At 54.5% G+C, this 55,040-nt stretch overlaps 11 protein-coding genes across 11 annotated transcripts; 5 read left to right on the forward strand and 6 right to left on the reverse strand.

Moving 5' to 3' along the window:
• Positions 1 to 8,147: 8,147 nt before the first annotated feature.
• On the reverse strand, positions 8,148 to 11,658 carry EsH8_XV_000006 (ankyrin repeat domain-containing protein; the record flags this gene model as incomplete). Its single annotated transcript, XM_083274047.1, has 6 exons — positions 8,148 to 8,548; positions 8,631 to 8,788; positions 8,880 to 9,207; positions 9,855 to 10,171; positions 10,227 to 10,546; positions 11,635 to 11,658. 6 exons carry the CDS (start codon positions 11,656 to 11,658, stop codon positions 8,148 to 8,150), a joined length of 1,548 nt encoding a protein of 515 aa, XP_083120579.1.
• Positions 11,659 to 12,981: 1,323 nt separating this feature from the next.
• EsH8_XV_000007 (uncharacterized protein) lies at positions 12,982 to 14,590 on the reverse strand (the record flags this gene model as incomplete). Its single annotated transcript, XM_083274048.1, has 2 exons — positions 12,982 to 13,745; positions 14,029 to 14,590. The coding sequence occupies 2 exons, from the start codon at positions 14,588 to 14,590 to the stop codon at positions 12,982 to 12,984; spliced, it is 1,326 nt and encodes a 441-aa protein (XP_083120580.1).
• Positions 14,591 to 15,743: 1,153 nt separating this feature from the next.
• Positions 15,744 to 16,049, forward strand: EsH8_XV_000008 (uncharacterized protein; the record flags this gene model as incomplete). The annotated part of the gene is made up of 1 exon (XM_083274049.1): positions 15,744 to 16,049. The coding sequence occupies one exon, from the start codon at positions 15,744 to 15,746 to the stop codon at positions 16,047 to 16,049; it is 306 nt and encodes a 101-aa protein (XP_083120581.1).
• A 4,389-nt stretch (positions 16,050 to 20,438) lies between these two features.
• On the forward strand, positions 20,439 to 21,635 carry EsH8_XV_000009 (uncharacterized protein; the record flags this gene model as incomplete). Its single annotated transcript, XM_083274050.1, has 3 exons — positions 20,439 to 20,869; positions 20,936 to 21,302; positions 21,363 to 21,635. The coding sequence occupies 3 exons, from the start codon at positions 20,439 to 20,441 to the stop codon at positions 21,633 to 21,635; spliced, it is 1,071 nt and encodes a 356-aa protein (XP_083120582.1).
• Positions 21,636 to 25,120: 3,485 nt separating this feature from the next.
• On the reverse strand, positions 25,121 to 26,825 carry EsH8_XV_000010 (uncharacterized protein; the record flags this gene model as incomplete). Its single annotated transcript, XM_083274051.1, has 4 exons — positions 25,121 to 25,270; positions 25,351 to 25,819; positions 25,903 to 26,162; positions 26,247 to 26,825. 4 exons carry the CDS (start codon positions 26,823 to 26,825, stop codon positions 25,121 to 25,123), a joined length of 1,458 nt encoding a protein of 485 aa, XP_083120583.1.
• A 2,121-nt stretch (positions 26,826 to 28,946) lies between these two features.
• Positions 28,947 to 31,915, forward strand: EsH8_XV_000011 (uncharacterized protein; the record flags this gene model as incomplete). Its single annotated transcript, XM_083274052.1, has 3 exons — positions 28,947 to 29,409; positions 29,576 to 31,056; positions 31,130 to 31,915. 3 exons carry the CDS (start codon positions 28,947 to 28,949, stop codon positions 31,913 to 31,915), a joined length of 2,730 nt encoding a protein of 909 aa, XP_083120584.1.
• Positions 31,916 to 34,324: 2,409 nt separating this feature from the next.
• Positions 34,325 to 35,198, reverse strand: EsH8_XV_000012 (uncharacterized protein; the record flags this gene model as incomplete). Its single annotated transcript, XM_083274053.1, has 2 exons — positions 34,325 to 35,071; positions 35,160 to 35,198. 2 exons carry the CDS (start codon positions 35,196 to 35,198, stop codon positions 34,325 to 34,327), a joined length of 786 nt encoding a protein of 261 aa, XP_083120585.1.
• An 8,238-nt stretch (positions 35,199 to 43,436) lies between these two features.
• On the reverse strand, positions 43,437 to 44,724 carry EsH8_XV_000013 (uncharacterized protein; the record flags this gene model as incomplete). Its single annotated transcript, XM_083274054.1, has 5 exons — positions 43,437 to 43,699; positions 43,777 to 43,824; positions 44,228 to 44,297; positions 44,432 to 44,494; positions 44,551 to 44,724. 5 exons carry the CDS (start codon positions 44,722 to 44,724, stop codon positions 43,437 to 43,439), a joined length of 618 nt encoding a protein of 205 aa, XP_083120586.1.
• Positions 44,725 to 46,429: 1,705 nt separating this feature from the next.
• Positions 46,430 to 47,039, forward strand: EsH8_XV_000014 (uncharacterized protein; the record flags this gene model as incomplete). Its single annotated transcript, XM_083274055.1, has 2 exons — positions 46,430 to 46,557; positions 46,712 to 47,039. The coding sequence occupies 2 exons, from the start codon at positions 46,430 to 46,432 to the stop codon at positions 47,037 to 47,039; spliced, it is 456 nt and encodes a 151-aa protein (XP_083120587.1).
• Positions 47,040 to 48,085: 1,046 nt separating this feature from the next.
• EsH8_XV_000015 (uncharacterized protein) lies at positions 48,086 to 49,546 on the reverse strand (the record flags this gene model as incomplete). The annotated part of the gene is made up of 3 exons (XM_083274056.1): positions 48,086 to 48,614; positions 48,798 to 48,923; positions 49,527 to 49,546. The coding sequence occupies 3 exons, from the start codon at positions 49,544 to 49,546 to the stop codon at positions 48,086 to 48,088; spliced, it is 675 nt and encodes a 224-aa protein (XP_083120588.1).
• A 360-nt stretch (positions 49,547 to 49,906) lies between these two features.
• EsH8_XV_000016 (uncharacterized protein) lies at positions 49,907 to 53,968 on the forward strand (the record flags this gene model as incomplete). The annotated part of the gene is made up of 11 exons (XM_083274057.1): positions 49,907 to 50,178; positions 50,250 to 50,335; positions 50,701 to 50,835; positions 50,908 to 51,100; positions 51,240 to 51,565; positions 51,706 to 51,887; positions 52,211 to 52,365; positions 52,546 to 52,760; positions 52,824 to 52,880; positions 53,391 to 53,603; positions 53,652 to 53,968. 11 exons carry the CDS (start codon positions 49,907 to 49,909, stop codon positions 53,966 to 53,968), a joined length of 2,151 nt encoding a protein of 716 aa, XP_083120589.1.
• Between the last annotated feature and the right edge of the window lie 1,072 nt (positions 53,969 to 55,040).

A 55,040-nucleotide genomic window follows, 5' to 3' on the forward strand; every position in this document is an offset into this window, starting at 1 on the left:
GCATCCCTCACATTGATAGCATACTGCTTTCAATACCGGCCCGGTGCGAAACGACAACTCACTGATGTGGACTGCCTGGAACACGAACACGCCCTTTCACCGATTAATGCGCATCCGCTTCAATGAGCCGGACCGCCGAGCGGCGAGCTCAAAGGCAAGATGTGTTGGAGTGGGATAAGAAGCAGATCCGCGGGCAGTTAGTTCCCAATGGGAGGTTCCCGCAAGCAGCTTGCGCGCAGGACCGGACGAGATGCCTACCTGCCCGCCCGCCCGTCAGGGTCTGTCATCATCACCTCCCAGGCTTGCGTCTTTTTACCGGCAGTTGGGTCGAATTATGGCAAGTTTTCAGCAAGGTTTAAACTGTTGCAGCCAATAGTAGAGGCATCCTCCTCTTCCTTCCCATGGTTTCCGTGTTCATTCAGGCCGACGCGTCGCGGAAGCCTAAACCCCATTGTTACTCATTATTAAAAATGTGCACACGCTTATGGCTGAGGCTGGAGGACTATCTAACCCCTCCGCTGGCCCTCCAAACCAATGTACCAACCAAATACAACAGGGTAAACGCAATACACAAAGACCGTCAAATAGTTGGCGTAGGCTTTGGCGTATAGGGATTATCGATACAGGTGCACCAGGATCGCCAGCAGCCTCGATCGCAATCACTGGCACCCCGTTGCACAATAACTGCTTAAGCCTCGGCTGGTTCCCCAGCGATAAGCACCTATATATTGTCGTAAAGTCCAATGGCGACTAGGCATGGACTCTGTGATCAACCGGCGGCAAAGTTCCCACACAGTCGCTCGATTCCCACTCCCACGCCAAAAGTCTCCAGTGGAATTCACGTTTCCAGACGAGGCCGAGACCCTCTCCGCTGCCACAGTCCTCCAATTCGGAATGTTGATGACCGCGATCTTCCAAGCGCCAGCCGCTGGCCTGTCTATGGGACAGAACCCTCTGCCAACCACAAGAGGTTTCTCGGTCGTTTCATTACCGCATTAAGGGGGTATGTGATTAAAGACGTATACATATGGATCAGCAGTTAAATAAACTATTGCCTAGGGGTGGTCTGCAGTACGTTTGTTGGGTCTTCCCAAGACCAATAAGGCCGGCAACGGCTAATATTAAATAGCTAAGAGAGCGATTAGTGATACTGAAGCTGCATTTTCAGTCTGTGACGAGACCGATGTTTGATTATTCATCAGGCGGCGAAACTCGTAGTCATGAGGTTGAGCTTGAGAACGACGTGGGCATAGAAGTTATCGTAGGGTTAAAGACTCTAACAGGACAAATGGACAAACTATTACACCTGGGAGACATACTTAGAATGGGAGGCGTCCCTGAGAAAGATGCTGCAATCGTCAAGGTGCTTAAGGAGAGTCGACCGCATATCTACCTTAGCTTTGCCATCACGCTACCTTCGTCCCCCCCGCGTAAAATCTCTTACTTGTATATCTCCTCCGCTTGGTCCTGCACGCGGTAGAATCAGAATCAGAAAACTAGAAGGAACGAGATGGTGCGGCAAAGGCTAAGCAACAGCATGAAACCCAATCGAGTCCTCCTCGATCACAAGATGCCTTAGACACTAAATGATGGGCTAGAGCCCTTTATCAAAAACATAGTAAGGCAGTTGGAATTGCTGCCCGATGTTCTTCGCTGTCACGGCATGGTTCGTTTAGGATAGGCACCCAATATATCCATATGATAGTTGTCTAGTGTAGTCTCTCCGAGTTGACACCATAATTGCACCAACCCCAACTGCCCGAGGTACTTTTTCACACACTCGATGCAATCATAATATGAAATTACAGAGTACAGTGCAGCTTTCTTATCTGTCTCATCAAAATGGTCGATATCTGCTGTGGCGCAAAGGCCATGTGACACACGATGGTCCAAGATACTTTTTCATACATCAACCCATTTCTCCGTCCTATATATCCGGAAATAAGCTCCTCTTCGACAGTCCACATGTACCTCGGGCGCTTGAATCACACCAACTTTTTTCTGTCCTCCCTCGCCCCCGTCGCTAGTAGGTTCCATCAACAACCCTCCATCAGCCTCGTCTAATCGACCCTGCGGGTTCGCTCTGACGTCTTTGGTTCCTCCCAATCCAAATCGGCGTGTTTTTCAGGCTAACCGTGTGACTCCTACTAACTGTGAGTGTTTCACCGTGTTGGGAGGAAGGATGACGCGGACTTGAGACTCACTCTGTGCTCAGGCGTTCAAAGCCTCACGTACAGTGAATTGCTCCACGAGGTGGTAACGCTGGTTACCCACAACATTTCTGCACGCACAGGCAGCCTTCAACACACTTCTAGGCATCCTATTGCACGCCAGAAAGGTCTCGACGCGTTGGACCTTATATACAACTGCTAATGACGTTCGGGGCCGAAGCACTTCGGCGGCCTCGTGATGGAAACTGGCTCTGGAACTAGGCGGCAGAGGGGACAAAGTCCCGACCGAATGTCTCTTGCAACCTCCCTCAACCTCTTATACAATGAAATGGCTGCCCTAGTCTTTAGATGCTCTCGGAAAGAGAATCCTTCAAATTGACGCCTGTGAGTGGTAAAAACTGAGCATCCGGCACGCTACTCCCCTGGTCTGTAGTGACAATGGAGGCCCGGCAGTTGTGCTGCTTTAGAAGTATGGACCTGCGATAGTTGATTTATAATTTTTGAGCTCCACGGCACAAACACTTCTTTTTAAAAACAACGGGAATGGTTCTTCATTTTAGGTGATTAGGTGGGTAGACAAAGCAAGATGGACCGCTCTATCTATCCCGCCGACAGAGACATATAACGGGCCATACCAACGGTCATGACGGCCATGTTGAGCCATCATGAATACACCCACCTTCTAGTGTTTCATGAATCATTAGACTGCATCTCTTGTGTTTCGCCGTTTTACGTTGCCAACCAACATGTCATTGGCAGTGGTTGCAAGGGCGGTGATGGACTTAAGACTTGGGCAAGGTCCGATCGCAATTGCGATCGGACAGCGTTCACAGATGGAATCTCCGGCAATACAGGGGATATTTATACGGCGAATGAGTGGGTAAGGGGGTCTTTTATATAAGAAAGGTTCGCCACGTCATTATCAAGACTGTCAAGGCGAGACAGGTCCTGTATCTAAAGTCAGGTTAAGAGTGCCAATTTTTCGTCACTGCAGGCAAGGACTATGGTCTGCTGGGTTGATGGGTTGATGACCCTCACGTTGTCTGTCCAAGTCATCATCGATCCAGACCTGGAAAGCACCGGTAAGTGTTGCCGTTGTGGCGGGGTGCTCGGCTTTCCCTCACGCGATTAGAGTATGCGCCAGCCCATTGGAAACACGGCAATTCTCCGGCTTCCGCAGAGAGATATGTACAGCCCAGGGGCTTAGGAATGGGCTTGGCAGAAGTGTCCCGTAGCCGTCCGTGCGTGCGCCACACGGATCACAACGTGTCTATGGGCCGCCTCCAATCCCAAGAACATTGTGTCTTTGCGAGACCGTCCGGTCCATTGGGAAGCGGTATTCCTTGTTCCTCTGCTGGTGCAAGACTCCCTCGCAACGCCAACGCACCCATTTCCTACTCTCTACCCAAGCCCTGAAGTCTCTTGGTGCCTCTACTCCGTCGTGCTACAGCCCGAACTAGCAGATGCAGGAGCCGTCCTGCACTGTACCCTTTAATATATTCTGTCCTGCTTATCATTGCTAACTCAGGAGTCATCCTGCGCTCAACATTCCTGTTGGTACTCTTGCATGCACAACCTATTGTGAATTCTAACATCCGATCCCCAGGCACCCCAACTTCATCCCAGAGCTGCAATTCCTACCAGACTTGCATCTTATCCTGAGCGACCTCATCCAAGACTTGATCCGTGCGGTGGACGACAACCCACCGGCCTCTCTCTTCTCATCGGACGAGACTTGTGCACAGCTATTCACCTATGTAACTGAGGCTGGTGAGCACAAGACGCTCCTTGTAGTCCAGAATGGCCGGCTTTCAACCGCTGCCCTAGCTCCTGTCTCAGACCCGGATCCAGCCCTCTCCCACTCAAAGGAACAGATTTCCGAAATGCTCTTTCGCCTGCCCATGTTTTGTGTCCTTGTGAAAGAAAGCTGGCTGAGAGCTGCCTCGCTCGTCTCAGACTCTCGCATCTTTGGCGAGAAGGGCGACAAGTAGAATTACATGTGGGCGCAGACCAGAACAGAATCCAACCCGTTATATCCACACGTGCCAGGACCCTGTTGGGGTCATCAGGCAGCCCCTCAATGCAGGCAGCCTTGATTTATCCTCATGCAACGTCACTGGACCTGGTTATGGAAAGATCTCGGAGGACCAAGCGTCAGTTCTCTGTGTTGCTGCTATTGATGAAGGCTATGTCCAGTTGTCAGACCTCTTTGAACGAATGGACCAGATTGTCAGTCAAATCCCCTCCCCCTCCCTAGATGCGGGACTGGAATAATTTCCGCTCCATGGTCTCAACTTTGTCATCGAGAGCATCTACCGCAGGAAGCCATCTATTCGCTCAATATGATTCGCGTAGCTGCGGGCTTTGTCGATAAAACGGTTCATGGAGAGCTGCGGGCCACCGACCTGGCCATAATGATGAGACACGCTGGCTCCCTGGCGTTGGTTGAAAATATCAAAGACTTAGATGGCTTTATGCTAGAGAGCTTTATCTGGAGCCGGTGTCATATGCAAGACCGCTAAAGAGAACCGTATAGAGCGGAGAGGTGACGGTGGCAGCAGGAGGGACAGGAGGTGTTGGTATCACAGGATACCCGTATGGGTGGTAAAAGCAAAGAAGAGCAAAACTGGTACTGTATTCTGGTTCGTGTGTGTGTAGGAGGAAGAAAGTGAAGGTAGGCAGCGGAAGCAGCAGTTGTGAAGATATCGCCGTTGGCAGCACGGAGGTGATATCTCCGGGCCCGACTGCTGCCGCTCCCCGCGGCCTGACCGCCTGCCCGTATTCTGGCTGGGCAATCCAACAGGGGCAAAAAGTGATGGCGCCGCGGTCATGGTCAGAAGCAAGATTTCCCTCAGACAAAAACTCCTTTTCTTTCATGCTCACTTTCCTCTGGACCACAAAACATTTTCGCCTGGCCTACCAAAACCGCTCGAAACTGCTGCTCCTAGGGTGTCGTAAGTCGTCCCAGATCAAGGTAGTCTATCAGCTGGCCGATCAAGGCTCACTGTAGTAGTAATACAGCACTGATCAGGCTCAATTTTGTTTTGGAGATATTGATGAGTACTGTGACTCGCTTTCCGGCTTGCAGAGTGTCTGATCAAGTGCATGGATGTGGTAATATCTAGGTAGCTGACCTCTCCCTGAATTGTCCGTTATGAATTTGTCTAAAACTAAGCCTTGACCAGGCTTATATTTACGCTCGCTCGGTCTCTAGACTAGATGATATAAGAAAGTAAAAAGACACCATCCCTGATCTGGGTGCGAACCTGTCGACCCACCCTATTCCAACACTATCGTGATATTGTAATGAAGCCGCGCGAAGCCGGGGTGACGGGGTAATTGTTACTATCCAGGGTATCGAAGCGCGTTCCACGCCGTACTACTCATGCCGATACCGCTCATCTCGGGTATGCTGTTCCATGGATAATTGTGCATGGTCTCTGCCCCTCCCCAGGTTCGTTAGGAGCTGTTTAAAGCGTACAGAACCCACGTTTCTAGTCAGGCAAGGGTTTAGGTGTCGTCCTTCAGAATCACTTTGAGCTAATCTTTGTATCCTCAGACGTTCCCGAAGTAGCTTTGTCCAATTGATTGCGTCCAACTAGGCCAACAACGAGCGTGTTGGATGATACTCCGGGTGCACTTTGTCAAACATGTCAGCCCCGCCAGCCATCCTGTCTCGCCGGTGGACAGAATTTCGGGCGCTCTTGATCACATCCAACGCCTCGCGCTTCGCTTTAGTACACGCTGATGTTACCACAAGAACTTGCTTTAATACTGAGCAGCCAACTTTTCGCCCACACCTCAAGCCTAGAATAGCGCAACATGCTCATGATCCTCAGCCTGGCTAAGCAATTCAGCATTATTGACCCCCTTACGAACAGGCTCACACTGCTCTGGCATAAATCCAAGTTAGAAATCTTGATACTGCGTCTGACCTGTGATCTAGGCGAGTCCAAAGTCCTTCAAACCATTAACTAGTTCACACAACCTATAGGGGGAAACTCCATCACCTAGTGCAGGTTCGGAGAGGCAGAAGCTGGTGTTGCGTGCCAAATGACGTGGCATTAGCTTGAGAAAAAACAATGGATCAAGAAAGCAATTAAGGTTCTATTGTTAGATGAGATACCCTAGACAAACATGGTGATTAACACCCGTTTCACCAACAGTATCCTGAACGGAGTCACCGTTATCGTTGAGGATTCAAATCGTCGTCCCATAGCTGGTGCACCGATGCAGGATGCATAGTCAATGTCGTTGGAAATGCGATTTATTGTTCCAACCTTTTCAGGAATACCCATCATTTCATCGTGCCGTTACAGTTATTATTTGTAATCCGGTCTATTACCCGTCTTCAACGCTGAACACGAGCCAGTGGATAAACCCTAACCCTAACCCAGTAGATAACTATACCACACGATCTCTATCTACCCAACCCACCACGGCGGCTTCACCGTCCGCAACTCGTCTTCCTACAAATCTCTCCAAATAACAAGATCCCCTCTCTGGATCTCAGTAGCTCCAATATCTGCGCCGACGCAGCTTCAATCGACTAGCATATCTCCTCCAGCTTCACCTTACCAATCCGTATTCTCATGCTGCACGTCAGCTTGCTTATTTTCAACAGCCAATCACGCAAACGACAAAAGGAAGTAGAAAATTCAGTCAGTTGAACGCATCTTTGTTCCTTATATATAAAAATAGATAGATATTGCTATACCACATGTTGTATGAGTGCGGCTTACATCGTCATCTACACTGATCAAATGTTTTATAACTTTGATTCTGTATGAGCTAACATAATTGGACATTGAATATCATCTTGGGGCACCCGCAACAGAAAAAGAGAGCCTGAACTTACAATCCAACTACAAAAGGGCCACACTGCTGGCATCAATTCGCCCTTTTCCCTAGTTGGACCTGCGATTTTGCTCATGCCCCAACATGGAACCGCTTGGAGCCAGCTCGGGATTAAAATAAAACTTGGAGGTCAGCATGCAGGGCAAAGGAGAGGTAAAGCAAAATGAGGACCATAAAATAATGAAGAAGAACGAGGACAATAAGGAACGAGTCCCCACAAGTTGGCTCCATCATATCAGTTCTTTTCTACTTGAAGCCTCATTCAGCCCTAACCAACTCAAAGCACCACTGATTAGACAGTCAGACCCGTTTCAGCTTGCACACGCTCTAATATTTCAAACATGAAACAAAAGGACGTGTTATCTTTCCTATTGTGGGTAGTCTACATTACTTCAAATGTATTAAGATATTCAAGATCAGTATCTACCCTTGCAATCATGTAGCCACCGTCAAAGAGCGAGTGTCACAGCGACGCACCATATGCAATGATATACTTCCAAGTTTCTACAGGGCAGCACGTCATCATCTCTTATGGTTTGAGGCATTTCCATTGCGGGATCCGTTCCTGTTCACTCCCACTGTGGCTCTGAGGAACTATAGGCTATTCGGGACAGGCCAAGTGAGGATCAGGGATCCGCAACAAGGTATATACATATACACGCACGGGAATCATGTTTCTTACAACAAAGAGAGACCCAAAGAAGAGGGGGGGGATAGAAGGGCAGTATGAACCAGACAAAGTTAGCTTTACAAACATCACAGTCAAGGACCTAATTGTTGTTGCAGAGTTGTAGCCTGAGCTACAACTACCATTTTTCTTTTTTGGGATCTCTCGGCCCCTTAAAACGGGGTCAGGCTTACTGCTGCTGGTGTTGCTGATAACTTTGGTGCTTCTAGTGCTGCTGGTGGATGGGGAGGAGGTGGTGATGGCGGTGATGGTGGCGGTGGTGACTATACATCGACCGTGACCCATCGTTCCTCGACAACTATGCCCTGCTCCAGGGCCCAGACCACAAACGACAATCCGTGGCCGGCGAGAGAGGAGAAGTGGGCGGTGTTGCGGCCCTGGGACAGGCGAGGGGCAAGCCGCGCGGAGGACAGCTGGGCGGCGAGCGCAATTCAGTGCGCCGCCTCGTCCTCGACGTCGCCGACCTTCTCGACTCCGACCAAGCGCCCGGAGCTTCGGTCAAAGGTCAACAAAACGGTCGGCGGGCCACCTCCACGCGGGGTCTCTTCACGGGAGTCCTCCTGGGAGGATGAGAAACCGGGCATGGGGGCGTCGGCGAGACTTGCGGGGAGGGTCGAAGTCGGCGTCAGAGGGGGGAGGGTCATATGGTGGAATGGGAGATCCAGGGGGAGGGGATCCAGGCCCTCTTCGACGTTCAGCTCCTCCATGGAGCGTGCGAGCTCCAGGTCCTCGGAGGAAGCACCGGACACGTCGACGGAGGTGGCGGTGGCGGTAGTAGTGGTGGTGGGGAGGTCGGCGGGCGGCGGAAGGGAGTACTGTCCGGCCTGAAGGGCTGCGAGTAGTCGATCCGGTTAGCACTCGTTCCGATTAAATAGATTCACACGTCGGGGATGTGCAGCGCAAGTATGACTCACCCTTGAGACCGTTGGTCACGTGGATGCCGGTGGGCTGGGGGACGGCGGCCGGGTTCGAGTGCTTGGCGTACATGGCGGCGCGGATGGCTCCCAGGACCTGGGAGGCGGAGAACCTCTCTCCAGAGGTGGCGGTGAGGGCGGCGGAGATGGCCTTGGTGCTGGTGGTCTTGAGGGGATGAGCGGGCCGAGGTGCAGGAACATGGTGGCAGCAGAGAGGCCGAGCGAGGCGCGGGCGCGGGCGAAGTGGACAGACAGGTCCTTTTGGGCGGGCAGGGCGCCGGGGCCAGCGGAGGGCACAGAGCCTGAGAAGACGGGGTGGAGGAGGCGCTCGAGGGGCTCGTGGCCGAGGGCGCGCAGCAGAAAGTCTGGAAGGAGGGGGAGGGGGCCGCGGGGTGCAGCTCGGCCGTGGTCTCGACAAGCTGCCACCAGGAGAGGTGGAGGTCGGCGAGGAGGTCCGGCAGGGCCAGGCGGGCGGGGTTGACGGCGGGCAGGTGACCCATGGCTTGGATCTTAGTGATGATGGCGGCAACGGTGGGGTCAGACGAGACGGCCGAGTCGGAGCGGGCATGGTGGCTGGCTGGTTGACTGACTGACTGACTGGTCGGCTGGATGGGTTGGATTGGTTGAAAAGGATAGAAAAGATAAAGACAACGACAAGAAAACAGACAAGACTAGGAAAGGAGTGTGTGCGTGTGCGTGTGTTTATTTGTATTGTGGCGGTGGAGAAGAGAACAAAGAAGTAGGGGAAGAGATGTGGAAAGGGGGGAATAAATGAGAGGAAAGGGGAAAGGGTGTCGTTCTTGAGCCATTCGCCCGTTAATTTGGGTAATTGAGCAATGACTTCTTCCCTCTGTTGGTCTTGGGATCTCCATCTTGACAATCGTAGGCGCCGCTTGCTTGCTTAGTCTTTTCTGTTTCTTGAACCTCTCTTTCCTTCGGTCCGGGGGTGGGCGTCCTCCATTCCCCTTCTCCCTTTCCCCTTTTTCATGGCGTATCGGCTTAATCCCGTCAGGAAGCCCCCGCCCAAGACATGGGATTGGGAGCGCAGCAGGAGCCCGGCAATGTTGTGGACGATATTCCCAATATACGACTTGTCCGCCATGTGTCGTCCGATTGTATGGTACATTGTGGGCATCGCAGAAATGTGACCGGGCGGCTGGGCTGGTTTATGGGCTGGGTGATGGGCTGTGGACGGTGGTCTGTGTCAACGGCTGAGTGGTTCACTAGTTTGTAGACTGGGCGGCGGCCTGGCGACGGCTGCCAGCCAGCCGTCGTCGTTGAGGGCGGCGTATTTCAGAGCGGCCAGGCCGGCGTCGTCCCTCCTGTTGACGTCTCGGGCGGTCACGGCAACGCGCGTGGGCAGCCAGTCGAGGAGGGGGACCAGGCCGTTGGCGGATATGATCATGAGGCCGGTGACGCCGTGGGAACCGGGGACGGAATGCGACCAGTTGGCGCCTTGGGTAATGAGGAACTTGGCCGTCTCGATGTGACCATGACAGAGGGCGATGTGCAAGGGCGTCGACGCCGGACAGCCGTCTGGGCTGCGGATGCAGTGTACGAGCTAGCAGCCGCAGGTGTCTCGAAGGGCAGACGCACGCAAAGGTCGCGAGGGGGTTGATGGGGTCGTGGGGAACTGCAGCTGGGGCGGTTGCGTGGTGGACGATGAGCCAGCGGACGGCGGAGAGGTTGCCAAAGGCGGCGGCGATATGTGAAGGCGGCGTCGAGACATGATGACTGTCGTTGTTATCACCGTCGTCGTCATCGTGGTTGTTGTCACCGCCGTCGTCGTCATCATCATTGTCGCCGTGACTGGGATGGGTGGGATGTGAGAAGACTCTGTTGGGGTGCTGCTGTGGGTGCGCAGTATAAGCTTCGTCGCCATCGAGAGCGGTGCGGCGGAGGTGTTTGATTGCGGCCTTGTGTAGGGTTGAGCTGCTGCGCGACAACGAGGCGATGCTCGGGATGTGGTCGATAGCCTCAACGATGCCCGCGATGAGTTCACCAGGGAGGCGGTCGAGTTAGCAGGGGGATGATAGTGTGTACGCCTCGTCCATATCTACTACAGTTCGGTCCGTGTGGTCACAGACCGCAGAGAGAAAGAGAGCAGCGATGCGATGGTTCGCGGTGCGATAGGCCAATTTTGTTTGGTTTAGTTCGGTTATGGTGTTGAGAGTTGAAGATTCTTCGTATGCTACTTCAAAGAAGAGAGAGAAGAAGAGAGAAAAGAAAGGTGAAAAGAGAAGAGAAAAGAAAAGAGGACAGAGAGAGAAGGAGGGAAAGAGAGGGGGGTTCGTCTTCCATCTCTTTCCAGAATAAAAATATAATAAAGAAGAAGGTGCCACGAATTGGAGCTGCAGACAGGCAGAGACTTCCTTCCCCCTTACCTCTCTCTTTCTTTCCATTGCCTCATCATCCACCCCGCCCGGCCTGCTTACCTAATATAATAAACAAACCTAGATGCCCAAGATTCAAGTTGTTTGATGGAAGATGTCAGATGCAAGCAAGGTACAAGGAGGAGTGTTGTCCGTGTATAAGGAGAGTTGAACGAAAGCAAGCGATGGGTATTATAAGGGGGGCGCCAACCACGTTCGTTGGTGGGGGGGCAGGCAGAGCCTCAGTCGTGAAGGTGAGATGAAGTGCAGGACAGGTTGGTTGGTTGACTGGCTCGGGGCTGTCATCTGCAGCGATCGGTGTGAGTGAGTAATGTAACGGGCCGGTATGCTTTGTGACCACTCACATTGAGCTGGGCAACGGACGGGCCGAACACGATTCCCTGCCGGGTGGGTTCAGCGCGGGCCGTGCCGTTGGAGACAGGCCCCACCGCGACCGGCCGCCGTCATTAGTCAGCCCCGAGGGGGGGCGTGGCGCCGTGTAGCGTGGCGTGGTCAAAACACCAGTGGCGTGGTCGCGGGGTCACAACACCAGCACCCCGCTCAATCATTGCGATTGGGAAACAGTTTAGGCAATATCGACGGCTCCCTATCTATCCTTCATAGTCAAAAACGCCCATCCGATGGTTCTCCAGCATTTTTAAGGCCGCGCCAGTGAGAGAGTCCCATCAAGTTTAGATGCAGACATGATATTGGTACCTAATGAATGAATGACATGCCCGAATTAGTATTGGAAGCCAACTCCCACATGGCTAACATTCGCTGGGGATAAAATCAATAACAGATCCACAGCCAGGTTGGAAAGAAGGGCCCGTGGGCGGAACCGTCAACCAGCGAATCCTACGACCATTTATAACCACTAGCGATGATTCCCGCAACTGGAAAGCCGAAACCAAGACATGAAATGTCTGGATCACAGTGCCGTAGTCGACATCGAAGGTGTTTTTACAAGGGGGCATGTCTATTTTGACCATGGTGAATATCTTGCTAGGGTCAGTAGAGCTAGCTACTGGCGACGTTCAAGTGCCTAGGTGGGATACGGCGAGCAAGCGGATTGAGACGCATGCAGTTCGACACACACCTGTATTCTCTCGACACAGATTGTCCTTTTTTTGAAGCCAAGGAACTAAACTTGGGCAACGCTGCAGAACTCAACACAAAGGTCGTCTCCTTTCATGCCGAATTGACATGTAGCCAGCAAGGTGGACTCTTGACTGCCTTCAACCACAATCCGCCCACACAAAGTCCCCACCTGTTCGTTAGAGGACGGGGAAGTCTACTGCAGAGGCACTAACTGCAGAGGCAACTTGGCCATTCGCAAGGATCAGCGTGCAGCGACAGAAGGAGATCCGCTGAGGCGAGAAGTAGGAACGGGTCCCAGGGTGTTGTGGCCGGGGGCGGGCTGGCAATTGAGCTGGCCGGGCGTCGACATTTTGTCGAGGAGGGCAAGGCGGCAGGATTCGGTGCAGGACACACTCGGCAGTGTCGTAGGTCTGCTTGTCACAGCCGAGGCAACCGTCGCAGGACACTATAAATCCCCCAACATGGTCCTATGGCAGAATTCTCCACATGTCCAAGTGCTCGGAAAACCGACGGAGAGGATGGATATCTTCACAGCGACACGGAACGTGCTCACGTCATGGCGGCTACCAATAACAAATGATGCCTTCTCGCCCTCGCTCGGGTTCGTCATCAGCACAACCACTTGTGTGGGATGAAGCACCCACCGATGCATGGGAGCCAAGGAAAATCACTCGCAGCTCATTAAGTCGTTGGACACCCCAGCCCGAGCGTCGGAGGGAACCAGCGCCGGAGCCCCACTCGCTGCATTGCTGAGGCCTAAAGACCTCGATTCGAAGCAAAACAGAATGTAAAGAGAGAAGGGGGGGGGGGACACCAACCGAGCATAAACGGCGGCCAAAATGCCCAACCAAACCACGCCAATCGACCTCTCTCGGCTTTTATACAGCCCCATCCCCCGCTACCTTCCCAGCCTTCTTCTCCTTTTCAATGCCCGCAGCCGCATCTCGCACGACCTTGGCCGAGCTCCGAAACGATTCGATAATGGGGCCGTATATCGTCTTGGCCCATCCCCCCCGGGGCTTGGGCATTCCCAGCACCGCCTCGGCCAGCTTGCCGTAGGACTTTGCAAAGTCCGCGTCGTCTTCTTCCTCGTCCTCGGCCTCCTCTCCGGCCTCGTCGTTCTCACCGGCGAAGAGCAAACCGGGCCCCTCGTCATCGTTGGCCCGGGCCTGGCTGCCGCCCTGCCACGCCTCGTCTCCCAAGTCCCCGTCTTCGAAGAGCGGAACGGGGTCATTTGCCAGGGCAATACCCCGGCCCACGTCGACCTCGCTCTCTTCTTCCTCCTCCTCCTCCTCCTCGGCTCCGACCTGGGATCCCGAGGCGGCGAAGGTGCGCGACCGCTTAGCGGGAGGGGGCTGGTAGCTGAGGTCGGCGGCGGAGCGCTTGCGGCAGTTGCTCGGGCGGGGAGGGGGCGGCATCTCGGCAGAGGCAGACTGGGGGGACTCCTCTCGGGCGGAAAAGAAAGGAGAGGACGCGCGCGAGGATGCAGGGCCGACGGAGTTGATCCGGAAGGGAGACGACGCGGCCGGAAGGCTTGGGGTCGCCACGCTTCTGCCGATGAGGGCCGGGGTGGATGCGCGGGAGCCGAGCGCAGGGGTTCCTCGGCGGCTTGCGCGGTCTGGGTCTTCGCCGGGACGAATTGCTGTGTTGGCGTGTCAGTGAGCTGTCCCTAGTGGATACGACGGACGTTTACGACGGGTTGATCTGTGATGTACGTATGTATACATGAGGATTCATCTGCTGGTGCAAGGGCTGGTGTATAAGTGATTTTGATTCTTTTGCCATTCGCATCTACAAGTATACTATAGGAGGGGGGCTAGTAAAGATAATATTCGAGAGTTATGTAAGTAAGTGTACATGGAGTCGTGCAAGTGAAAAAAAGGCAAGGGCAACGAATCATCAGCAAGTTACAGCAGCAGCATTACCTCGAAAAGCAGAGTCGACATCCTCAATGGCCAGCTCCGGGGGCGACGCAGCGGGGCTCTCGCCCTCGGCATGGCGACGCAGAGCGGCGGCGGCGACGGCGTCGAGGACGTCGCGGCGGGAGCGTCGCTTGGCGTGGTCCTTGGCGTTGAGGAGGGAGTTGAGGGTCTTGACGGCGGTCCATGACTTGGTGATGGGGGCGCCCAGCACGAGGAAGACCATCTCGACGCGCTTGAGGCCCAGGTTGGCCATGAGGCGCTCGACGCGGCGGCGCAACTCGGCGGCGGCGGTGTCGCGGAGCCAGATCCTCTCTTCTCGGAAGAGGAGGGCAGAAATGGTCTCGAGCTCGTCGTCGGACAGCTGGGAGGAGAGGAAGCCAACAAAGTCCCACGAGGACTGGTCGTGGTGGTGGGCGTGGCTCCACCAGGTCTGCTTGAGGGCGGCCCAGGTGGCGGGGATGTCGTCCGGGCGGATGGCCGGGTTGGCGTACACGGAGGCTATCTGACGGAGCTGGGAGAGAATGGCGCGGACATCGTCCTCGGCCTCGATGCGTTGACGAGGCATTTGTGGTGGTGGCGCGAGGCAGAAAGACAGGACTGGAAGCTAGAGACAGAAGACGAGCAGCGAGAAAGACAGCAAAAGACACAACAAATACGACAACGAATGAGCAAGGTTGACGGATTTCAAGGAGAAGAAAACAAGACGGCAAAACAGTCACATCACGCAGAAGAGGGAGGGGAGCATGAGCAGACGGTCCTGGGTGGGCTTGACTTGACTTGACTTGGTTCGGGTTGGGCCATGGCCAGCAACATCAAGCGCAGTCCCTTCCGTGTCTCCGGCGGTGGTCTCGCAGTGCGGAAAGACAGTAGACAGACCCCAAGAAAACAGAACATAACAGAGATGCATGCGAGGGCTTCTGCCTGAATTTTTTCAAGCAACGAGTGGGCGAGAAAGAAGCGGCCGGGGACACATTCGCTAGAAGCGGTGCGGCCGAGGCATTCCTTCCCCTCGTCCCGCCTGCTGTGCTCCACCTTCCGGGGCCGGTGTGGGTCCCCGGTCCGGTCCTTCCCGCAAGCCAAAGCCACGGCGGCGTATATTGCAGGGCCAGGTGCAGCACCTACCTACCTAGAGCTAGAACGGCCCTGAGGTGGGTGTACGTACCTGCACCCAGTCCTGGGCACTGCTTACCTAACTACACCCAGCACCCAGCACCCGACACCCGACACCCGACACCTGCATCTCTCCTCCTCTCCTCCCTTTTGACATCTCCTTCAACATCTCCTACTCCTCCTCCTCCTCCTCCTCCTCTATGTCTCCTTTGCTTTTCTTCCCCCTTCCTTCTTTCTCACTTTGCGTCTTCACCCCCCCAACGCTGCCACCTAAGAGAGTACTCGACTGCTTCCGCTTTCCCGCCACGGCACAGGATGCGGTAGCAAAGGTTCATTAGCAACTTCTCACTTTCTCAAGGACTCAGCTCCTACTCACAACAAGTTCGGGCCTCCCGCTTTCGTCTATATCTCTGACAACCCAGCCCAACCCAGCCCTTCTGCCAGTGTTGGCCCCGGGTACGTCATCGCCCAGTCACTCCGTCCGGCAGCGACCAGAGGGAGAAGCTGACACAAGTGAAATAGCAACGAACGACTCACACTCACGCCGCTCTGCCCAACCAACGCAAGCCCCGATCCAGCAAAACGCACACGTCTGGCCGGAACACACCATGCAGTCCCACCCCGCCAAAGCCGAGCCAGCGGACCACGTCCTCTACCGCAGTCTCGATCCCGACGGCCAGCGCCGCTTCATCGTGGCCAAGTGCCGCGAACTTGTCGCCCTGTGGCCCTTGGCCCCCGTTTCCGCAAGCACCACCCAGCGCTCTGCCGAAACCCATCTCCTCGAGTCCAGCTTGGAAGCCACCATTAATGCGGCCAGAGCTGCCATCGCCATCGTCGATCATTCGGCCATGACGGATGCGAAGCCCTGGACGGGGTCCGATGGCACCCCAAACAATGCCCGCGGCACCAAATGAGCCATTAGTTATGCTGTGGGAGAAGACGAGAAGGACCAGTTGGTTGACATTTGACATGGGAAACAGGCAGGCAGCGACCAGATTCGAGCAGTCACAAAGATGGCGCGTCGTCCAACATGCCATCGTACCTAGATAGGGTCAAGGTTCTGGGTGCAGTCGACCGATATCTGCTGAAGGAATACCCCCTGAAGTCATCCTCTTTCAAGGCGCGTCAGCATCAATACAATAGATTCTTGTCTTGTTGTTAATCTTGTGAGCCCTACTATCTGGAATGTATTTCTAGCTTCTCCCTTATCACAAAAGTCTCGTTTGAATCAAAATTACAATGCCGTAGGCGCTTTTCGAGCACATCCACCTCGGCCAACGCCACGCCACGCCACACTGCGTCATCCTTGCTTGCGGTGGAGTTGGCGCCAGTGACATAGGAACGGTGTATCTTTTCCCATGGCCAACACAATGACACCATCCTTGGTAAGCCGAAACACCAAGAATCAGCATAGAGAAGAAGTGCACGGCATGGCGTACTTGTCGTGAAGAAGGCAATCTTCGGTCTGAGCTCCATTGTCTTGGTGCTACCTGCCTATAACTGCCGCCCTCGAGATATCTTCAGAGACTGCCCCACCTCCTTGAGCGCGTTGTAACAGCTAGGCTTGGGATATAAGCACGACTTGAGACTGACAGCATAACCAACAATCCTTAAGGGGTAGGTATCGCGACCTAATTCGCAGGGGCTGACTTCGCGTTGCATCCCATCGTCAGGGGTGTATATACCCACTTTCCATTTGTATCTAGACTTCCTATTGTCAATCTGTCACGACGTAAAAGTCTTAGAGGCACGGAAAGGGTGGTCTTTCTTTTTTAGAGTTGGTAAAATGATTGGCAGTCTAGCCATAGTGAAAAACAGCCCTTTGGGTCGCTTGGAAGCGTCGACTTGGCTTGCTTTGGTTGACGACATTTTGCTGGGCGTAGAAGTATTTGAAGAGATTGGTGACGGTTACTCAACACGACAATTCACAATAGTTGGCAACAGACCAGTTGGCAACAGATTTCATGTAATTCCCGTCCAATCTAACGTCGGCGGCGAAGAGGAAACCGGAAAGGTGCTGTGTTCTAGGCTGCTTAGGGACACTAATTCTGACACTGTAACCGGGAGGGAGCAAGATCGAGTAAATGGCATTGGTCTTGGCTGGTCCAGAGAGATGTGCGACAGCTAGATGCCCCATAAGTACCAGGCTTATGGCGGGGAAAGCGGTTGCGGCCTTGGACTATAGACCGCTGTCGGCGGCAGACGACAGAGACGGAGGAAGCGGAGAGAACGACGATAAGAAGGGAGGATACCCTACGGGCCTTTTTCGTTCTATAAGAAAATTCAACACGACAATCCGATCAAGGCATATAGCAAACTATTTAAAACAATGGTTTGAATGGGTTTAACTCTGGGTGGTTACCTGTAGGTATATTTAAGCCTACACGAAGCGCCATTGTGCCGCCCAGTCGGGACGGGTCTGCCCTCAAGCAAGATATGAAAATCAAGTGCTCAGTGCCAAGCCAGCATTGGATTCTTCATTGACCCAGACCATCTTGTCCCCATCTGTTTCCCGCCTGTCTAATCTCCTGCTCCCCTCTGCCACTGAATTCTTAAATATCTGTCTCTTGCTTGCTATTCAGGGCAGGCAGCTTGTTACCACTTCAAAATCCCTCGGGCAGCAGCAAGCGGATACAGCAGCAGCAGCAGCAGCAGTGAAGATAGTGCGGCTGGCTACTGGCTGCTGCTAGCCGCCTGCTCTTATTCTGGCTGAGTAATCCAAGATTAATACTAGACCGCATTGAAAACACATTTGGATTTCATGACATACATGGGCTGGTAGGCAGCAAAACCTGTGCAAGACATACTGTGTCATAAAACAGATCAAGCAGCAGTTGAGTGGGCAAAACAGCAACGCAACCAGCGACAGGCAGTGCATTATGTGCAAGTAAACAGGGAATATATCGGCCAAGTTTGCCGATACCCTTTGATCCGTCGCCCAAGACGGCCGTCGCAATGTTTCAATTCCATCTATACAAATACAAATTCCGCAATGTGACCTCCGGAAGTCTTCTGCCGACACGGCTTTCAATTCGTTTCTTTCGTCTCCCTTGTCTCGATTAACTTCCGGAAAAACAAGCCATTTCTCATCCACCCCCAGTATTGCACAGGAACCCACGGGAGCGTTATGGCACCATCGCCAAGGGCCATCCGGCGTGGCAGCGTCGGACCCGCTCGCAAGGAGGGAAACGAGAGTACAAGCAACAAGACCACGGCAACCGAAACCATAAAATTGAAGAAGAGCGAGCAGTTCATTACTCCGAATGTTGTGTTAGCTGTCGCGGGTAGCGGACGGCGGCGCCTGCGGGTGACGGTGACAATTTCTGCTCTTATGTCGATAGGATGTACGGATGCGGTCTTAGGCGGCAACTCGAGGACCCGACGGGATTGTGCGCCATAGGCAAGTCAGTCGCTTGTGACGGTCAGCAACACTTGTGACGGTCAGCAACACTTGTGACGGTCAGCGACACTTGTGACGGTCAGCGACACTTGTGACGGTCAGCAACACTTGTGAATGGCTACCCCTCTCCACGGTATGTCCCTGCAAAACTGGCGGGGACGAGAAGCAGAGCATTAGGTGAAGTATTTCCCAGGGTGCTGTTGGTGAAGCAAGCAGGGGAGCTTACGATCTTGATGGTGAGCAGGAGTACAGGGCAAGATACCGCGAGATCCCACCCGAGTATCACGCCTGGCTCTTTGCCTCGAGGGATGCGTCCAGGCGGTTCCGCACCCTCGAGCGCACGACGGAGGAGCGTGACGAAGTCTTGAGGCGTCTTTCGGAGAACAAGGCGCGCCTTGATTCCCTGGAGACGGCGTCTGGTCTCCGAACGACACCGGGACGCAGCACGGTGGCGGGGGCCGTCGTTGGGAAGCTGAAAATTTACGACAACTGGTGCTCGCCCTCTGAGCGTAAGGTAGTTGGCGACGGTGCGCGTATCAACCAACAAACCACTGACCATCAAAGGGTATATATAGTATTTACTGCAAGTCTTGACATTCATCGGTTGAACCAAAGTCCAGCCAAAATCGGGAAAACTAAACGGCTGAGGGCGACAGTGCGTACTACTGACCTCATCCGTGACAGTTTTCCGGCCTGAGACTGTAACCTTTCCTCCCACAACGTCTCCTTCTATCTTCTTATTGCACAGAAAACAGCTGCATCCGGTCCGGATCTCGGGAAGGCACTACAGTACAGCTTACCTAGGTAGGCGGTTTACCTCACTTCGGCACACCAGGCATCTTCTTCTTCTTATTCTACTCGTCTTGTCGTTCACATGTCGGGCTTGTAAATGTGATGACGCATGGCGGTTGAGTTTGGTGTTTAACTTTAGTTAATCATGAGGCAGATCGGGCATCCGCTGACCGGTTTTATGCCGGTCGCACCCAAGGATTTTTCATACGCCACAAGCAAGAGTGTGGGGGTTACAAATGGATGTTTCAGGGAATAACCGAAAATCTCTCGGACCCAAGAGCTAGATTATCCAGGTTTGGGAATACGGGAAACGGGCAAAGCAAACAGACTTGATAATCAGCGGTCCATTCTTTAGCATTTCCTAACGAGCTGTCGGGAGTTGCCGATCAGCTTGTGAGTTCAATAAGCCTGGCGTACCAAGAATCGCTATTGGTCTCGTCTCTCACCTAGCTTCTAGCGGGAGGGAGACGCGCAGGGTAGCGAGGCTCGGCGTACATTTTCGCATCTTGGCCACGCTCCTGAGGTTGACTGTTGACATCCTACGGAGAACGAGAGTGGCTTCAGGCAGTTTCTTGCTGGCGCGAAGCTTGCAGCGGATGGTCTTGTTCTATCCAAGTCCTGCTACAACAGCACGACCACCACGTATTAGTGCGATGAGCGCTCGTGTCCGCCATCCCCGGCCTGCTCGCCCGACCTGCCTGCCTGTCCTCCCAGCCCGCCCTGTCCGCCCAGCCCGGTTTGCCCGCCCAGCCCGGTTTGCCCGCCCAGCCCGGTTTGCCCGCCCGACCTGCCTGCCTGCCTGCCCGACCCGGCCTGTCCGCCCAGCCCGGTTTGCCCGCCCGACCTGCCTGCCTGTCCGCCCAGCCCGTCCTGCCCGCCTTGCCTGCCGGCCTAACGTTTGTAAAGGGCACTATAAACCCATGCAATCTGCTACACCCTGCACTACACTTTAATTGTGGCACAACACTTTCTAAGCACAGCACAGCACGTGCACCTCTCTTTCTGGGCAGCTCGCTCCTTTGTAACCAAAAACAACAACCACACTGTCACCCACCACCCACCACCGTCCGTGGTCATGATCGCGATCCTCTCCTTACCACCCCAAACACCCATGCACAATGGAGCTGACATCTCCTCGCTTTCAATCAGTGCAATCCTGCGACGGCACCACAGAGAGCGTCTTCTTGTGATGCCGCTCTACTGGACAGCGCGACACCTCGACCTGTTGGGCTGCACCTTCGTCCACGACACACCACCATCCACCGACACCAACGCCGACCCAACCCCAGTGCAGCTCTCTCCGCCGCTGTCGCCACACCGCAGGCCTGAAGATGATTCTGTCCCCGACGCCCGATCCGACTCTACCCGGCCCGGGACCAACACACCCGGTGACGGCCCGTCTCCTAGACCTTTGACCAAGCCTCGCCCATCCCCTCTCGATCGTCAGGTCACCACCCTGGCTCGAGGCCAATGGACCCCCCCCAAGGCATCAGCCCTGGCTGCCATTCTAACGGCAAGCCGTGCTGGCATCCAACGAATAAGGTGCGTCTTATACATGCCACATTGGCCGTGCCGTGCCGTAGGTGCTGACTGTGCGCTTCTCTGCAGCAAACAACTCCGTTTTCGATTCGAGGCGCACTCCGTCTCCATGCCCTGTTCCGTCTTGTCTTGCCCTCCGGAACCGACTCCGGAACCGACCTCGACTGCCAATCGCCCTCTTTTATCCATCGCTTATCTAGACCGCTACGACATCCGCCTCGCCCGCGAAGACTCGTTGGAGTATATCCGTTGCCCCCCTCGGAGCGGTCGGCCAAGCAGGGCCACCGCGTCTCTCTATGCCAAACAACTCGCCCAAATCACCCCCGCCGAACCCCTCCGAGACCCCTACATCGTAGCCTTGCTCATCGCGCTCGCCCAGTCCCAGCGGCGTCAATGCGCTCGCGCCGATGTGCCGTCTGCTCCCGAGAGCTTTCGGGTATATGCCAGCCATGCCAGACCGTCCCGCGTGATGTATTGCTGACTTTGGCCTGAGCAGGTCCGCGTGCTTCTAAGCGATACAAAGAACAATTCGCACATCACCCTGTACACCGCCGACGTGCCTGCTGCCGCTCTCGATAGATTTTCGAGCCCTCACGAGGCCCCTCGCACCGCCTCGGGCATCCTCGTCCGCTCCGTCCACATTCCCTTTCAACCGTATTCCTCGTTCCATGAACGGCTGACGCGCGCCATGTTCCCGCGGGGCCTGAAGCGGGGCCGGGAGTCCGACACGGCGGGTGACGAGAACAGGAAGCTCGCGCGGCGACAATAGACAAGGGCACGGTACACGACCAACACTAATGATAATGAGAATAACGATGGACGATATTTGTATGAATGACTTGGGACACTGGCGGCGTTTGGCTCCAAAGATTGGAGGAAATAAGATACCCGTTTTGCCTATTCGTTGCAAGAGCATGTGAAGCAGTGTCACCCAGTAACCCGTGAGACATACGGACATGACGTTGGGGTGGCTGGACTATGCATCGCCGGCGAACCTTGAGAACACGGCACGGCGTACAGGGCAGCGGTCTGCACCGTGTGTCTGGCAAGTTTAATTCGTGTTGGTCGCCTTTTTCGTTCGAGGGTCGCCAAGTATGTGCAGAATGAGGTGAAGAACTTCTCACTATTGCCGTCGCGCAGTCGTCGCTTACTGCGAATCCGAGACAGGTAGAATTAGGCAACAGGGTTTTCATCATCAGCTGTATCTGCAGTGGCGAGTTCCATTTTTTTCACACCCTCAATACCCTCATACCACGCGAGGAACCGAGTCAACGCAGGAATCGAGGGATCCTGTACATGTTAGTTGCCCTCCTTGAATCGATCATGCGCCCGGCGCCTTTCGTCTGTACAGTGCTTCATTAAGCAGCAGGCTGACCGCAGACCTAGCACTTCCTCACGGCAGCTGGGGTAGGCGTACCGCTGCTGTTTCGAAAAGGGCGGCCGCGAGAGGGTTCACGGCCGAATCATGGGTTTTTCCCACAGCCATTTTACATATGGTCCATCCAATCCTGCTCTAGCAGTTCGGCAGTATACCGGCTTTGCCTTTAATCCTGGATAGCTGCACCAATAGCTGACTGTAGTTGACTGAAGACAACCCCCATACGTAGGCGCCAGGCTAGAGAGGCAGAATTTGCACTTTTTGACACCACTACAGGCTTTACGTATCTGGTCTCAAATTGCTTTACTGGACTTGTGTACCGCAGAAAGTTTCTTTGAATCGTTGTGAGCTTCTCAAGGAGCAGCTCAAGACACCGATCTTTAGGCATATCAGGGGTCTTGTAGATGATTCGACGTTGTGTCGTATTCTGCCACTCAGAGAGATACCTCTAGCGATTCTCTTTTGTTTCAGAGTGTTCCCTGACGACGCGGGCGACAAGGCTACCAAAATCTGTAGGTGTGTCGGAGTTACAGAGGCGGTCGTAATAGAACACCAGTGCTTCATCTTTTAACATTAGTTATCAGGAAGGCATCAGAGAATTGATCGTGCAGAATTCCCGTCTTAAAGTAGCGATCTCACCAACAGCTTAGGATCAAGGTAGAAGGATATCCCTCCGCCGTATTGTCACAGGACGGCTGGAATAATATGGGCACATTCGCGGGTTGGACTCGCAGATGTAGAACATAGGGGCAGAACCGAAGCGAGATATGGGGTGCAGTGCCGGAACATCAACAGGTCATACAGAGGACGAGGTTAAGGGTGCTTGGTGGGCCAGCTTGAGGCACTTCCGCGTAGCACACCGGCATCTGCAAAGCAATAATAGTGACATGGAATTCGGTGATTCCAAGGTGGACAGCATGTCAGCGGGCGGCATTGCCCTCCTCTTCGCCGGCCTCAGGCGCCTGTCGCATGATCCCGGCCCAGATCCTGCCCATTTTCCCCGTCATGCTCTCAGGCACTCTCGCGAACTTTATGCTCCCGTCATAGCCGCTATTCTGGGCACAGGCCTCGCTGCCCAGGGGCTGGGGTTCCTCGTCTCAGCCTGCGCAGCCGGTGATGACATTTAGATACCGTCAGTTATTGTTAGAAGAGAGGACAGACGAACAATCTAATGAACGCATGCAGTTAGCAAAGATCATAATCAGCACATCGCAACTCGACGTTGACACTACAAGCCGGCTCAAAATGCCATCCTTCCATCAACGCAAAGGTTCAGCAAGAACTTGCGTATTGGACTCGTTTGATTTCAAACAAATTTCCGATAGTCCTTCTTCTTTTCAACCGGATTCAGCAAGTTACTATAGCCCCATTAGTACTTAGTCGTCTAGTTGAAGTTTACGCATATAAGAGGAAATTCATACCCGACTTAAAGGAAGGGATATATATCCTTTCCACTTTAGAGAAAATACAATCCTTAACTTCAACAAAGAAGGCTGCTGTCGGCTATTTGTTAATTAAAAAAGTGGCAATGGCTTCATTTTCGGGCTCACGTCTCAGAATAAAGCTGCCAAAGGTCAACACCGCTAGTCACTTGGTGTCGCATACAGCAACAGACCGAAAGTGTTTTAATGGCAAATCAAACCAGGTATTACCACTTCCTCTAGGGTACATATAGAAGTTGAGGCAGGCTGCGGAAACAAATACATTGTGAGCCCATGTGGCGGCCGACAAAAGGTCACACTGTATTGTATTGTGCAAAAGTGCAAACAGACATTTGAGTAGGCTGGTACGCATTACTACTGCCTCTTTGACTCATTTATTCATTCCGGCCTCCGCCATCTTAGGAGCGCCAAAGGCGACAAGAAACACAAGAGCCCTTTGCGGCTTTCGATCAGCTCGCCCATCGCAATGCAGCTCACCACGATGATATGAGAGACGAACTTGACAGTAAGCCTTTTTAACTAGGCTTCCCGGCTCAAAGGCTAGCTTGCACCAGATGAGCCTAACTCAAATCTCCCTCCAGGTATTGTTCCCTACTACGACGATTCGAAAAGCCGGCAGTGATGGTACCAGTGTCTACCCCATCCCATCCTTGGGCTCTCGACCTCGTTTGGGCCGAACCACTTTCGCCCCGAGTCGACACATCGAGATGCCAACTAGAATACTAATCCGGCCAAGGCCGAGTCCGTCTCAAGGCAGGCTCTGTCATCCCCCACAACAATGCCTCGCACGTCTGGCGGCCTCGGCAGCGCCATGGTTCAACGTCTTCCACGCCTTGAATCCAAACGGAGCGCATCTCGGCGGTCCCGATCACGGCGGGAAAAGATCGCAACGGCCAGCACCTTCCCGGCCGATTGCGGCTGGCCCTCCAGCAGCGATCCGGACCCTCGGTCCTGAAGTGATTATCGAGGACGTCTGCGCCTGGTCCGTGGCAAAAGTCGCCCACAAGAAAAAAAAGACCGCTTCCTCGGCTCCGGGGGCCGCGTGCGGTTCGCTATCCTCGTCAAAGTCTTGTACAACTTTACTTCGCTGAACGACTACGAGGCCATTCCCAAGCACCTCGACTGGTGTTTTGTCAGCCTCTGGGCGTTACGCGAAAAACAAGGGCACAAGCCATGTATTGGGCCACCGCTGGGGAAAAGGATAGCCTACTTTGGTCTCTATCCGTCTCGCTTGGGAAACGACGTCGTCGTGGGGACGATCGACTTGTGGTGCCCCAGGTGAGGTTGCACCGTCAGCCCGGTTGATCAAGGGACAGACCGCTGACAATATACCGGTCTGCCGACTTCGCTGTCGCGCAAGCTGCTACGGCTCGCCCTCGTCCGTATCTTGGCTCAGTCTCTCTGCAAGTTGAAGAGGACGTGCAGATCTGCCGCTCAGACGGGCGGGATGCCCAAGACATGGTCAAGATACCACGGCCAAAAATGGTCACGTATGTCCTGCGCGAGGAGCTGGATGGCATAGATGATGCTGTACACCCCGAGCACAGTCCGGGTGGTGCCGAGATCCACCTCCCTCCAGAGGGTCTTGACGAAGGTCAGCAACGTTGAACACAAAATAACAGTCGGGTGAGCGACAGGAGAAAAAAGAAACGTGGAGGACTAACCGTGCCGTGCCCCTGTCTTGTCGTCGCCGCGAAAAACCAATGATGGCCACGGACGAACAGGGCCGGGAGGTAGCCGAGCCTTTCCAGCACCTCCTGGCATCGTTCCTCGAGCTCCGGCCCCGGCTCACAGCTCGGGTCCGTCGCAAGCAGCCGCTTCTCGACGACGTGGTGGAGGAACCGCCATTGGGCAGCCTGCCACGAGCCCGTCTGGAGCGCCTGCTTCTGCTCGCCGTTGTCCGGACGCTTGGTCTCTATGCAAACGGCGATGGGGTCGAAGAGGAACGGGTAGTGGTCGGTGTGGTTGATGGATTCTCCCGGGAGCTGTCTCCGCAGCCGGTCGATGGCCTGGGCTATCGGGCCGCGTTTGTCCTCGACGCTACGGGGCCGGACGACGATGGCGAAATCGACCATGGTCGACGGGTACGATGTCGATACGTGGCGATATGACTTCATTGGTCTGGCGTGCGTGCTGGAGCAATGGGTCAGCATCGGTCGAACATGGGAGCTGGGGATCTGGGGGTCTGGGGATCTGGGGCTTAGGCTTTCACTCACCAAGAGTCAAAGTCGACGAGCTGGTTCTTGCGCGTGTAGCTGCCATGAAGACCCAGGCGAAGCAGGGGGAAATGTACGGCGCAATTCCAACTGTGCTCCGTATGCTGAAACTCTTGACAATGCGATGCCTCCTGGACAATCGCAAGCACGTCGTCAATGGCCGGCGTTGGCCCCAGGCGGTCTCTCTCCCCGGACGCGTCGAAAGCACCTCTCCCTATGCGAGCGATCTTGCCACTTCTGGTAGCATCTTCGAATTCGCTCTGCCATTTGGTGTCTGTCAGCCCTCAACCAGCACCATAGGTCGACCGCCAGCGTCAATCAAAACTGGCGAGCCCACTACTCACCTGCATGCTGACGGGCAACAGACCCTCAACGCAGCCCAAGTATTCCATCTTCTCAAACAAAGCAAGCAGCGGACCGTTGGGGATGCTGTCCGGCCTCGTGAAGGGCCTCGTCTCGAGGGGTTCGTTGGCGTCGAGGGCCATCTTGGCGAGCTTCTTTGTCGGGGACGATCGGCCGGACACGTCGGACTGAGTTTCCGAGGACTCGCTGGGCAGCTGGCTGGACGATGACGGCGGCGGAAGGCTGTTCTGGTAGATGCTTGCCGGTCTGGGCGTCGCATCGACATCCTGGGCGAGGGCGTCTATGGTTGCCTCCTCGGGAGCGTGGCTTTTCTTCTGGCGCTTAGCCGTCGGCGTCGAGGGATGGTGTGCCATGTTCCCGAAGGCGAGGGCAACAAAGTCGGAGGAGGGCGCGGCTGCGTCTGAGGCGGGGGGCGAGATGAGGTGTGCGCGTCGCTTGTGGCATCTCGGGTTGGTGACTTGGTGACGGTTTGCTGGTCGATCGGCCGCGTCGAGGTTGGCGCTGGCGCCGGCGGGGATTTGCGATAGCCAGGCCGAGATGTCGACAGGTCTCGTCCACATTAAGAAGGGTCAAAGGTACGTCGTGGGAGAGGCGGCGGGAGCTCCAGAATCGAGGATGCCAAAGACGACGTTGATGTGCGTGCAGGGGTGGTCCCGAAGTCGAGCACGGCACGGCACGGCATGTCATGGTATAGCATGGCCGGCTCCATGACAGCGATTCTTGAAGTGTGGAGTCGTGCCACAGCGCGGGGAGCGAGTGGTGTTTGTTTCCACAGCAACATTGATTACCTAAGTCAGGTGTTGCTGATTAAGTCAGAGTCTTGGTGCTAGGCCCATGTCTTGCCTCGAATAAGCCACCTCTCGCTAATGAGTGTGGCGCCTGTGGCTGGTGGGTGGTGCAGCTCGGGTAAATTTCGGGAATAATCTGTACTGTGTGTCCGATTAGTCATTGCTCAATAAACATCTTCCAACACAGACTACCTATGCATGTGATATCGCGCCAGGCTCGCACCGTCGGTACGTACCCGACCGGGGCTTATCCACCATCGCGTCGCGTCGCATTGACTGCTCCATTCCACTCCCTCAACGTCACATTTGACTGCCGCCTCCTCCCAAGGTGCTGTCAAATGCCATCCGCACTCCGCGCAATGGCGCATTAATAATTAACGAGTGGCTTCTGCAGCCCCGCCCCCTTGGTCTGCTATATTCGATCGCTCTGCATTGTCGTCACCGGCACCTCAGGGCTTGGTGAGGATCTCAGTAAGAGTCTCGGCAAGAGTCTCGGTGGGGATCTCGGTGAACTTGTCTATAGGTAGATAGACCTTGCGCAGTTGCTGCCCTTTCAGACACTCTGCGCTGCGCTGGCGTCGTCAAGGAGATGGACAATGTTTTCTCGATCGTGGTTGTGACCGAGACTGGAAACTCCATTAAGAAGCCGCCCAAGGGCCCGTCCGGTCGAGCTGCCAAGTACGGTTGACGACAAGTACAAGCCGGCCATACCAGTTTTTTTCAGGGTGTCGTAGAGGCTGGGCGACCCCATCTTGGCCCATCGTGTTGAGATGAACAAATGCGCCCGCAGTCATCCTGAGGCGGACGTACGTGCATGCCGGTGCGCCGTCAATCGCCCAGGGATCTTGGCGCGAATCAAGGCATGCCAGCACTCCCAAACAGGCAGCGGATTTAGTGTGTGTGGTTCTCGGCGTCGATTCGGACGGCGACTGATTGGTTTGATGGGGCTCCGGCCGATCGTTCCGGGACGGCAGATTATGTAGTAGGGGTAGTAGTAGTAGCAGTAGTGTCTTTTAACGCCGGATCATGCACCGCGGTGATGGAATGCCTGGCGGAAGTCGGTGCAAGCCGTCTGAAGTGAGCGGCCAGCGCATAGGAAAGATGCTCGCAGGATGCATTGTGGCGCGTCTAAAAGCTAGTGACTATTGGACTTGACTATTGCCTGTTTGTTATTTGCCCGAGGAGACGCTCACTTGCACGGTGGTGGGAGCAGACTGTGTGTCGGCAAGGCGGGGCGAGGCTGCGGTGGTGGTGGTGAAGATTCACATAGGGCCGCCACGGGTCACGATGCGGAGCAACAGAATCGGGCGGGTTGTCAGGCAATCGGTGCCAGGCCAGAACCGTTGGCAACCATCCGCACCTCCCTACCTGCCGCGTCCAACGCAACCGCCCGGGTGGCGGAGGGCAAGGCGGTGCAGTGCGTAGGATTGCCGTGGTGTGCGTAGCATTGCCACAGTCGTGGCAATCCTACGGGTCGTGGCAACCCTACGCTGGGGACCGCCTGCCCGTTGGCAACAAAGTACGCTCCTTCCTCCTGCTCCTCCTCCAAGGTCCTTCTCTTCCTCCTTCCCCTTCCGTGGTCCTGTCTTCACGACCCATAATCGAACTTTTTCCCCTTTCCCGTCTCAATTTATTGGCAATGTTTTGTTCGACTTCAACTCGCCTTGCCCAGCAATTGAAGCCGGGAGGGCCAACTTACCACCCATCCACGCACCTTCGTGCTTCCTCCTGCGATTCCATCAATCGATCGATCCCTCTCGACCACGAATTCCACCATCCAACAGCAGCAACAAAAACAACACCAGCACCTTGGATATCGCAACGTCCAACAATGCCCAAACACCGTCATCCCGCGTCCTCGTCCCCGAAGTCATCGCCATATTGCGCGTCGGAATGCCGCTAGCCGAGACTCTCGCACGGCTCAACGCCCTCGCGAGTCCTGCCGACGAACATCATCTGCTTCCGCAGCTCTGGTTGCGGCTTGTCGACGACTTCCGCCTCCATCCTCCCGTTGGGGAGACCGACTTCGCGCGATGGGCCCTCCTCCACGTCAACCGTACCGTCCTCAACATCATCGTCGACAACGTCGCCCAGGTCAACATGGTTCGCGGCGACTGCAAGAAACGCTGCGCCTCCATTCTTGGCCACTTCAACCTGTCCTTGCCCGTCTTTGTGTTCCTCTTCGGTCCTTACATCGTCAACTCGCGTCCTTGCCTGACGGCCTTCGCCACTTTGCGACGTTCTCTTCCCAACATCGAGCTTGTCGAGCTCTACGACTTATACAAGACAGTGCCTCTACGCAACAAGGGCAAACCCGTTGGCGATGTCTTTCGTTTCCAGCTCGCCGCCAACTCTCGTAAGTCGTCATCGCCTCTTGTCGCACGATGCCCGAAATTCATCCACACTGCCCTGTCATCCACATGCCCACCGCTCCCCCTCCTCATCCTACCCACTCCTCTCCCGCCGCTCCCGTCGCACCCTGTCAGGATATTTTGCTAACGCTACCTGTTTCCTTGCCTTAGTCAACCCCACGATAGCCAGCTGGCAACAAACCAAAAGGCGCAAGACTCAGCCTTCCGCCTCTGGGTCACCAGCGAAACCTGCAAGAGACCACCGCCGCCGCCGCCGCCGCAGCAGCAGCAGCAGCAGCAACATCAGCAGCCCCGAGCTCGCCCGAGACAACCACGACGACGCCGTCCTATCGAGTCCCTCTCCTCTCGTCAGCGAACCCAGTACACCTGATACGGCGAAGAATCAGAGTTGCCAACTCACCAATGCCAACTCCCACCGTCTCGGCAACCAAGCGACTGCCTCAGAGGTCCCCGAGGCCGGTATATCACTCGGAGACGATGGCGGTCACGCCAGAGGCGATGGCCACGGGTCAAGTGCGAATGGCGATGACGATACAAATGCCAGCGACAGTGGCGACGATGCAAGTGCCAACGATGGCGGTGATGATACAAGTGCCGGCGACAGCGGTGACGACGGCTTTTATGTTGGATACTTAGACAACAACCCGAGGTTTGACGACTATATTGATTTCAGTAACCCGAACCACAATAACGCCCACTTGTACAGCCCGAGCTATGACGACGACTCTGGAGAGGAGCCCGATGACTTGCTCGTGTCTACGCCTATCCCCCGTCGACTGCCGCCCCAAAGAAAGCCCCCTCCAGCTCCGTCCGCCCAGGCCAGGCGCTCCCGTCATACCGCCGACAGCCTCGAAGGGTTATCGACCATCAGCGAGGAGTCCTTCTTTGTTGATAAGACGGACCAAACAGAAGCCGAAGCGAGAGAACCCACATCGATCGAGTCTTTTGCACACCAGTCTGTGTCTAATAACGGGCTGGGACTGGGTCTCGGTTCTAACAGCCACCGGGTGATGCCGTCCAGTCTCGGCGCAGAGTCTCCTCGAAGCCTTGTCGAGTGTCCAAACATGAACATCACTATCCGCCGCGGTCGCAAACGTGCCTGCAGCGAGTCCGCACTCCGAGACTTGAGCCCCTCGCCTGGCGATCCAAACTCCGGCAAGAGACACCAGACCACAGCACAGGCCTCCCAACCGGCCGTCGATACTCTTGAAGCCACTCAGACACCGCTGGCCGCCACCAAGAAGTCCCGCGTCAATTTACAGCTGACTGTCGCGAGTCTGGATCGGCTTAAGCCTGGAATTTGGGCCAACGACGACATCATCGAGGCTTTCTCCGCAAGACTCACGTCCAGCACAATCGGCGTCGTCAGCAGCCTGACATTGGCTGCCGGAAAGATGACAGAACGGGGTCGACTTTCCCTGCAGCCCGTCATGCTAAAGAGCAAGGTTCTGCTGTTTCTCAACTCGGACCATCACTGGGTTCTCTTCCTGTGGACACGCCACGACAACCTCCTCCAGGAATTCAACTCGCTTCCATCCGGCGTCGCGTGCACGGGCGGAACGGTCGTCCCAGATTTCTTACGATGGGCTTACGCCGAGGCTGAGCTGCCCATCGTCTTTCGCAAGGTGACGGTACGTATCGAGTATAGCCAACCCCTCTCACACTCTCCGCACCTCGTCTAACGACGAGGAGTGTCCCGAACAGCCCAACCACTATGACTGCGGCGTTTACGTGGTCAAGTTTGCAGCGTTGGCCGCCGCGGGCGAGGCGATGCCTCGTCATATTGACGGCAATGCTGAGCGAGAATTCATGCGGCAAAGCCTTTTGACGTCTTCTCATCGAGCCCTTCGCCCCGACGAACTCCAAGACATTCACCTCACGTTGCCAGAGCGCGTGCAAGGCTCCAGGATGCTGCGCAACCAGGCAAGGTATCTGGAATGCCTGCAGGCGAGTTTGACCGCCAAGACCCATCATGAACGGTCAACGGCAATGCTGTCGTGGGTTGCTCGAAACGAAATTCTGGCGGCGCAGCAGTCCAGTCTCGCGGGTATCATTTCGAGATTTCACGCCATGCACCGCGATGCCATCAAGTGTGCGGTCCGTGCCGACGCCGAGGCAACCAAGGCCTCCCGGGACAAGGAGAGCTGGGATGTCGTCAGAACAAGGCTACAGGCGCTGTTAGACGCCTATGGTCGCACACCTGTTGCCCCCGCTGGGGCTGTCGAGAGCCTCTCGGAGCAGACGGTACGTGGTCACTTTAGCATCATCCAGCAGAGTGCTCACATGGCCGGTCCACACCTTGCCGCTCTCGGAAAGGAACAAGACATGGACGAAGCCGCGATACAAGCCTCTCGCAAAGCCGTCAGCAGCAAGTACCGCGCGTGCACAGTACTCCTGATCTTGCTCGGCTACTCGGTAGCGAAATATCGACTCAATGCAGCAGAGGCAGCAGCCATGGTTGGGGATAGCGGCCAAGCGACCTTTTTGTAACTATGCTGCTTTTCGTGGTATGTCGTGGAGTGGAGGTTTGAGTCTGGTCAACTGGCAAGTTGATGGAATGTGGTATTAGCATAACGGGTCTGGATGTGTTAGTGTCTATTGAACTGTTAATATAAGCCAGCACCCATTGGCCAAGGCCAAGTTCATACGTAGTTCTAATTTCCATTGATCAAAGTTTACACAACTCTAAAACAAAATCATCGGCCTAATAATGATGCCAAAATAACTCTGGTCGCTGCTCCACCCAGTCTTTAAATATCCAGTCTCAGAGCAGAGTCAGCTCGCAGATACCACGGTGGATCGTCTTTCTCGTGAGGGTTAACTGACGCCAATGCATCTCGAACTAAAATAGCGTGACCAGAACGACCAAGCCATAGTTCACAATTGCCTGCTGCAGCCAAACACAAACAAGCCTCTTCCTGAATTCAACGATAGAGGAAAAGAACAGGAAAACACACCAAACCAACAGCGGCGCCGTGCAGCCCATGGTTCCACCAAGGCGCAACCCAATTCCACAGCACCGAAACAACGCCGGATGGAAGCTACGGTAGAAAGTGAGAGAGGCATGTAATACCAGCCAGGCAAACACCCGGACACTCTGCCTTCGCTGACACGGCTCCTCTACCAAATCAGGTGCTCGGCGCCATGGCCCCCGATGCGACGGTGATGGAGAAAGATTCACCACGCTCCCCTCTCCCATGTCTCGTGGGAACTCGGTTCCTTTGCCGCCCTCATGTTGCGCCATATGGTGGGCACACCCCGTGATCTGCATCCCTGCGGGTGACGTGGCGCTCAACACGCGAAAGTCCTTGGTGTTGCCAGCATTGTTCGCGGATGCGGACATCTGCTACTAGCCTTTGATAAACCAGAGACTTGCTAGCGAAGGGATACACGCTGTGACTGCCAGCACTTCGCGTCATGTGGTGCAGAAGAAGAATCAGATGAAGTAGTAAGAATACGGGTTGGCAACAGGGGTCTGGTCGGGTAAACTCTCCTGCTCGAGAGTTGGTTCCAGAGATCCTGATACGAAGAAAGCGTTGAGAACCACTCGGCATCGTTCCAAAGCTTGTCCCAAGACATTCGTTGCTATCGCGCTGGCTTCACCGCCCCCCTGAACTGGCAGTGGTCTGCCGTGTGTGGCTCTGCAATATTTCAACACTCCAAAGCGAAACGACGCAAGGTTTTTGTGACCGGTGGACGATGAAACCGTGATCAGTCTAGACACGTCACCAACGGCATCCCCGTCGAGGCCGCCGTGGGGAACAACGAGCCTGCGAGGTCGGGTTGGGGCCGTAAGACACCGGAAAAGTTAGTTGAAAACAGACACCTAAGGCCAGCCAAGGTGAGAAGGAGAGACATGGAATGCTCTTCGTCGGTTTTTAAGGGCCTGAAGTGCCAGACAGCCTCTCCGGTCACCATAGGCCCGGCTTGACAGCTCGCGGGCCTCGAGCCAGCCTCTGGGGCTTGGGAATAGGCTTCAATCGGACGCACATCATGCAAACAGTCAGAAAAGAAGGCATGTATAGCTGGTAGCTGATAGAGCACTTGGAGCAGACGTGGTTCAAACGATTCCTTCGCCGTCACATTGCCACGCTCCCCCTCCTCGAAATGCGTTCTAGTCCCCCGAAAACAAAACAGGCCGTAGCCACGGCTTAGGCGATTCCAAAAGATTGAAATTTTTACAACAGAGCCCTATCTATACACCTCCATCCCTCGCATCAATGAATTCGTGCGCCCTCCTCTCGTCATCAAGACCACCCGCCGCCAGCCAACCATACTTGCGTTAGATCGGCATGTCACGATTTCAGATGAGGCTATTTAACCCTCTCTCTTTTTGGCGCTGGCTGCTCGCCGCGTTTGCGGAACGCGCGCGAGCCATGGACCGCGTCATCATCTTTGGCGCAATGTCGTCACCTCGTTGTGCCTGTCGGCCACGAGCCTTGCCTCGCTTGGATCTGCTTCGCTTCGTCTTCGAGACGGTGGCGGTCTTACTCTTGCGCTTCTTGCCGCCCGTATTGTTGTTCGACCTGTTCTTGTTGGCCTTTTTATACTCCCTGTCCATGATCGCGTGATGAACCGCGACTTGAAGCTGAGTGACAATATCGGCAAAGGCAATTCGAATGGGGGCGTTGGGGTCGTCGTGGCTTGCTTGCTCGTGCCTGTGAAGCCCATCCGCACACGGTCAGCATCAGATCATTCGCAACCAGGGTTCTTTCAAGGGCAAGAAGAAAATGGGGAAGCAAACCTCTTACGACGGCGGACCGTCTTCGCCGCAGGTCTCTTCTGCGGGGCTGGGGCTGCCTCGTCGCCAAAGTCGGACGGATAGAGGCCAAGGTACCCCCCTGGTGTGTTCGATGATGTCCACCCCCTCGCGCATACGACCCTCTTGCCCTGCCTCACCTAGAGGCCGACATAGCACTCTTCAATGCGCTGGAGAATGGCTTCGTATGCAGTCGCGTCGCTTTGATTGTAGGGGACTTTGACGCCGATTGCTGCTTGCACATGCTCGCCGTTGCGGACATGTTGGCGGCATTTATTCTCCAGGTCGCCAATGGCCTGGGAGACCGCCACCTCGAGGACCAGCCGGGCCCACGGGTCGGTTGCGTGCGAGGACCAGCCCTGGTCGGGAAAGATCTGGCCCTGCGCACCGTCGTCGCCGAGCAGGGGAGAGGCCGACCCAGAGAGCTCTTCGAGGTGAGACAGCTTGTCTCGGGTCGCCTTGCGCATGAGCTCGTTGAATTTCCGATGGAGCGTCGAATGGACCACGCCCTCGGGCATTTTGAATCGAACGTGGCCCTGGTCGGGGTAGTATTCGATGCCGATTCTGGAATTAGCGAAGCCATTCGAGCGTAGCTTATCGTGGATGAGCTCGAGAGCTTCGGGATGGCGGAAAGAGATTGTGGGACCACCACCACCGCTTGTGCCTAGAGTCTGGAGGGGTGAAGTGGATGTGCCTCCAGAGTTGACAGAGGTGAGCTGGGCGACGGTGTTGAGAATTTCCTCGAGGCCTGCTGAGACTTCAGCCTCGGTCATGTTGGTGTTCGAGAGAGCAGCATCGGGTCTTCGAGGGCCCCTAACATCATCTCCGCAGCTGTGAGTGGGAGGAGTATCAGGAACGCTGCCTTGGGTGGCCGATGAGAGGGCACGCTGGACGATGAGAATAAAAGTCAGCTTTTATCGCCGGTTTTCATTGTGAAGAGGGTTTGCAGTCGGGGACAGGTGTTTGCACACGCACCATTCTGGCGAGTTTTGCCTTGGCCGGCGAGTTCGTCATCTGAGATTGTTGTTGGTGATTTTGTGCTTCGTCGGTAATGGTGTGTGTGTGTGTGTGTGTGTGTTTGTGTGTGCTTCTTTGAGAAGAAGTGAATATTGCCGCGATGGGCTCAAAGCAAAGGACTAACAGAGGTGAGCACGCACCTGCCTTCACAGCGGAGAACTTGAGAAGGACAGGAAAGGTACTTGACAGAAGGCACCTGCGCGGGGACGGGAGATCTGTGGCCCGGGTGGGGTGGCCCGGGCGGATGGTGGATCCCCGGGCCTTACGTACATAGTAAGGCAGCCGGCCGGGCCCACCAAGAGAAAAGAGGTGGTCATAGCATATCATTACGTCAGCCACAGCAGCGAATTCCTTACCGACCACAGGCATCTCGCTCATCTTACGAAAATTGAGCGCATTTCCACAGACAATTATCTCATCTACCACCACGCCTTATCCTATCATCTCTCTCTGAAACCTAGGAAACTAATAGTATTCGTACATCTGGGATCCCTTATTGTTGGTTGAACCTCGCCTGGTCGCTGCGAGCGCCGCTTCCTTGAGATTTCTTGTTCAATTTCTCATTGACACCCTCAACCGGACTGAGGGTCGGGAAGACTCATCAGTGTAACTGCCAAGGCAATGTTGTACATATGCGTTATCACCAAGTGAATTCGCCGCAGAACGCATCATGAGAGACACAGTAGACCGCCTGGCCCAGGTCACTTTCTCTTCTAGCGACCCGAGACTATTTAAATAGTCACAGAAATGGTCTTCGCAATCGGCGCGCGAAGACAGCTCTGCAATGAACCTGAGCTTTTTAGACCACGTTGGATAAAATGATGGGACGGTCACAGTCTCGACCAGTGGCTCCGGAAGTATCCTCCAGCTCATGGGGAGCAAGTTACAATCGTACCACCAGCAATTAACACTTTCGCCAGCCCGGACTTGGTTTCCCAAGATACCACATGCTCCTTCCATTGGCTTTTAGACTGCAGTTCGGAATGAGTTTCATGGTATGCATGATTTCAGCCATCGGCTTAATCCGTCCCAAGTCCAGCCCGAGGCTCGACTGGCTGCTCTTTGAATCTTGCGGCACGACGACCAACCTTGATGTTTTTCCATACTTCCCCGGTTTGACATAATCCCCGGCGAGGCATTCAATCATAGCAACGTCCTACATCCCAATATGTTGGTCGCAAGACAACCCCACACATGTTGACAGCCCGCTGCTATCTCTCCCTGACGCACCAACTTATGTGATGCATTTTATCGTTTTTGACACAGAGCAATGGCCCTCTAGCATGCAGCGACGGGTAAACCGGCTCCAAAATGACGGGATGCATTGCTCTGCTTGAAAGTATTTGACAATAGATTAGAACTAGTTGTACAGGTTAGGCCCTTAGAGTTGTATATTCAATATCAAAGAGAGTATCTGCTACGATGAAGCTTGAATGAGAGGGAACGGGTAAGTGATGCCTAAGAGTCTTAGACCGTCGTCTCCAACAACCGACCAGATGGATCATGTTCGCTCGAACCAACTTTTCAGCACCACGCCTGTGTCAAATCAAGACGAGTTCCTGTTGCCATCAACCATGCGGCATATTCGAATTGCAACCCCCCCCCCACCTTTCCTTCGTGGGGCCTGCAAGCCTGCGCCGTCAACGCCCGAAACAAATCTTCCTCTCAACAACACCTTCAACGATAACTCAGATCTGTTAATCCGCCCAGTCCACCTCAACGCTTCCACCTCAACGCTTCCACCTCAACGCTCCCACTATCACTACAACTGCAGCCGCAGCTGGTTCACTTCAACACACATGACTATGTCTCCATGTCAACCGCTACGGTCCGGCCGGTCGGTCGGCACCCGATCCTGGCAACATCTTACTCAGTTCCAGCAACACCGAGGCAACCGACGCCATACTGGTGCCGGAAGCAATACGCCCTGCCGTTGGCCGGCTATCACGGATTATAAATACTTTCCTGCTGTGGATGAGTGCAAATTACTCGGCTTGCCGTCGCAAACCATTCACTTTTTCTGTCTTTGGGCTCGTATCTTCTTCGTGTTGTCCCCAACCACCGCGGCGTTCCTACTGACCAGTCACTTCTCCTAGTTCAACGGTTCGCGACCTTCGACAAGGCGATTTAGGTCGACATGATGATTGTTCCCCTTGTAATCGATGCAGACGTAATGCCCGAGACTCGCGGCAGCCAACCCGACTCCGAGCCCTTCCAATTTACGAAAAGCACAAAACAACCAGCCTCATTCCCCATCTCCCCATCTCCCTATTTTCGCGTCTTTCTGGAAAACAGCTTCCAAGAAACCTACTACTGCCGGCCCTCTGAGGCTGTAAGCTGCGCCCGCTTCCAGTGGACTCGGCAGCGAGAAGCCCTCCAACAATGCCCTTTTGATCAATGCTCAAGCCGAATCTTGCCCGCAAACGAGGCCATCACAAAATCTCCTTCGCAGATAACGTCAAAAAAGGTTTTTCTACATTATTATTTCGCTAAAAGCGATACCCGTGTGGGCAGCAATCGTAGGTCTCAAATCAACGCAGCAAATACGCACATGGTCTCGGAGGTCCAAGACACGCACCCGCAACCCCCAAAGGCCCCCTTCGAGACTATCACGAACAACCCTTCCTTAAGGATCACATAGCAATGATATCTAGGTACCATCCATTTCAAAATAACATGTACTTACAAGTGGGTCGATTGTTCCGTTCCGACCAGTTTTTGTAATGGTAAAACTGGTCGGAAAAACCTGCTGCCAATTAAAACCCTGGCTATTGTGGATATCGCATGTACCTCTCAATTGAACCAGACGATTATGTCATTTCTGGTGATAACCAGGAGGTGGGTGGGTGCGCTGGACACCTGCACCTTCCCTTCCTCCACCATCCAAGTCGCGCGTATGTGGCTGTGCACGTGTGGCGAGGTGGCAGTGTTAGGCGGAACACAGCAACAGATGGACGCAAACTGGCTCACGAAGTTTGCTAGATACTCGACGATTATGGAGATGGCTGGCAAGCACTGCGACCTAGACTCCGAAATTGCTGTCTTCAACATAAACTGAAGCTGTTGGATTGCTCGGCCAGAATACGGGCAGGCGGTGGGCGGCAGCGGAACATGGAGATTCCACCTCTAGGCTGCCAACGCCGATATCTTCACTGCTGCTCCCACTGCCGACCGTTTCTTCTTCTTCTTCTTCTTCTTCTTCTTCTTCTTCTTCTTCTTCTTCGTCACGATTTGCATCTTACTAAATTCAAATAGATGTTTGTTCAGCTACCTACTATCCACACAGGTATTCTCTATAATGCCAAGGGAAGCCTCTTCACCACAAGGAACATGCTCCGCTTTGTAGTGGGCAAGAGAACAGCACGAGAGGGCGCGTTGATGAGTAAAGATGACACACACTTGCCTTCAGCCCGGGCTTGGTATGCAGAAGCATGGCCGCCGTCTTTGCGCAGAATCTGGGCACCCACGAGCGTGAAGGCGATCTAGTACAAGTCGCATACGTATCGAAACGGGATGGGAGGTTTCCGCACGACCGACTCTAGTAGAAAGCCCAAAGTCTCTATATGGTAGTGCGAGCACTATTGAGGTTTAGTATTTGCTTTGCTACGCTGCAAGATCTGTTTCTTACAGGCCTCTTATGTATGAGCCGGCCCCTTAAGACTGCACTCGGCTAGCGTAGCTTCATCTAAAAGAAGAGTCATTAATTTAAAAAGCTCTACAACGGCCCCAAGTAGTTGCAAGCGATGCCCAGAGAGAGATTTATCTATCTCAAGTAGACCAAAAACTCAACAAAGTTGTCAATCAAGCTTGACGACACATCACGTTGCGTACAAGTCGACTTCAAGAGCTCGTGAGAAGGCTTCATTCAAGCACGGTTTTATTATAGCTGCATATTTTCAAGCAGGCAATCGGCCAATACACTCACCTAGCTTTGCGCCAGGAATGAGATATATCCATCATTGCCGATGACACGACACAGACGCCAACATCGAAACCGACACAACTAACTGCCAGCAGTCATCATCAACGAGCGCTAACGCGGCTGATACCGCCACAGCCACATCTAAAGTCTGCTGCGCCGCCACCGCCGGCTACATTCCGTCCACGCCAACCCTTTTGCTTGTTCCCAAAACAGTTTAGGCAGGCCGGGCAGGCTAGTCAGGCGGGTAGGGCGGGCAAGTCGGGCAGGGCGGGCAAGTCGGGCAGGGCGGGCAAGTCTGGCAGGGCGGGCAAGTCTGGCAGGGCGGACAAACGGACAGGTCCGGCAGGGCGGAAGAGCTGCGAGCGGGCCGACACTATCCAGGGCTTCCTAACGGAGGCATGGGTGTCAGGAAGCCAGTGGATCCGCGTCGGCTTGTTCCAGTCCTTTGTTGGCGCCCGTGTCGGCAGCGACCATCAACTTGTCTGGCAACAACGTCTGGGTCGTCTGGGCGGCTGCTGTAGTGCCGGCGGGCGGGGGCCGTGGCCGCCAGAGCCAGGGCCAGGGCCATGGCCACGAGCTCGTCATCTTCGACCCGGCGCCCATCACCGGGGTTGGCATCAACCATCAGCATACCCGGATCCGCGACGCCCTTCGGAGCCACCAGAAGCACCTATAAGACAAGATGGCCGTGCGGGTGGTTTTGGAGGAGGTCTAGTACCATTTCCTTCCGTCGCCTGCTGACGTTGTCGATGGGGACGGCCACTGGGCGATGACAGTGGCCCTCTGCCGGTGTGTGCGGGGCTGGGCCAAGCTAGGCCGGGCTATCTACGCTGACAACGCTGGCGAGAATGCCGAGTTCCTCCACCTGCTGCCAGACGATGTCATCCGGGAGTGGCAGGCGAGGGAAGGCGATACAACCGGCTGCTGCTAGTTGGGCTGCTTGGGGTGGGAACCGTAGACACTCTCTCTGTTAACCACCTGCGGCGCATGGGGTAGCGTCAAGTGTAGAGGCGAAGATGTTGCAGTTGACATAGAGGAGCGTAAAGGCGGGAAACAACTGGCTGCAGGTCTAGTTGACGGTGGCAGCGTCAAAACCCCGCCGCAGCTGCTGCCAGATTGAGGTAATGGTCTAGACCTGGGTGGTGTATACGCTGTCAGGCGTCGTCAGTTTATCAAGTTGACTGAGGGTGTAGGCGAGAGTTGGATGTTTGTTGCCGTCGGCGTGGTGTTGGTGTTCTTGTTGTTGAAGGGGCATGACCGGCTGCGATGGACTATAGGCGTCGCGAGATGTGTTGCGACGGTGTGCGCTGACGAGACCAGGTCATCCTAGGGCTGGTTGAAGTCTGCGTGGAGAGAAGAGTGTCAACGTGCAAGCGTGGGAGGAGAGCGGAATCAAAGGTGGTGTGGTGAGCGAGTGAATAAGTGATTGATGGATGGATTTGATCGTGTAGAGGTCGGGTCGCGGAGACGGGATGTCGACAAGATGCAATTGGTGCGTATGGAAGCGTCGGAGGCTATTCAAGTTGAAGATGTTCGAGGGGCCTGGAGAAGGAGGACGGGGTGAAGTGAAAAAGAACAAGAAGAAGAAGAAGAATTGCTGGCATGTATCGAAGCAACATGCAGCCGGCAGGGGAGTGGGGACGGGCGCGGAAGGAGAACGGTTAATTACCTAATTAAGGTACCTAGGTAAGGATAGGATTCAGGGGATTTGGTTTAATATTATGTAAGGTACGGCACCCAACAAGGCAACTACAGAGTAGGCACTATAACTGCTCTCCTGGCCTGGTCCAAGACAAGCCGGATCCACGCCTGTCAACAAACCACTCGGTACCCGGTACCTGGATATAAGGTAAGGTAGCCAGCCGCAACGACCCACTGGTCCAAAACAGCCCACATGTCAGCGACAAACCTCCTTCCCCAGTGGATTGTTGCCGACATATGGCGCGCCCCTGCCTACCTCGTTGTATTGAGGCAAATAGATACCTAGTGAGCATACAACGCTCACTACCGTAGCCAGTGCGCGAGTGAGTCTCTTGACCGGTTTGGAGTCGCGGCAGCAGTCGGATGCCCCGTACCGACCGGCCATCCGTGTTGGCGGCTGGACTGACATGACTTGGACGACTTTGGGCGGCGCTGCGCTGCGCTGCAGTTGGAGGGTTGTGATTAGGTAAGCAGTTGAAAGGGCCGTCAGTGTCGTTGTCGTTGGGATAAGGTACCGGTAGTCAGTCTGTACGGAGTACGTACCTCGAGGCCCACGTCCCAAGAAGCATGTGTGGCAGTGCGACAGACACCGTGGCACCACCCCTGCATGCATTCTGCTTAGGTAATCTAACACCAACAACGACGACTACAAGAAGCGAACCGGTAGGAGGGTTTAGACCAGCCGATGCACCACCAAAACACGGCGGCAAGGGACGTCGTCATGTTACAGAAGCAACCTCGACTCATCGCGAAGTTTAGGACGCTTCTCGATGTAGCCACCGGCTTAGGCACGACGGAAACCCCTGTTTATAATAGGTGGCAGTGAGTAGTTGATGATCTAACGGAATAACATGATTAAAAAGATTGGAGAAGACGCTCTATTGTCACGGAGAGTTTGGGCCATCATCTTATTGTCAGCCTAGAGCGATTCGCCAACAGCGGTTCGCCAACATCAGTTTGTTAACAGCAACAACAGTTCACCAATAGCGGTTTGTCAACAGCGGTTCGCCAACAGCGGTTTGTAAACAGGAACAGCGGTTCACTAGCAGCAGTTTGTGAACAGCAACAACAGTTCACCAATTGCGGTTTGTCAACAGTGGTTCGCTGACAGCAATAGCAGTTCGCCAACAGCTGGCCCAGACCAACCCTAACCCTAACCTTGGCTCGCCTCGTTCCCGCCAGTCTCCACCCTCTGCCGGCACGCCGCCCAAAAATCGAGTTCTTTTCTGCTTGGGATAACTAGTGAGCGAGCGTTGACGCACAAGACTGATGATGTGTGTGGGCCTGGGGCTTGGCGGAGTGCGTCGAGGTTACCAAACAGATGCCGTCGCCGGCCACCTCGCACGTGGCTTTCCAGAACTCTGGTGAAGTTTGTTACAGCAGCACCCACTATGAATCCTGGCGGTGGTGCGGGCCTCTCCCCCCCCGCGCACGCAATGCGATGGAGTGCAATGCCATGGCCGATGGGGCTCTTCGTGGCTCCGTCTCGCCTGTTCCCTGCGCTGGCTGTGTCTTTGATGCCGCATGTCGCACACGTCGTCGTGCCCATCCATCGACACCGCCCGCCCGTCGCGTGTATGTGTTATGTAAGCGACTGGGGTCAAGGGAAGGAGTTGTTGATTGGACTCACCCCAGTCGGGGCTGGCTGGCTGCCGCTTTTCTTCTCCAGGTAGGTAGTTACTTATCACCGACCTGCGGATACCTACCCTCTTAGGTACCTAAGGTACCTTACGGATACGGATACAGCTACGCCTAATTAGTAATACACAATATACTCTTTTGGCACCCATTTCTTGAGCTCACATCCATCCATCCATCCTAATCACTCCTACCGCAGCAAGTCGATGCCCGGGCGCGGCTTTTTCAGTGAGTCCATGTTTGTACCCCGGCGGCTGGCCCTCCCAGATGGCAAACTAAACTGACTAAACTGACCCCTCTCTCTCTTTCTCTCTCTCTCTATTCAGCTGGCACCTCGCCGCCACGAGTATCCATCGATCCATCGCCAAGCCATCACTCACGATGCTCTCTGGACCTCCCCGGCCCATCCCTTCCACGCCTCCGATACCACCACCTTCTCAATCTCGCTTGCAAGCTGAGCCACGTCCGCCTCCGTCGCTCATCGCCCCTTTTCCCTTCCCTCTGCCGCCAGCCCCTGCGAAACCCTCACCAGCTCCGCCCTCCTCGGCACCACTCCCCGGAGAAGCGCCCGGGCTCTGACGGAAACTTCTAGTTGAGGTTGTCCTCGACGGCGAGATGGATGCGTGAGCAGAGTAGCGGGTGTGCGGGGGCGCACTGCGTGATGGATAGGTACTTGTAGAGGGAGGGAGAGCACACCGAGAGGGTGAAGGAGAGGAGATATGTGTTGAGAAGTGCCGCATATAGGTCAGGGTTGACGTTCATCAGGGTTGACGTTCAATGGTTTGGCAGGCTGAGCTGGCGACAACAAAGGAGGAGGACGACGACGACGAGGAGCAGCCAAGAAAACAGCACCTGCGGAGTGGGCGGTGGAAGAACGGCCGTTCGCTTAAGGGGTTTGTGACCTGTCGGCTGGGAAGAATGCCACTACGGTCAATTCTCTGCTCCATCTTCCATCCATAAAGAACGGGATAGTGCTAACGCGTCATGTTCAGGGATATCCCACCATGGGGCCACAGGAGGAGGAGAGCGAGAAACATGCCGAACATGAACAGGACGAGGCGCAGGAGGACGAAGATATCGCTGCCGACGACAAATCTGGACCGCAGTCGCCAAGGGGCCTCCTGGCCGACGACGTGCCACAGAAAACAGCGCCCGTCGGCGTATCCCTGGACCACGTCGCCCATCGCAAACGCAGAGACTCCCAGCTCGCCGGAACTTGCCGGTGTTCCAGATGTCGCTGTCAGAATTCTGTAACATGTTGATGTCAGCCAATAACATGCCACCTCGCTGCCAACAAGGAGAAGACACACTTACGCCCTTGTTTCATAGCAGGCCCAAGATCGGGGGTCTCAGGGCTCGGAACTGTGTAAACCGCCACGGGGACTAAGCCCCCAACATACCTACCCCCCGTCTCCCAAGAGACCGTTGGTCTCGACGAGGAATTTACGCCGTAGGAGATGGAGCGGTTCCAGGGCTAGGTGAGGCGGGAAGAGAGAGAGAGAGCCAGAGAGATGGGTGGAAATACCCAAGGGGGTTCATCGTGTATTGCCACATACCTATATAACTCAATACTACTATCCGGTGTCATCAATACAAAAGCGCACATCTCGCGCCTATCATGACGCTGTCTGTATATATGTATATGTAGCTTGGACCATCATCTCCTTCTCGTATCCCGACAGCTCGGTTCTCGCCCATCACATAGGCAGCGCCGTGATTCGCACTCTTATGTCTTTTTTTTCCCCCATCTCCGACGCCAACTAACTATAGCACTGGCCTGGAGTGTGCACCTTTACCTCCTCCTCCTCCTCCTCATCTCTCAAATTCTCGGTTTCCTGCCCCTAATCTAGCCCCCTGGCTCAGGTCCCCATCTCCCTGTCACCTCCTGACGGTACTGTGCCAATATGCCCATCCAACACACCACACATTCGTACCGCTTCCTTCCTTGGTATGCCGACTGCATACTCACAAATAGGAGACGGCATGTTTGCAGCCACGCGCTCACGACGTTAAAGAAGAACAGCATGCGGCGCTTCTGGTGCCCGTGATGTGCGTATGCCATGTACCAGCACCTCATCCAGCACAGACCATCCCTCCGTACGTGCGAGACGCGGGCAAAGGGGGAGCTTGAGCGTGCCTCTGTGACTCGTCCGCCCGGATGGGGAGCACGGGAACGCCGAGTTTGACCTGCTCATGTCGCTGCAGGGGGTCAACGCACTCAAGGCGAGGTAATACAAGCTCGGGGCCTTCAGTGTTTGGCATGTTGACTGTGATGAAGTCGTCTACGCAGCGTGGAGCTGGGCATTCTTGAAGGAGTAATGGGACGAGCGTGAACTTTGGCCGAGCGTACGCAGAGAGCCTATTACGGGATTCTGCAGGCTGATGCAGCGAAGCTGAGCCCTGCACCAATGATTCTTCTTCTCCCTCTTCTTCTCAAGGCGGTGACGGCGATGACGGCAGCAACGACGACGAGACCGTGAGGCCGGAGGACTCGGCATCGAACATTATGCCGCTGACACGGACGCTATGCCCGGACGACGGAGGCACGCTCCAAGGGCCCAACCCCCACGGCTTCGGGGCACGGAGATGATGGGTTGGAGGGGCTGAAGGGGCTCTCGTTCGAAAGCATCCACAGGCTGATGCTGCACGGGGCGGTAAACCTCATTGACTTCAAGTGGCACATCAGCTGCCAGGACCACGGCGTCAGGGAGGCGGCAGAGCGGCAAGAGAGGAGACAGAGGCGCTGCGCGAGCGGTGTCTGGAGGAGTTGACGGTGTTGGAGAGGCGCTTTGTACCACGCGATGGCGAGGGAGATGGGGGTTCATGGCGGTGAGGCGTCGTCGCCGGCGATGAGCGGGATCTAGGGCCAACTGCTAGGAGGACTGCGAAGCGAGGCCTCTTGGGGATGACGGGGGTGTCGGCCGTCCATATATTTGGTAGAGCGTGTGACTTTTTCTTTTTCCAAGGTCCGGTGGTGAGTGAGTCTGTCTCGGAGACTGAAAAGGGGGCAGGGGGTTGTTGGTTGCAATACGTGTTTAGATGAAGATAAAGAGGGCGATTCGTCCCTTGAGTCTGTGGAGATGGAGATACTTCCTCTCATTCTCTTTCTTGCGTCGTGTACCACGATAACACGACACGACACGGCCACCCGAAGCTATCTGTCACTTGCAAGAGGTCACTATGCCACAGCTGCAGGACGAACAGTCGGCCACGTCGAACGAAATGGCGCAGTTCGTGCTCGAAAATGGAAACGAGGCAACGCCTAGCGAGCGGGCCTTTGTCACGTAATGGGCCGCGAAGTCGTCGAGGGGCTATTACAATGACAAAAACGATGGCCATGGCCATGGCTATGACGGCGACGGCGACGGCGACGGCGACCGCTCGGTTTTCAGCTCCCGTATCATGCCTTCCGGCCTTACCTACGTCGACTAACTGAGGCGCGCGGAACCGAGACAACTGTCGGCACGCGATGCAGGGCAAGAGGAAGGACAAGTATGGCGATGAATTCATGCCCACCTACCACCAATAGAATAGTGTAGTGTACAAACAGCAAGAGTAGTACACACCGCTGATGCATGAATTGGATACTGTATTCTGTGTGCTGTTGTTTTATGTAACTCTGGGGTATATACATCCATCCCATTCTAGCCCAGGTTGTGAACGGATATCACGTCCTGGTTGGCCTGTACTGAATGAATGCAATGCAAATGGATTCTTTGAAAGAAAAGGGGATGGGGGGATAGATGGATGGATAGATGAATAGGGGGCGGGGGGGCTTGTTTAGTTGTTTGATCCCTGCGTTTGGCTCGTGTTGATGGTTACTTTGGTTTATTTCCTTGTCCATCCTGTCTGTATCACATCAATGTGACGCTCTCTCGGTTCAGCCATCTCCTTCCCTCCTCTCACCCTCGCATCCATCTGCCTCTCGTCGAGCTCGTCGTCAGACTCCCCGGCCTTTTCAAACATCATGCTGTCTCCCGCTCCGCCCCCGATGAACCATCTTCACGATGCCTCCCTCCACCACCCGAGGCCCGACCACCCTCAGGTCGTCTCGGAGCCTTTCCCGACCCGTGCGACGATGAGCCGGCATTTGCAGTAGCGGCAGTGCCGACAACGACGACACCTCCCCCGGCCAGGCCATCTAGATCAACCTCTCGCTCGTGCTGCCTCCGACTATAGACCGCCAGCTGCTCTCCCTTTGATTCTACTCGTCCTGACGCACCCGCCGCCGGCTACACATTCACTTCAGAAACCGCCGCGAGGCCCTGCTGGACGACGACTCTGACGACTTGGCTGATGTTTCCGGCTCTGAGCCCGACCTCGACCCCGAAGACCCTCACGCCTCCCTCGCCGTCCCCTCCCTCGCCGTCCCCTCGCGCACCGCCCCCCGCTGGCGCCGCCCCGCCGTCCTCCTCGTCCTTGTCATCGTTGCCGCCGTCGTCCTCAATAGCTTCATCCGGCCCGGCCCTCCCCTCCGCCTCGCCTCGTCACCCTTCAACCTCGCCGTCGTCGTCCAGCCCTACACGCGACTCGTCCGCCTCCTCGACCTCTGCCGACTTGGTCAGATCCTACGTTGATCTCTCCGATGGACGAACGAGTCCCTTTCTAGATTTAATCCAACTTCCCGAGGCGGACGACATGGAAAGCGGCGCTATCAGCAGCAACACCAACGGCATGCGGCTTCACTCTTTCGTAGTTCACCGTCAGGAGCTATATCTCCTCGTACAATAGGCCCAAGATGTCGCCGACGCTACCGGGCCCCGCCCTTTAACATCGGGGGACGATTCTGCCGCCGGCTTGAGCAGCGGTGACGATTTCTCCAACACGGTGGTGTCACTGCAACAATCTATCTGCTTCACGAAGATCATTGCGGTAAACAGTGAGGACGACATCCCTCCTCAAGATGGCGTCTCCAATACACTCAAGGAAACCCCGCGAAATGGGTCGCTTACTTTGTCTCCGGCACCTAATGCACCTATCAGGCCCTTGGGTCTTGTCATTATGACTAGGAACTTCTGGCTTCGTGGATGGGAACTAAGAATCGGCTTCATAGCAGGATCGACTTGGCAGAAGGTTCGTCAAAGATTACCGATTCCTATTCAAATTCTGTAGCCTATCGAAACCGGCCCCGGAATTCCAGTTTGTATCAGGTGATAGACATCTGCTCCATCACCCAAATGACATTCCATATTGTCTCGGATCATCATCTCTTCCCCAGTTATGTCATTAAGTCCACCCCTGGCTATGCCCAGATACATGGCCTTAGTCCTCATGACTATCACGTCGTCGGTGGTCACGATGCCGTCGATCTTCATGTTGACCGTACTCCTAAGCATGTCCCTGTTCAACTTCTTGCTCAGACCCTCGCATGTCGGGGAAGATGCACACCTGTCCACGAATATGCTCAACTTCACCATGATTTTGCCGTATAATGAGTTGCCGTCTATCATGACCACACCCTTGTACACGCTGGGGACTGAGTCGAGCACGAGATCGCCTCGAACTTCCTCTCATCCGACCGGTGGTCGGGTTTTAGGTCTAAGTATAGACCCGCGGACAGGCACATGCTCTGCTGCAAGCAGAAGACCGCCATGCCGATGTTGTTGGCGATGACGTCCTGGATCTAGGCCTTGCCCAAACCCGCGTACGTGCACAAGTGCTCGCACATCTTCAACTGTTTGGCCACCCAAGCGTGCAGGTCCGAGTCCCTGGCGTTGTAATCCAGCATGTTCATGACGTCGTATTCTTCCGACTCCTTGATCATCATTCCGTCCACGTCCATCTTCTCGGGCAAGCTCAACTTCTTGGCCATGTGCGCCAACCCGAATGAGTTCCACTGCCCGGGACGAGATGTCTTCATCGCGGTGTAAATCGAGTCTACGAACATACACCCGCTGGTGAGCTTCATGAACATCCCCGAGCCGAAGTTACCCAGCCGCTTCTTCTCGATCAAATGCGAGAATTTGTCCACGTCGGCCGCGGCCACTGCCATCTGCTTGATATCGAAGTTGAAGGCGTTGATGAAGCCGTACCCCATCTTCTCCAAGGTGGTGTACGCCAACTGCAAGGCTTGGGTAGACGAATTCACCTTTACGAACACGTCCTTGCTCACATATCCGAACGTGTAGATACACACGCAGGTCCTCAACGGTCTTGTCGTACCAACCAGCGTTCGGGATAGTTATTCTAAGTGCGCTAATGGCATCGCATCATCCCTTACGAACGTGCTCACGTCGATATTTAGACCTACGACCATAAGGGAAGGCGTAATCGCAGGTATATACCAACCAAGTCTGCCATTCGAGCACGGAGAGTAGCCCACCATCGACACCAACCTTAGCTTCCAGAGCTCGTTCTTGGTCGAGGGCGTCAACCCAACCACGCTGCCGGGGTCGTCAGAGTATAAACTCATAAGGATAGACCCGTACTCCGGTAGGTACACTGCAATAGCCAGGATGGCGCTTGGCTAGTGATTAGCGGCCGTAAGGCGCGAGAAATGCGGCTTAAAGGATGAAAGTAGGCACAAGAATGCCAGTGCGGGCAAGGCTCAGGCTCCGGGTCAGGTTCAGGCTCAGGCTCAAAGCTACAGACTATAAGCATAAGCTCTCGTCAAGCTGACGGTGGCGGCGTTCCTGGCCATGGCCATCGGGTTCTTGGGGGATAAACAAGTCGGGACGAGACTTGAGAGTGGAATCTAGCACCGGCGGGCGGACAGCAGTGTGGCGTCAGGGAGTGAAGGCGAGGACGATCGCGCGGCCGCAGCCACGGGCAGGGGTGTGAGGACATGCGCATGGTCTTGTGTTCTCCACGCAACGCCAGCTCGCTATTCAAAGCTCGAACTTTTGAAGAGTCCACGATCAGCCTCACGCCAATCCTTCCCGGAACAAAATGACACGTTGGTCACGCACATATCTACATCGTCCTGCACATACTCAGGTTTTATCCACGTCAGTATCAAGTACTAGCTCAACCCCAAGAGTCGATTCAGACTGGAGTTGTTGATCTTGAGGAATAGCCTATACATCTCCACATCGCTAGTCATAGTTTCAACCCTGCTCACATACTCCTTCAAGCACTCGTCCATGCTTATGTTCGTTTTTATTCATAGTCCACACGTTGAGTACGTAGATAATCATAGACACGACCGACACAATGAACACGCACGACGACTCGGACACAGTCATAGACGGGAGCTAGGAGTTAGATGATCCCACTAAGCCGACCACATTCGACCACACCACCGACGACGACGGCTACGTCCGGATCAGAGACGACTTCCCGCTCTAGGGCGTGCAGGCGACCGAACTCCAGTACTCGGACAAGATCCCTCGTCGAGAACTTCATCCCGGTTTGAGGCATAGTCAGTGACGGGATCAAGTACTACATCTACTACAAGAGCATCGCCTCGTAGGCGTAGATGGAGTCAGACTCAGGCTCGAACGAGATGCTGAAGGTGGCTGGGATCAACGCTCCGGTCAACTCCGAGAATACCTTGTCGAAGATATACCTGCTGCTGCGGAGGCTCGTGTTTCCGCTTGGCGACCTGGACAGGAGCGGCTGCATCGGGACGTGGAGGCTCACGTTCAAGGTCACGTATCTAGACAAGGGTCCTGTCGTACACTTCAGGCCTCACAAGAACGTGATAGACAACCCAAGGGGTGCCGAGCATGACAGGATGTACAGCTTCATGGTCTCCCCCATAACCATGCCCCACCCGTACGTGTTTCCCGTCGATAAACCGGTCTATTCCTCGGATACGGTTTCAAATACGGTACTGAAGCCCTCAGGGATGACCAGAAGCTCGACTTCCTATACAGGATACACCGCGTGATGGCGCACCCCAAGGTAGACCCATCGGCGATCGTGTTCTACGGTCCAAATTGACACGAAGGCAAGACCACGTTGGCGAAGAACCGCTCCAGGCTGCTCGTTGGGTCGGTCATGTGGTCTAGCGAGGATTTGATCAGGCACAATTCCAAGTAGCCCAAGTTGGACGACGTCATGAGGATTTGCGAGAAGAGTTTTTTAATCTGCGACGAGTGCGAGATCGAGGGTGTGTTCTCGTACCAACACATCAAGAGGTGGACGTCCGACGCCCGGTCTCATTTGGTGGCCGAACCGGGTTCCTGTCCCAGACTCTGATTTTTATCTCGAACAAGATCCCGTTCTACGAGAAGGCTGCCGTCAACAACAGCATCGGAATGACAATCGTGATCTACGACATGAGTAAGGACTGAGGTAAGGAGACACCCTTGCCGAGAGGTGCAATTGACAACAAGTTCATCCCCAAGTTCATCGCGTTGTGCGCCGCCTGCGGGAATGCGTATAAGACGACACCTACGTCACCAGCCATCGCCATGTTCACCATTTTCTGTAAGAGCATCTAGACGGACACTGCGGGTATTGGCTACGACCCTGCGAGTACTAGAGATGAATGCGTCGTAGCTACGTCGGTGCTTGCGATCAAGCCTAGAGTCTCGCCCGAGAAGCTGTGCATGGCCATGAAGGCAATTTCGAGCGTGATGGTGACGACCCTGACACACGGCAACCCGTACATCAGGAGCATCAACCCCGCGACCAAGTACACTGTGACGGACAAGTGTCACCAGCTGATCCTCAAGGACTTCGGCAAGGCGACGTACGATATCTAGCACTTGAAGGAGGTCGTGGGGCTGCTCTAGAACACGTGCACATCCGCGCACACGAACATATACTATGCCCAAGAGTTCATACTAGCGCATGTACGAGGTCAAGGACTTTGCTCCTCAAAAACTCAGGATCGCGAGGCGATGCTCACTACATGAACAAGTACCAGATCTGGTACCGAGCAAGGATATGTGCTGGTATATGAAGACGTATTGCCGCACGTATGGTGGATCTAGTTCAGCGAGATTGGTGAAGTGCGTCAAGATCAAAGACGTGGACCCGTGCGCTGTAATGAACGCCGTCGAGTGGATGCCTTTGGGCGAGCCCGGGTGCGTGGAGAAGGACAAGATCAACGTCGTGATCGGCGACCACACCTCGAGGTGCATGGGAAGCGAGATTATCAACTCGGATGTATTCGTGTTGATAGGCGATTACACCCTCTTGAAGGAGGTCACGCGTGAGGTACTGGTCTGGGCCAGGTTCACGATGTCCGGCACGAACGCAACCGAGTATAACTTCAGTGTCTTGGATGGGTCAAAGATAGAGCTCAGGTACTAGTTCTCCTAGTAGTCAGAGCTCGCTGAAGGCCTGATATAGAGCGAGGAGAAGACGTAGTCATGATCGAGTACCCGCAAACGTACTGCGTCAAGTGCAGATACCTGGGCAAGATCTCGGTCCTGGAGGACGGGTTCAACCCGGACGTGAACTCAGTCTACCACGTGGTCATGGTCAACAACGACAACTCGAACGTGAACTTGGACGACGTCGCGATCATAAGGGTCACCAACAAACACGTCGCGTGCAATATCGAGGGTTCGAGGTTGATACCCGTGGTGACCAAGAAATCGTACTTGTAGATGTGCATGTTCAAGTAGCAGGTCTACACATGGGCGGGTCCTGGGGCATGATCAAAATCAAGGCTAGATCTCTAACTACATCACAATGCAGATGCTGATACGCAACACCACACAACACGAACAAGAGCTGAGCATCAACATGTTCTACTACACGAGGTTCGTCTGTAACAAGTGCACGTGCGAGAGGAGGGTCGCAATCATGATGTGTCATGCTCGGGCTGACAACAACATGTGACGATCTTCAGGAACCCGATCCCAAGAACGCGGAATGTTACCCGAAGAACAGTAGCTCCGAGGACATGTCCGTGATACTCCAGCGGGGTGTATGCGATGAGGATGGCGAATCCTACGACTGCAACCCTGATGGTGAGCTGTTGCCTGTTGAGCCCAGGATCGCCTAGTACGAGCCAGGGGACGAGGCCGTTTTCCACGTCTGAGCCGAAGGGTCATTGAATAGAGCAACATGATCGAGTGCGCGGCAGTCATCCAGAACTAAGTCGACAACGCGACATGATCCACTACACGGGTCAAAATTGGAACATATTGACGTACATGGGTGCGAACATCATCGCGTCGACAGCTTGACCTTGGCTACGAATATGTGCAAGTACCTGCTGAAGAAGCGCTTGTCGTGCGGCACCTCGTCTCCGGTCGAGACCTTGTATTGCAAAAAAAACATGGGCAACAATTCGGTCGCATGCATTGAGGAACCCGGCACCCCGAACGTGGTGTGGAGGCCCAATGTGGGCAAGTATCAGATCACAGTCGTGAACGCGCACCACGTCAGTGAATGTTGTAAGAGCCTGCACATGAACCCGCAGTTAACCGTGGAGAGAGACGGGACCATGTCGATGGTAGTTATCGAACTCATCACATCCGCCGACCCCGAGGACTATTACATGTACGAGTTGTCCAGTACGACTTGGACACGTCCTTATTCGTCCCATGATCAAAAATCGACGCCGACGTCGCGATACAAGTATGCAAGCTAGCTCATGCAACATCACATGCCCAACTGTGAGATCTAGTACATGAAGACGAAGACGTTTTTCAACATGTGCATACACGTCCAGGTCATCTGTTAGAGGTGCGATAAGTTGACCATATGGTCACAGCCTCGTGCAAGTAGCCGCTCAGTTCCGGGTGGGCAGCGTGCTCGATGGAAAACCCTAGCGATACCGACCTAACCCCCGATCGCATCCTGTGCGAGATAGCATCTGGCTCAACCTAGCGAGCTAGCTCTAGCGGAGACTATGACCACAACCTTCAACTTCAACATGTGCGGGTACATGCATTGAGTCTGTATCAACTATAAAGTCAAGACCGATGTCAGGCTCGAGAGATGTAAGGAACTTGTAGGTGGTGATATTAAGTATGATCTACCTGAGCCTCAGCTTGATGGCAAGAACTAGAAGCCCGACTTAGACAAGTTCGGCCACTACCTTGCGCAAGCCGTTCATCTAGGTTACTCGGCCGAGAACCCCAGGATCGCCGAACTCGTGACTGTAGACGTCAACGAGAAGAAGTTATCGTATGTGGTAAACCTCAGAACCGGGACTCTGTCGGCGACCTACATCAGCGAACTCGCGCAGCACGACTTTCAAATAACGATCATGATCACGACCAAAAACCGTACTGGTCATTGATCTACGCGCATATGCTGACGCGAGCAATGACAGACGCTAGTGCGGGTCAAGGACACGAACGTCAACGCGAACATGACCTGCTACAGGGTCACGATCTACATTGAGTGCAGCAAGATATATGAGTCCGAGGTCATCGACTGCTACGAGAGCGAGTTCTCGAACCAGCACAAGTACAAGGACAAGCTCAAATTCACGATCCACGAGTCGTGGAAGACATTGTGCTCCAAGATGCTAACTGAGTCGTTCAAGGTTGTGAGACTGGTTTTCGACAAGGGGATGGAGGACTACTTGAAGTCAGCCACGTTCTCGGACCAGGCCATGTGCACGAACCTAATGATGAACATTATGAAGACCTAACCACGATCATCAGCTAGAACTCGACGTCGGCCAGGAGCTAGATCATGATCAAAAGCTTCGGCAAGGGCTCATGCACAGGATACGATGTGGTAGGCGCAACACGATGAGCCTGACACGCAATCACGCATTTCGCCGCAGCAACACCACGACCGGCAACATCAACCCGAACTCGAACTTCAACATGTCTATCGCAACGAGCCCGCCCAAAACCCCCGCCCTTAACGACTACCTAACCCGTATCGAGTTCTTATCCGCGGCGCTGAGCGTGAACTCCCCCTTGGCCTGTCTAGAGCAGCCAATCCATCGACAACAACACCCGGTCAGGCTTCAAGTCAAGTCCACGAGCGATAATTACGTATCGCAGAATGAGTGAAACAATGCAAAGCATATCATCAAGACACCTAAGCCCAACTCTTCAGATAAGCCGACTCCTATCCTTTCTTCTCCCACTTCTAGGTCACTCCCATTCATCAGCTACAAAGATCACGTTTACCAAACGTGCCTTCTCCAATACGATTCCTGTACACGACATCAAAATCCACTCGCCGAATTACTACCTTTGGAACTTAAAACCGGCCTCGAACCAGCAGCAACTTGTCAACGTATAGGCCGGCCTAGGGAAGTGATTTTATTTCTAACAACGCCAAATCCCACTCCCACTCTCTTGTTATAGTCTAGGCACATTTGTAACAATTCTTGTGTCCCCTATAAACCTATAAACACCTAGAGAGAAAACTACCTGCGCTATCTCGGTTTCTCTTCTTCTTCTCCCTACCATTTCGTTGAAACAGGATTCCACAAGGAACCATGAATCGTTATTTTTTCTCTTCTCTCTCAAGTCGTGTATTTCCTAGTACGGAGTTTGTCTTGTGCGATTATTGCCTTCTTTAGCACCGAGTCTCCGAAACCATAACTGCGATATGTGCGATAACAACAATAACGAAGATATAGCCTTACTCCTGAGATTAGATAAACTCCCTCCCCTAAATTAAAACGCCCGTGCTACCTGTTCTTATTCTCCGAAGGTCAAGCCCTCTATCTTGAGACGTTGCTATTTACGATATTACTAATA

This window comes from Colletotrichum jinshuiense, chromosome 15, assembly GCF_051148585.1.
Source record: "Colletotrichum jinshuiense chromosome 15, complete sequence".
In the NCBI taxonomy this organism is placed as follows: domain Eukaryota; kingdom Fungi; phylum Ascomycota; class Sordariomycetes; order Glomerellales; family Glomerellaceae; genus Colletotrichum; species Colletotrichum jinshuiense.